This window comes from Oryza brachyantha, chromosome 2, assembly GCF_000231095.2.
Source record: "Oryza brachyantha chromosome 2, ObraRS2, whole genome shotgun sequence".
NCBI classification, from domain to species: domain Eukaryota; kingdom Viridiplantae; phylum Streptophyta; class Magnoliopsida; order Poales; family Poaceae; genus Oryza; species Oryza brachyantha.
Window position 1 is genome coordinate 21,294,579 of NC_023164.2, and position 70,412 is coordinate 21,364,990.

General features: G+C 42.4%; 6 protein-coding genes and 2 long non-coding RNA genes across 9 annotated transcripts; 7 read left to right on the forward strand and 1 right to left on the reverse strand.

The window, feature by feature from the left end:
• Positions 1-3,411: 3,411 nt before the first annotated feature.
• On the forward strand, positions 3,412-6,902 carry LOC107303645. Its single transcript, XR_001549594.2, has 5 exons — positions 3,412-3,545; positions 5,900-5,973; positions 6,093-6,154; positions 6,467-6,556; positions 6,658-6,902. It is a non-coding gene; the product is annotated as an uncharacterized LOC107303645 (long non-coding RNA).
• A 10,236-nt stretch (positions 6,903-17,138) lies between these two features.
• Positions 17,139-21,577, forward strand: LOC102719836 (probable protein phosphatase 2C 26). Its single transcript, XM_015833214.2, has 4 exons — positions 17,139-19,038; positions 19,376-19,489; positions 19,791-20,055; positions 20,912-21,577. The coding sequence occupies exons 1-4, from the start codon at positions 17,749-17,751 to the stop codon at positions 21,034-21,036; spliced, it is 1,794 nt and encodes a 597-aa protein (XP_015688700.2). The 5' UTR covers positions 17,139-17,748; the 3' UTR covers positions 21,037-21,577.
• A 2,527-nt stretch (positions 21,578-24,104) lies between these two features.
• LOC102720116 (E3 ubiquitin-protein ligase PUB23-like) lies at positions 24,105-25,436 on the forward strand. The gene is made up of 2 exons (XM_040520250.1): positions 24,105-24,548; positions 24,729-25,436. Exons 1-2 carry the CDS (start codon positions 24,105-24,107, stop codon positions 25,368-25,370), a joined length of 1,086 nt encoding a protein of 361 aa, XP_040376184.1. The 3' UTR covers positions 25,371-25,436.
• A 2,918-nt stretch (positions 25,437-28,354) lies between these two features.
• LOC102720402 (AP-2 complex subunit mu) lies at positions 28,355-33,183 on the forward strand. The gene is made up of 13 exons (XM_006647648.3): positions 28,355-28,651; positions 29,391-29,568; positions 30,260-30,350; positions 30,444-30,538; positions 30,657-30,746; positions 31,076-31,124; positions 31,218-31,356; positions 31,470-31,586; positions 31,685-31,775; positions 31,883-32,025; positions 32,209-32,323; positions 32,621-32,665; positions 32,752-33,183. Exons 1-13 carry the CDS (start codon positions 28,569-28,571, stop codon positions 32,830-32,832), a joined length of 1,317 nt encoding a protein of 438 aa, XP_006647711.1. The 5' UTR covers positions 28,355-28,568; the 3' UTR covers positions 32,833-33,183.
• A 509-nt stretch (positions 33,184-33,692) lies between these two features.
• LOC102720678 (acetylornithine deacetylase) lies at positions 33,693-38,058 on the forward strand. The gene is made up of 10 exons (XM_006647649.3): positions 33,693-34,176; positions 34,578-34,831; positions 34,937-35,045; positions 36,264-36,402; positions 36,490-36,547; positions 36,922-36,939; positions 37,043-37,168; positions 37,264-37,420; positions 37,502-37,535; positions 37,749-38,058. The coding sequence occupies exons 1-10, from the start codon at positions 33,832-33,834 to the stop codon at positions 37,856-37,858; spliced, it is 1,350 nt and encodes a 449-aa protein (XP_006647712.1). The 5' UTR covers positions 33,693-33,831; the 3' UTR covers positions 37,859-38,058.
• A 14,072-nt stretch (positions 38,059-52,130) lies between these two features.
• Positions 52,131-56,395, forward strand: LOC102720954 (transcription factor bHLH96). Its single transcript, XM_040521023.1, has 3 exons — positions 52,131-52,729; positions 53,154-53,702; positions 55,881-56,395. The coding sequence occupies exons 1-3, from the start codon at positions 52,343-52,345 to the stop codon at positions 56,049-56,051; spliced, it is 1,107 nt and encodes a 368-aa protein (XP_040376957.1). The 5' UTR covers positions 52,131-52,342; the 3' UTR covers positions 56,052-56,395.
• Positions 56,396-60,041: 3,646 nt separating this feature from the next.
• LOC107303702 lies at positions 60,042-68,406 on the forward strand. Of its 2 annotated transcripts, none has more exons than XR_001549700.2 (3): positions 60,042-60,154; positions 60,254-60,360; positions 67,966-68,406. It is a non-coding gene; the product is annotated as an uncharacterized LOC107303702 (long non-coding RNA). The 2 variants fall into 2 exon arrangements; XR_005811115.1 differs by having other exon boundaries at positions 67,978-68,406.
• LOC102721241 (E3 ubiquitin-protein ligase Os04g0590900) lies at positions 61,179-63,392 on the reverse strand. Its single transcript, XM_040520811.1, has 2 exons — positions 62,943-63,392; positions 61,179-62,809 (listed from the first exon to the last, which is right to left on the reverse strand). Exons 1-2 carry the CDS (start codon positions 62,944-62,946, stop codon positions 61,674-61,676), a joined length of 1,140 nt encoding a protein of 379 aa, XP_040376745.1. The 5' UTR covers positions 62,947-63,392; the 3' UTR covers positions 61,179-61,673.
• Positions 68,407-70,412: the final 2,006 nt, after the last annotated feature.

Here is a 70,412-nt window from a genome sequence, read left to right on the forward strand (position 1 = left end):
CAATAACTAATACTCCCTTTGATTTTTTTTGACGCCGTTGATTTTTTATCTATGTTTGACCATTTGTCTTATTAAAAAATATATAATTATTGACTATTTATGATTTGGTTTATTACTAAAGTAACTTTAAGTTTGATTTATAATTTTGTATATTTGGATAAAATTTTTAAATAAAATGAATGATCAAACGTAAATAAAAAAAATCAATGATGTAAAATAAACCAGAGAATACGTAACTAAGCATGCACCTATAATTTATCGCGTTTTATATTAGGGAATTGCTTCGACCATTTTCACATAAAGGAACCGGCGTAGCTGTCATCCGTCGTCTGTCATCCTTCGAGACCACGCCGGCCAAAAACCATTCCAACTCCATGGAAACCTGAACAAGAAACAAACAAACCAAACACAACACCATGTGGACGCGAGAAAATTTGTTTAGAAAGTCGTTCCTACAAGCTACCGTTATCATAATCTTGCCGTCACAATCCAACTAGCCTTCCTCCTCTTCTTCCTCCCGCGGCAGCAGCAAACGATTCACTTCCCCCCATTTCTCCTTACGCTCTCCGCCAAACACGCCTCCTCCCCTCCCAGTCCCACCCAAAATCCGCTGTCACCTCAAGCAAATTCTTGTCCCAAGATCGTCTGCTCCTCCCCCAGTCTACTGGATCGGCGCGACCGGCGATCTGCCCCGAGCCTTGATTGATCCATAGGTGACGAACCCTAACTCGCTTTGAGTTATTTTTTTTCTTAAGCAGTATAATCGATACTCGGTTCCATCTATCTTAGCGCGGATCTTGCTTGCTAGTACTTCGTTTTTTAGTACGAGTAGAAGTATGTTTGTTGGAGTTTTGGGGGGATCAACTGGATCCCCATGCTCTGCGTTAGCTCGGCCTCTGCTTTGGTGAATCATACCTCGATTGTATTAGGATGTGGAACTCTTGTAGTCTTGACTAGTAGCTGTAGAAGACCATGCTTGCCAGTACTTCTGTTTTTGAGTACTGGTAGCAGTTTATTTGTTGGAATTTTTGGGGGATCAACTGGATCCCCATGCTCAGCGTTAGCTCCGCCTCTGCTTTGGTGAATCATACCTCGATTCTATTAGGATGTTTTATTCATGTAGTCTTGACTAGCTGTAGAAGGCCATTCTTAGCTTCACTTTTGGTCCTAAATTGGGTCAACGGGTACTATTATTAGGCTTTACTACCGCTGTCTCTGTGAATGGTTAGCGTTGAAACGTAGGGTTGTACGAACTGTTTTGCAAATATGTTTTAAACGAAGTCTTGATCATTTACTGGCATTTATAAAGCTAAACAGACCTCCATATTACATAATAGGAGGTTGGTGGAAGAACAAACCCCTACCTTCATTAGAGGCCCATCAAAGGAGCTAAATTTAATGAGGGTAGAGGTTGTTTCTTCTAACAAGGTGATCGGTTGGTAGTGAAAGATTTAGGTCTTCTTAGAATCCTTTGTTGTTTCTTGTCCTTCCATCATAGTTTTTTCTACAGTTCGGACCACTTTCCAGGTTAGTTTATTTGATGAACTTCAATAAAGGAACATTTGATTCTGAACTTGTGGATTTGACCAATATTTGCTGAGTAAAACGAATGTCAGTTGTCAAGACATATTTAGATGTTTTCCCCCATATTACATAGGAGATGCCTGTCAGTGATGCCAGGCGAAAGGAAACTTATAGCTTGGACGTTTCATGTGTTCCTTCTGCAACATCAGTTTAAAAAGCTTTATTTCATTGCTTTATCCTTAATGGAGTGCACAAGCAAAGCATTTTATCCTTAGTGCAGTAACGTGCAAAGCTTTGTGTGTCCTAAAAGAATTGCCGCAAGGATAAACCATATCTGACAATACATATACATGACTGCAGTTTAGGCTATTGTAGCAGGCACCATTTGTTTTTCTTTTGTTGTTCTCTGTTAAAGAAAACTCAGCCTTCAAAAGTATTCTTCGTTATTCTCCAAATCTATCTTTATCTCAATTGACCAAAGTGGCAACAAAGGTTGGAGTGACAGAGTCGCATATGTATAAAATTAAACGAGAATGTCAAATTCAAGTTATATGCATCATCTCACTGAACATCTGCCAGCTACCTTTGGGTCTTTGTAATTTTTACATGAACACAATGTATGATGTTTCTAGACTGAGATGCCTATATTGTGATAGTTGGGAAGTGCACATCTAATTTCATGAAAAACCTTACCTGTTTGATAAAGGTTCACTCTGCATCTTCGTTCTTTGATCTAGCAAAGTGGAAATCGACGTGATAGCTTGGCACTGGGATTCTAGGAGAATCATTTGTCAAAATTTGCTCTTGCTTATTGGTTGTATCACTCATTACTATATTCTGTATACACTATCTATTTCCTTGTCATTCATGTTTCAAGTCTTCAGAGCTAGGATGGAACTGATATTCTTCTTTCTGCATATCAAATGTAGCCTTTGATCGATGGCATCGCCTGCAGCACCAGCGGAGTTCACTCAGGAAGCTACTCGTCAGTCTCTCATTGAGATCTCCCAGTCCCTCCCGGAGAAACCTTCACCCCAGAATCTGGAGGTGAAATCACCGAGGTCGCGTGCAGCAAACGAGAATCATGAAGATGGAGCAGATAACTACAGATCAAAGCTAATCTCGATCTCGTACCTGTCTCCTGATGCTCAACCGACACCGTGCCCTCCCAAGAATGTTGTCACTTAATTAATTGTGATGTTCGTACCCCTGCATATGTGGACATAATATCAGTGTTTTACTTCACTCGACCTTTTAGCTGGAAAGATGGAAATGCAATACTTTGGGTGCTTGTGTTTTTCTACCTTGTAGCACGTTTCAACTCGAAAAAGCATTAGGGAAAACAGAAGATAGTTGTACAGATAACTTTTATGACAAGTAACTAATTACCAGAAACAAACTTTGCTTAATCCTCACTTCTTGTTTTTCTGTTGCCGAATCTTAGTTGTTTCTGTTATTTTATTAACGGAAGCGAGCTTTCTTTATGATGTGCTGATGTATGGTCATTTGAAGTGCTCCATTGCCGTCTCTCAGATTGAAAGTAGCAATCTTCTCCGAATGAACTGGTTGATGCCCAAGAGGGCAACGGGCATCCAGCACGCTATTTACATGCTAACCTTGTTGATCTCTTACATGCGCCATTCTTAGTGACGAGAAGAGTATGAAGTGCAGCTGCTAACTCTCTCGGTGTCAGCATTGACGAGCTCCAACCAAACGCTGAGAACCATCTTTTTGTTGAGATTTGCAAGCTTTTCTGAAGAAACCTGAAGCGAAGGGTCGATTAATTCATTAAAAGGCCCAATTTATAAAAAGCCCAATAAGAGCCCATCAGACGGTGGGGAAAGTGCAGTCCAAGCCCATTATCCACTGGCGGACCAGGCCCAACCGATCACGCATTCCGTGCCCAATTTCTGTCCCCGCACGGCGTCGGCCGACCGCCGAGCGTCGGAGGATGGCGGCGGCGGCGGGGGACTCGTCGGAGCCGGACTCCGGAGTCGAAGCATCGGCGCAGGAAGCTCCAGGTAGCCACCACCACCCTCGGTCTTGGAATCGCCGAATCGGTAGCAACTCTCTATGCCTTGATTTCGCGCAATTTTGCATTTGAATTCGGTCCCCTTCGCCATTGTGGGGGCTTCCCGTCGGCGGCGATCGTGCCGAGGGGACTGTGTAGGTGCGATTAGCTCCGGGATTCGAAGTGTTTCTTGAAGGGAGATTGTGTCATGTTTCTTACTCAGAGTAGAAGAGTGTCTCCTTGTACCGAGAGGATTCATAGTCTACAGGGAATTAGGGCGAAGTGGTCGCGTATGGTTGGTTGCTGAGGCAGCGTTAGCGCGTGAGTGCGCAAGTGTGCTGCGGCAACTACCCCAGCTCGCGCAATTGCTCCGAAAAGGAGTGAGTAAGAAATAACGATGTAGCTCTGCGAGTGGCTGTATAGTGCATAGCTAAGTCTAAAGTGCGAAGGGAGGGGGAAAACCCCATGAACAACACACTTTTTAAATCAAATTTCTTATTTAAGATTTCGTTCTTATGCTTTTTTTTTCTATATCCATTCTAGCTTGATTTAGTTTTCTATATCCATTCTAGGTTGATTTAGAACCTCAAGTTTGGACGGTTAATGAAATGATAAGCCGTAGGTTTATTCTAGAGTTTTTCTTCCTTAGTTGGACAGTGAGTCGGATTTTGTTAAGATAGGATTAGATTGGGTAATCCTTCATCTATATAAAGAGGGTCCCTATCCAGGTTAAGGTAGTCATTACAGAATTATATTGAGTTATTTTCTTGTCTCTTTGTCCCTGCCTCGCAGAAGTGGCATCGATCATGACTTGCCACACTGACGAGATCCAGGGCTATTCTCTGTTTCTTCCTACTATCATACTCCTTTTGTTTTTGTTTATTTGTCATTGACATTTTGATCTATACCTAACTATTCGTCTTATTCAAAATTTTTGTGCAAATATACAAAATTATAAATTATGCTTAAAGTATCTTCAGTAACAAAACAAATCATAACAAAATAATTAATAAGTATATAATTTTTTAATAGGATAGATGGTAGAACATAAATTTAAAAGTCAATGGTGTCAAATAGAAAACGGTGGGAGTATCTAATATGTTTTCCTTTGCCCTAAAATATCCTTGCACGTGACAATGCACCTCTAGTAGGTCTTGCTGTTTTCAAATTTGAAATGTAACTTCACTATCTTTGGGAAGTTTGGACATAAATTTCCAAACTCTTTATCCTTTCCCATCCTACTCAGAAGGTTGTTAGATGGTTTCTGGTTAAATGATGAGTCTAAACACTAGACAATCATATGTCCTCTACTGCCAATTTCTGCTAATGCTACGATTAAGTAATCATTAGTATTCCCTTAAGTAATCCATTAGTATTCCTTCTTTATTGCTTCATTGCTTGTCTTCTAATCGATCTCCTGGTTAAATTTTAGTTACTAATCATGAAAAATGCATATATCTTCTGTATTCTTTTCATGCTTTTATTTGCAAAGCTTCATGCCTTAGACATCATAGTAGCAGAGCAAGTTTTCTGATTGGCTTAAATCAATCACGTTGGGCATGGCCAAGGTAGTATTTGCATTTCTTCTTTGTTATGGCTTAACCTACCTCAGGTCTACATTCATCATTATTGTGCACATTTTCAGAGCAATATGTTTTGGCCAGCTGCCTGATTATTGTATGCAAAACACTCTATTGCTTGTTGAAAGATATTTTGCAGTCCTAATTGGCATCGTGGTGCAGCAACATTTGCTAACTCAACTGCTTTATTCTTGAAGTTTTCCAACAGATGGTTTAGTAGGATATAATTGACTTATTACAACATGATATGGAAGAATTTTCCAGGGTAGATACCAATTTACTGAAGTTCTAGACATAGCTACAGAGTCAACCATAGCAATAATCATTACTATCCAGCCATTTCAGCTATTTTGAGTAAACCAAATTGCACAGCACTTGCTGACTGGAATGATTAAAATTACCTGGAGAACTCACTTATTCATCTCATATCTATCTTATGCTATTGTACCATGTTGTTAGGAATGGACCAATAGTTTCTTGTTCTGTGGTATACTATTTTGGTGTTTATAACATGTTTTTATCCAAATCTTTTCTTGGATGTTCCAATGCCAAATTCCAGTTCTTATGGTGCTCTACTTATAGATCTGGGACATGTAGAATACTGATGGCTTGCTGTGCCTGTACGGTTTTATTATGGGTAGATCCCCGCTGTGCTATTTGACAATTAATTTGATGTTTTGGCCTATCACTTCATACTATTGTTCGAGACCAAGGACAATTTGAAAAGAGATAGTAGTTGATGCACTATTGATAAATTAATGCAATTTGTGTTTCCTTCACGTAGGTTGGTTGCATAAGAGCACAGCTCGCTGATAAAAGACCAGTACTGCAAAAGTTGCAAATCAGAGTATTACTGAAGTGAGTTCGACTCCATATGACCTTTTTTGGGTGGGGTTCATCCTTCGAACCCTGCCTTTTGCTACCTCTGGGAACTAAATATTTCCTGCAAATATGGATTTGATTTCTTGGCTCTGCAGCTTTGCTGACCGTACTACAATAGATCTGCTGGCTTTTGCCCCTCAAGAGGACTAGCTTGATGGTACATTTCTTAATCTTTGTTCTGAAGCAATAGGTCAATTGTGAATAGTTTATTTTCTATGCTGCAAAAGGTGTACCATACTCTTCTTTACCTTGTTTAACAATGTTGTAGTTCTCCAAAAGGCCCATATTTCTACACATTTTCAATCTTTTAATCCATCGGTACCCCAGTCCAGCGATAGACCTGGCATAACCTTACCATTATTCTATTTACCTGTGTTGGACTTGAGGAAATATGTTATTGTTGCAGAACTTTTAGCCCTACTCCCATGTTGTTCTATTCTTACTTTAATCCATGGTTATCTTTACACAGGGAGACTAACCAAGTCCAAGATTCCTTTCTCGCGGATGGATGGTCCTAGTTGAGTGGACCTTTTGGTGGGAAGCGGACAAACTAAAGCAGGTTCGCACTTGACAACTTAAGGGTTTGTTTCATTTGTAGGAAAAACATACTAGAAAATAAACAAATGATTGAAACTTTAACGATCTTATAAATTCATATAGGATAACTCAAGACAAGGAGATCTTAGAGGAAAGTTTAACATTAGATCCAACCATCATGGAAACTCTACTTTGAGTCTGTCTATGTCCTCTGCTTACTGCATTTCTCCTGCGGTCTATTCAAATGATTATTCAAATGTTTTTTAATTCTCTGTTTTACACTTGTGCCCTTGTCAAAATACTAAGTAGCAAGTTTGTTCTAATAATGTGTTTGGAAGTGGCCCTAATTTTCTTCGAAAACAACATTCTTCACAATATCTCTTCAATTAAATTGCGACCTAGAGGTAACTTAAATTACCACATATCTTCGTCACTCCAAACAAACAATCACCAACATCAATATGGCTGACATGCTAATTTACAATATTTATATTACTATCTTGCAACCCATCCTTTCAATTTATAACTACATATATTTCTCTTTTTTTGAGGGAATAGTACATGAAAATATTCTTTGTCTTTGAGGTAAAAAAAAGGTAGTACTTTGTAATAGGAACAATCAAGGATGCTTTATATCGCTTGCTTGATGATGGAGCGATGCATTGGACCAATCTATCATTTCTTCATCTTGATTCCAAGTCATTGATCGGTTTAGTTCTAACGATTAATACCACCCCATATGTTCACTTCTGCTTATGCTTAAAAACCAAAATTTAAATCTTCAACCTTAAATTTAGAGTTGATTTTGAGGTTTTTTAACGTAGTTTATTTTCAGCCTTGACATTTAGATCATTAAGAACACATGTATAAATGTTTTATTAACAAATTATTTTTTGTTTGTAAATATGTTATTTGACTCTTTCCCTGAATTGGAAAGTATAGTATCTACCTCACTCTATTAAGGAGTGCAAGTCATATACTTCAAGTACTAATCAGATTTTAAATCCTAACAAGTATTGATGAACCACTCAAATTACACCGAAGCAATATGGGTTTTTACCAACATATAGCAAATGCCATGGTGAGGTTTGCTTGAAAGCCGTTTTTACACCGTGCCTTATAAGCCGAAGACGTGATTGAAGAAAGAAAGAAGAGTTACTACCGTCTCGCACGGGACAACAAAAGGGTCCCGGTCGCTCGAACCCTAGGGCGACCGGGACGGCAACAAGTCCCGTCCGCCGCCACCCTCCCAACCCCTCCCCCATCCTCGCCACCGCCCGAGTGGCCACCGGCAAAGCCGGTCGGCTACAATGACGGTGGCAGTAGGGCTTCATTTTCTTCCACATGCGCTGGGAGGGGGAAACAGGGCCGTGCGGCGGAGGGAGACGCCGGTGTTCACGGCAGAGGGGGCTGGCGGCGCGCGTGGCAGAGGGAGACGGCAGCGTTCGCGGCGGAGGAGGCTGGCGGCGCGTGCGGCAGCAGTGCAGAGGCGGTGCCGGCTGGAGGAGGCCGAGGTCGGCCACGGCGGCGGAGGGCGCGACATTCACGCCCAAGAGGAGGCCGACGAAGGGAGGCGTGGGGAGGCGGCGGATCCGGCGTCCCCAAGACCGGATCCGACCACCCCTCGCCAGGAGCCGGCGTGGCGGCGCCTGGGCGACGTGCAGCCATGGTGGCGGCGCGGCGGCGATGTGTCCTTGACACGGAGTGGAGAGCGGCGCTCGCGGCGGAGGAGGCCGGCGCGCGCGCGGCAGCAGAGGGCCGATGGCGCACACGGTGGTAGCATAAAGCCTGTGCTGGCTGGAGGAGGCGTGGGGAGGCAGCAGGTCTGGCCATCCCCAGCCTGGCGCCGCGACAGTGTGTTCCGGTGCGGGCAAGAGCGACCATGCCTCGACGGCTGGGCAACCGGGTTGCCGACGTGGTGGCCACGTGGGGAGCGGCGGCCGGGCAACGAAAGCGCCGACGGGTGGCGCCGGAGCCAGAGCGACAACGTGTCTGGCGTTGGCGCAGGCCCAGATAGTTGTGCTAACGGAGTTGGCGGCGGTGGGTCGTCTTTCTCGTTGCTGGCCAGCACCCTCACCCTTCCTGGGGCTCCTCCCCTTCTCTGTGGGGAGTTTCTAGGGGGATTGAGGCGGCGGTTTGTCAACGGGGGAAGCTCAGGCTGCTGAAGCAAAGCCATCCAATCCCGGGTTCTCATTCAACTAGATCTGGCGAGGAGGCCGACGGGTGGTGGAACGGAGAGGTCTTGGGCCAGCTCTCAGGGACGGTGGTTCGATGAAGTCGACCGACGGAGGGGCATCGGTCGAGTGTGGTGGAAGCCATGTGCCGCCGATGTTTAGATGGTGGTTTCAAATTGGGTGACGTACCACCGTGGTAGGGGGTTCCAAGCGAAAGCTTAGCCCAATTGTTTGGGCCAACATTGGCTTCCCCTTCGGGCGTAGTAACCCTCCTGAGGGCACTGTTGAGGTATCCCTCCTCCTTTTCAAGGAGCTCTAGGTGAAAACCTTATCCAGCCTTTGGATGGATGACGGCGACGTCTTTTGGCGTCGCGACCCTCGTGAGGGCGTCGTTTTAGAGTCTTCGTGTCATAGTGGTGTCGTTAGCTCGGTGGCGATCGGTCTCGCATAGCGATGGCCAGTTCGGTGCTTAGCTTTCCTTTCTGTAGTGTGTGTTTGGACGGTTGGCACTTGTAGGGGTGGACAGAAAGCTCGTGGCTCGTTAGCTCGCTCGACTCATGACAAACTCGGCTTGGCTCGACTCGACTCGTTTTATTTTTCTAACGAGCCGAGCTAGTATTTTAGCTCGTTAGAGATAACGAGCCAACAAGCCAGCTCGAGCTGGCTCGTGAGCTGCTCGCGAGCCTAACGAGCTAGACCAAAGACACAAGATTCATCGGCGTTCATTGATTTCACTCTAGAATGCATGTGTTCACGTTCACCATGTGATTTGTTGGTTCAAATTTTAATATTTAAATACAATTTCATATGATTTGCATGTTTGAAATGAAAATTTGCTTGTATAACCTATTGAAAAATTGTTTAGGTTAGCTTTTTATGCATGGCTCACGAGCCTAACGAGTCATCTCGAGCTTTATAACGAGCCGAGCCGAGCTGTGTTTTTAGCTCATTACGATAACGAGCCGAGCCGAGCCAGCTCGTTATCTTAACGAGCTGGACCGAGCCGAGCCGAGCTGGCTCGTTATCCAGCCCTAGGCACTTGGTTTGGGGTGTGTGCTTTGGTACACATCCTTACTCGACAGCCAGCCGTCGATGTAAAACTTTTCTTGTAACTTTTCTTTATATCTTAATTACATTGAATGACCTCCTTCGGTCATTCCAACAAATTGAAGAAAGAAAAATAAATTTTAGGGCAAAACCTTTATGCTTATATTCTTGTTGGCCTAAACGCCCAAACTGAAAAGGACTAGAAACAATGAAAAATCCCGCTAAATTGATTCAATTTAAGTTTTAAAAATCAAAATTGGCTAATCCTTAAAGGCTGCAGCTCAAATTAAGTTTTAGTGCTTGCTCAATTTGGAGAATTTTTCACCCATAAAAAATAAGAAAGCGGAGGAATAAGAACACATGTAGATACTAATCCATAGAAATTTTTACGAGGTCAGAGTTGATGTAAAATTTCATTTGTCTCCACTCTGCGATCGTAGAATAGGAAAGTTTCCTTTGATTTTTATATACTTCATTCCTATGATTGAATGACACTTATAGAAAATATTCTTCATGAATCCAAATATTTTGTTTCTCTCTTAAACGAATGAGCCTATGTTTACTTGAGATGGTTGAACAGTCGGTTTTCAAGGACATTAACTTGAAAGTGAAATAATTGAAAATGTCGAGTAGACCTTATGAATTAGAAATAGTTGCTGTCTTAAATTTTCTATGCACATGTTTTCTTGTGGTGTAAAAGCACTCAACCATCATTCAACCCTATTGACCCAATGCTGTCACGTGGGTCCCAATACCAGTTTAAGTTAAACATACTAGCCTTCCACTTATGCCTTGTTTAGTTCTTAAATTTTTTTTCTAAAAACATCACATCGAATTTTTGAACATCTAAATGAAGCATTAAATATACATGAACATTAAAACTAGTTAAAACTAATTACATAGTTGAGGGAAAATCGAGAGAGACGAATCTTTTGAGCCTAATTAGGACATGATTAGTTATAAGTGCTACAGTAACCAACATATGTTAATGATAGATTAATTAGACTCAAAACATTCGTCTCGCAGTTTCTCGGCGGAATCTGAAATTTGTTTTTCTATTCGTGTTCGGAAACCCCTTCCGATATCTGATCAAACATTCGATGTGACCGCTTTAGCAAAAATTTTTGCCAACTAAGCAACCCCTTACCTATGCCAAATGTTGAAAAAAATTTAGTTGTACCCCAGTTCAGATAAGTGTATTAAACTCGGATAGATTCAATAGATTAGGCTTGCCTCAAAGACAAACGACTGACTGACTCCCAAGTTGCAAACAGTTTGTTTCCCATAGTTTGGTTGGTTTGAGCAGTGTTGTACTCATCAAAATTTTCTTGCATGTGAGGCGAGAGAGCGGGTGGGAAGGTGGAAACGCAGGAGCTCCTAGACCCCTGCCTGGCCGCCCCTATGCTTATTGGATCCTTTGCGTTCTCTCGAACCGTATAGCTCCATGCTGTCTGTGCAGCATACACGCGTTGCACGAGAACAACGTGCCATGAATCATTGAAACTGTGCCATGTGGGCTTAACTGCGTTCTTCTCTGCTTTCAAAAAAAAAAACGTTCTTCTCCGTAATTACTCTTAGATTTTTTTTATTTTTTGCACGCGCACTTCCTGAGTGGTTAATCAATATATTTTTTATAAAGTTTTATATATAAGTTCACCATCTCACTCTTAGAAAGTAGATTTTTAACTTTGTAGTGGTTAATTCTATCATTTACACCATTAAATAATTATCACAAAAATCATGTAGTTTTTCATCTTCCATGTTCGACCGGAAAAGAACACGGTATTAGTGCTTAGCTCATCTGTTTTGACTTTCAAATCTTATTTTAATCCTGACATTACCGTGTTGTGGTATTATAACCTCACATTTAATTAACTAATCTCGCGGCAGTTTGGTTACCGCCATTTTTAAGTTATTATTTGATTGTAGCTATGGCATTGGCCAAACTCTGCACCGTGAGTGTTGGAACTTGGAACCTTAGTAAACGTCGAATAGTGATGCAAGAGTTGATGGTACACCTTGGCCTCTTTGGTACTCTGGCCATAGGCTAGGCTCCATGTAATTTAGTTTCAGTTTTAGTTTAAATAAATATTTTTTATTTTATAGTGTAAATTAATTTATTTAGTTAAACGAGAGCAGCCCCTAATTTACCCGTGAGCTAGCCAGCGTCCATCCCTACATGGGAGTAATAGCTAGGCACAAGTAAGCTTGGAAAAAAAACAAAGGGAGTTAGTGTAGGATTAGAACCACTAGTCGCTAACACATACTTTATGTGAGTTATTAGTACTATTATTATAAAAGAACCGCTATACCAAGATATTCCGTTTATACTTTTGACAGTCACCAAATCTAGTATTAATTGGATAGTTTGTTGGTACCGTATGATACCTATCGGGTACCATGCTAAAGCTACCAAGTATAGGTGCATCAATCTATCTATTTACAGCCCTCCCGATCCTCTTCGTCGTTGCCTGTTTTCTATTCCAATCATCCCCATCCATCTCCTCTTCCCATACTTCACAAACACAGGTTCAAATACACAAATTCCACTACTCGATTTGATTCAATTATGGTAGCTGGTGTCCCTGCATCCATCGCTCATTGCTGTGTTGTTAGTCATCTTCGGTGGAAAGGTCACCGTGCAACACTTCCTCGGCGTCCATGGCATGTAGGCCAGCCATCGTCACTGATCCGATCGAGTGGGGTAGTGTCGCAACAAATCCTTGCTACACATGCGTGCCCTCGGCAGGAGTTGTGTGCCCCCTGAGTCGGTGACCGACCTCGCCGTCGTCGTCATGCGCGAGGGCTCCAGCTACCACCGTGGTGGACACTTGCGCCACGACAAGAAGGCGGTTGTTGTTGGCTTGCTACATCTGTGACCGCGATAAGATTTACGTAGAGACGGTGATTAGCTCAAGTTTTTTTTATATAAAATTTATGGAATATAGTTTAAAAGGGGTGGCTGAAATTTTATAGGTTTTTAAGCTAAATATTTAAGGTAGGGTTGTGAAAAAACCTAAGAGCTTTGTCCATTATTACCGTTAGATCCACGCCGATGCAAGAGAGAACCATCGTGAATCGTATGTGTCTTCCACCAATGCTGATTCGTGCCGATGTTGAGGAACGATACCCCATAACCTACCATTTCCGTATTATAATTATTAAATATTAATTATATGATAAATTTGTTGTTTTTAATTATAATTGCTTGGGTTGAAATACTTAGCATCAATTACACCATGCTAATTATTAATTTCGAATTATGAATAATAATAATATATAAAATCAGTGCATGGTAATTACAACTACATATGTATAAATGTGAAATTTAAGAATTATTAATTGTTAGTAAACTGAAGCGGTGATTGTTTGATCTTTTTACGAGAAAAAAGTCAAATGATATATTTGTAATTAAAAAATAATTCGTGAATAAAAATTTTATATATGTATTCTTATCGATTTAAAAGTTAAGGTTGGAAAATAAATTACGATAAAAAACTTCAAAATCTATTTCAAATTTAAGTTTGAAATTTAAATTGTGTCTTATAAGTGAAAAGATGGGGTGTGAAAACTAAAGGGTCTGATATTTTTAGTTTCATGTTTTATTTTGCACGAATTCTTAATTCATCTAATTGATGATCAGATTTTTCTAGTTATCATAAGCGCTCTCTCAAACGTCCAATTTGCGGCTGTTGTAGATACTTATTATGTTACCTTTTGTTTTGTTAATTAAATAAAAATTAAAAAATTGTACTACCTCCATCCCATAATAACGTTATTTTTTGATTTTTGTGTCCAATGCTTTGGTCATTCGTCTTATTTAAAAAAATTGTAAAAAACTTCAAAAAATTAGTCACGCATAAAGTACTATTTATATTTTATCATCTAGTAACAATAAAAATATTAATGGTAAAAAAATTTAAATAAGACGAAGAGTCAAAACATTGTATCTAAAAATTGATTTTTTTTTCACTTTTTACCTATAATGTTCGACTCTTCGTCTTATTCAAAATTGTTTTACTATTAACATTTTTGTTTTTATTAGATGATAAATCATGAATAGTACTTAACATGTGACTAATTTTTTTTAATTTCTTAAAAAAATATCAAATAAGACGGATGGTCAAATGCTGAACATGGGAACCGAAGAATTGGTTTATTGTGGGACGGAGGAGTAGTTTCGTGTAAACTGTAGGCTGTACCAAAAACATATATCCGTTGAAGGCATTGACAATACATGACGCATCATACTCTTATGTTAAAGTTAGCCGTCCTTTGTTGGTCTGTTCAGATGCTAACAAGCTGTTTCGTCAAGGATTGGTTCGTCACCTGTCTTCCCCGCAGGTGAAGTCGCTGTTTTTTCTCCAAGCAACTTTGCAATCATGCTTTTGTCTTTTGCCTGTTGAGATTTTCAGGAGGGGGGACTTTGGGGTAAGTAGCAGGCTAGCAGCAGAAAACAACGGGGCCGCAGTTCGGCACACTGCCGCCATCACGGTACTGTTGGGTTTGACTTGCCAGGTATCGCTGCTTCTTCCAGAATCCAATGCTCCTTGCGCTTGAGCACTGAGAATAGAGACGTGCTTTCATTCCCCGTCTTCTCTCATGCGAAACACCCAGAGTATCATGTCATCAGGAGCACATAATTGTTGATTTATCAAGAAAGCTAATTGCGTAGATATAACCAGCAGTGGCGCGTGTGGACTGTGCGATTAGCATCATATACAAGATTTTCTCACACAACAACATATATTTTCATATTTTAATAAAAAATATTGACAGTATAGTTTTAAACTCTGACCTAACTTGACCAAACTTATATGTCTCGTATTCTGATTAATTTCGTAATTCATATGTCTATAAAGCAAACATGATGAATCCTTTACTATTCTTTTATTTATCAACAAATTAATGACATCTAACTTCAATGGTATATTTGTTTATCTTATTTCCTCTATTTTTATCTTTAGACTATTAGTGATGTCTTCTTGGCATCTCTAATGACATCCTTTCACCTACTAAAGCCATATTATATCATATATTCATAAATTTACAATTTGTTCCAAGTAAGAAAATGCACATAGTTATCAACAACTATTTGTTACTGGCTTTCTTATATTCTATTTCGTTGTTGTCACTCATGGTTTGGACCTTAGAAACTCCGGTATTATGTTGGTATAGGTTTGACCGTTTGAGGACTAAATCTTATTTGTTAGTTGTATTTTTATATAGATTAGATGATCAAGCCATATTCTTTTTCTTGATTAACATGTGAAATACTTTTCAATTAATATGGTAATTTCTAATTATTTTTATGTATTAGGAATAATAAGCTCCTGGAAGGTCCTCTAATTATTAAGATAAGTAATGCTATGAACTATTATTATCGTAATATTATTTATTTTTTATGAAGACCATAATACCACATAACTCTTTTCTCAATAGTTTTTTTAAAAACAAAATTAACATGTTTCTAAATTGTATGTTTACATGGGCTTTTTCTCTTGATATTACTTTTTAATCTAAATTTAAAATATTATAGTCTCCATAATATTTGTCCTTTTAATTCAATTTTTTATGCTCTTAACATTATTTAACTTTAATAAAAAATTTTATCCCTATATAATTGTATTTCCACATTCTATTATCTTACTATTTATTTTTTAAATCCTAATTTTAGATTTTTAATAAGTTTTATTTGTACATGGAATCTTATTTTAATATCAATTATTTACTTTTGGACGAAATTTCACATTTGTGTGTATTTCATTGACTTAATTATTTAAATTCTCACTTCTCTTTGTTCTAATTTTCATATATTTTAAATTGTAATTCTAGTTGGATTATATTATATATTTTTTAGAAAATCTACTCCATGATACCGAGTTTGTAATGTTTCAATGACTGGTTATTGATATTGCCACTTTCTATCAATGCATCGTTTTGTTTCTGCTTATGTTTATAAGCTAAAAATTAAATTTTGAACATTTAGAGTAAATTTGGAGATTTTTTCACCATACTTTATTTTTAAGCCTTGCTTTTAAATCACTAAGAACACATATATAAAAGTTTTATTTGTAAATTATTTTTTTATTTATAAATATGATGTTTAACTTTTCCTAAACAAGCCAAACAGTTATTCCCTATAAAAACTATTAAGATACTATTGTTTGGTACTTTTTTCAATATACTACTGGGTTGGTACCTTTTTCAAAAACACCTTATATACATGTAAGTAGGCTAAAGTCTAGACAATTGCATTCGAATGTTAGTGAAGTGCATTTTTATCCTTTTGGTCTATATTGGTATATGTTAAATAAGATAAAAATAAAGTCCTTTTAGGACAGGTAACGAGCATAGATTTATTTCATAATTAGGCTTGGCAAATTTCCCATTGGGGACTGATACCATTGAGGCTGGGGGTCATTTTGGCTCCGCGGGGGTTGGGGCCTGGGCCTCGTTTTGTTCGGGGATGGGGTGGGCGACAAAAAATCCCTGTAGGGATCCCACGGGACCCCATTTTTTTTTTAGAAAAATGGAAATAGTTGGGCCAATAAGTAACAGCCTAATAGGACTTAATGATGTGCTTGAACTTTATTGTGACTATTGTGTGAGCTCACTGTCTCACCGTATTGTGATTTTGTGTATCACTGTGAGACTAACTATTGCGACTATTGTGTGAGCTTGAACTTTATTAGCCTATTGCTGTTGTAGTCATTTTTATTCATAATTTCAGAATTATGGTTATAATTTTTTTGTGTGTTATTTTGCTTGATGTCGTGCTAATTGCATAGAGTATTCACTTCATTCAGAAAATTTGAGGCCTTGAGGCCTCGTTGAAGAAGATTATCATGTGGTATCGTTTTTCTCGTGTTAGGGTGTGTTTTTTTTGCTACAAAGGAAGAAAAATTATCTGATATTTTATAGCTATTAAATGATATAAACAATACGATTCACTACTATTATATTAAAATTTTATTTTATAAAGATGAAATAATAAAATATATTATTTAACGGTTTAAAAATTATAACCGACGAAAAATTGAGAAAAATTGATATTATCGGACGAAAGATACACAGATAGGCGGTGCTAGTTGACCCGTGTCCAGTGGTACGCTGAAGTAATGTAGTTCGAGTTCCCTATGCTTCAGTAGTTCAGTTGGCCCGCCAAAGCCATCCAATTTGCGCCAAAGCAAATCCAATTTGCGAGACGGGCGCCCGCGCAACTCCACGCCACCCCGCGCGAATTTACGCGGCTAACCCTCACGGACTCCTCTTTCCCTCTAGAACTCCACGTCAACGCGACCCTGCCACGTCACTGGCTAAACTCCACCCGTTCCCCCCTCCCCTCCCCGTCCCCGTCCCCGGCACTTCCCTGCTCCGCGGCGTGAGAGGAGCAGGTGCGGACAAAACGCCCACTCCACCATACCAGCACCACCTGACAATTCGCAGCATAACCCATATCAAAATCTCCTAATTACGTGTAGCCCCTCCTGCTCTTACCACTATAGAGTGTGAGACGTTTTTCGTTCCAGTCCTTGAGGAAGGTTGGAATTAGGAATTGGGGTTCCCCTTCGCGTGCGAGGCTTGGCAATGGCTAAAATAATCCCCGGCCTAGCGCCCCCGTCCCGGCGCACAGGCAAAGCCCTCGCCTCGGCCACTGCGGGGGCGTACTGGTAAGAAAAGCCGTGGGGGCGCGTACTGGTGAGAAAAGCCCACTCTCCTCGTAGGGAGGGAGTAGTGCTGCTTCCGCATCCGTCTTCTTGCTGCGCTTTCCCCTGCGGTGCGCGAGCCGATCTGGAGTGGTGGGAGGGGGAGGCCGAGAGGGGGTCGGGGTGGGAGTGCTCCCGCATCGTCTGCTTGGTACGGTTTCCGGGAGGGGGTGGGGTGATTCCGCATCGTCTGGTCGCTACCCTTTTCTCTGCGGCGCGCGAGCCGATCTGGAGGAAGGGGAAGGGGGAGTAGGGGGAGGGGAGGGGTGGGAGCGGCGGATGCCATGGGCAGCGGCGCGTCACGGCTGCTGACCGCGTGCACGTGCTCGCGGCCGCCTCCTGCGTCCGTAGACGCGGATCCGTGCCTGGACGACGCGCTCGGCCACTCCTTCTGCTACGCCGGCGCCGCCACCGCCGCCGCGCACTCCTCGTCGTTCCGGCATGGAATCTCCGGCGCCGCGCTCTCCGCCAACTCCTCGGTGCCCGTCCCGCTCTACAACGCCTCCGCCGGCGGCGTGCCGCCGGGATACTCCTCGGCCTTCCACACCTCGTCGTCCTTCTCATCCGCGCCGTTGCAGCTGTCCAACCTCTCCTCGGGGCCCCTATTCCTATCTGGGCCCATCGACCGCGCCGGCCAGCTCTCCGGCCCGCTCGACCCCGCCGTGCCCTTCTCCGGCCCGCTCCCCGCGAAGCCTGCCAAGCCCGCGTCCTCGACGTCGAGAAGGCTCTCGAGGAGGTTCCGGAAGCCGTCCTTCGGCAGCCTGCGGCGGAGCGTGTCGGAGAAGAACCTCCCATGTGTCGTACCGCTCCGCCGCGATGACGGCGTGCAGTGGGCGCACGGCCGCGCGGGGGAGGACCGCGTCCACGTGGTGGTCTCCGAGGATCAACGGTGGCTCTTCGTCGGCATCTACGACGGCTTCAACGGCCCCGAGGCCCCCGACTTCCTCGTCGCCAACCTCTACCGCTTCCTCCTCCGCGAGCTCCGTGGGATATTCTATAAAGAGGCCGACGCGGACACCAGGCGGCGGCTGTGGCAGTTCCTCGTGGACGGCGACGACGACGACAGCGAGCTCGACTTCTCGGGCTCCGGTCGGTTCGCGCTGTCGCTCGACAGGCTCAAGGAGCGGCGGTTTCACATGTGGGCGCACGCGGCGGCCGTGGGAGACGATGAGAGCGGCAGGGAATGGGGTTCAAGGAGGTTGGCTCCGGCCCCGGTGGTGAGGGACCACACAGCCGTGCTGGGCGCGCTCACCCGGGCCCTGGCCGCCACAGAGGCGGCGTACCTGGACATGACCGACCAGTCGATGGAAACCCATCCCGAGCTGGCGGTGACCGGGGCGTGCTTGCTTGTGGCGCTCGTGAGGGACGACAACGTGTACGTGATGAACCTTGGGGACAGCCGTGCCATTGTGGCGCAGCGACCGGACGATGGCGATGATGGCTGTACGCTTGGAACCATGCGGATGGAGGACATCGGGGTGGGCTTGGAGATCGAGACAAGACCCACCGGGTGCTCCATTTTTGGGCTTAAGCCACTGCAGCTGTCGACTGATCACAGCACCAGCATCGAAGAGGTACATTCTCGTTGTCATATGAGAACTGTTGCTTAGACGTGTTTACATGCGATTGCTTTTCTTGTATACGTTGATCATGTGTTCTGCCTGGCATGGGCTTACGGGGATGCTTATGTTGTTGTTTGTGAACAACGTGCTGATTTATCTGAATGCATCTGCAATATAACTATCCTCTTGCACTTTAAAAGCCAGACCATTGCTGTTTTCGCTTTTGCCTTTTATATTTCTTACTTCACATAACTAGTTATGCTAAGCACCCCCCCCCCCCCCCCCGGGCCCCTTTGCCATCATTGTTTTGTCCTTGTATTGATGTGCTTTCTGTTGGGTTGGTCTGCAGGAAGTGCACAGGATCAAACGTGAACATCCCGATGATGATCAGTGTATTGTAAATGATAGAGTGAAGGGTCGTCTAAAGGTTACCCGGGCATTTGGTGCAGGGTATCTCAAACAGGTAATTGGGCTTCTGTTTGAGTGGTTCACCCATTCTTTTAACCTGATTACCATGCTTATTTGATGTTTGTTTTTTCTGATCTACCTATCTGTCTTCAGATGATTATCACTTATTCGTTGTTTGATTTTGTGATCTACCTATCTGTCTTCAGAGAAAATGCATTTATTGTCAGTACTTAGTACTTCAACTTAGTTATAGTAGAAACTACACTGGTCATGTGTTTTCATTAGTTCAATGCACCGGCTAAATTATAGTAGAGACTAGATAATTCTTGATTATAGAACTGTGTGTATCTGTGCAGGCAAAGTTGAATGATGGGTTGCTAGAGATGTTCCGCAATGATTACATTGGCGATACACCGTATATATCATGCACACCCTCACTTTGTCATCACAAGCTCACAGCAAGGGATCAGTTTTTGGTTCTTTCTTCTGATGGCTTATATCAGTACCTGAGCAACGAGGAGGTTATTTTGCATGTTGAGAATTTCATGGAGAGGTTTCCAGAAGGTGATCCTGCACAGAGTTTAATTGAGGAGCTTCTCTCTCGTGCAGCGAAGAAAGCTGGTATGATCTCTCTTCTGTTCTGTGCCTCTTCTTTATTTCAGTTCTTGATTGATTCTCAGGTGTTTATTTTGTCTTTATATATGACATTATGCATGTATAGAGTTGGCATGACTGTGTGCAAACATTGATGTGCCTGCACTTGTTTCTGAATCAGTCCATGTCATGCAAGAAACTTCTTTGTACTTTTACCTATCGTACTTGATTGTTTCAGATACATAAAGTTCAGTTTGATAAAATATCAGATCTCATATAGCTCCCGTAAGCTTGTGGTTTGATAAAATTGTACCATTGTATTATTCTTCACACGGCATTGTTGCCACCTGTAGATCAGACCAAGACAGTGATGACTACATTTTTACTGCACCACAAGGTCCACAGTGGCTTGGAGTGTTAGAGCTAATTGATATCGTCCTAGCTTCTACATAGGGTTAAACAATTATGGTTTCTCAAAACTGTCTGAGACAGTGAGCTAATTGATTTGCATACTTGCAACCACTTGGAGCATGTGTCCCTCTTGCTGAGAAATGAACTACAGCTGGGTGTTGTGAATTGGGTATACTGTTTTTCAGCACCTGTCCTAAGGTGCAAGCTTATTAAGAAAAATAAACTTTGCATTGTTAGTATAAAGACCACCACGGTTCAGTTAGCCATTTTCACTACCGTAGGATATTTGCATTTTATTATGAATACTTGGAGTCATTGTCATTTGTAATATTTGGGTTGAATTTCAATAGATGAATGTCTTGTCATTGTCAGAGCTGTTTGCAGTTGTCTTTAATGTCAAACTCATGATTGTGATTTTTGTCTTTCTCCCCTTCAGAAATACCATGATTTAAACTTCACTTTTGTTTCCTAGGTATGGACTTTTATGAGTTATTAGATATACCTCAAGGGGACCGAAGAAAATACCATGATGATGTCACTGTCATGGTTATTTCTCTAGAAGGGAGAATCTGGAAATCCTCTGGAACATATGTGTGATGATCAGCTGAAACAATGTCGATGTCAATATTTATGGTGATGCATCAAGTAACCTCAACTGATCAGAGCCTCCGAGCAATTGCATTTATGCTCATCAGGGGAGAAACACCCACAGATGTCCGACATATGATGCACGCCATGCATTTGTCAAGCAATCGGAGACCAGAGTTGGTCTAGATCTTAGCTTCAGCACAAAACAGTCCATAAATGTGCTAGAGAGCTAATTCTGGGACGGACCAAGACTGCAGAGAGATGGATACGAGGAATCCAGTGGCAAAACAGGGTTATAAACCGCTTTCTTTTGCCACCCGCTTAGTTGATTGGTTAAATTTACATACTCACCTGTGACAACACCCCCCCCTCCCCTCCCCTCCCCCTAGCTGGGTAGCTATGCTGCATAGAGATTGGCACTTCTTTCATTTTTGGAGAAAGAACGTCTTTGGAGCGTGCCGTTTTTGCGTTCATGTCAGGAATGGGAAGGAATGTAATATGGATATTCATGGCAAAGAAAATGAAAATGCCCCCCCTCACTGGTGCCCAATATCGTTTTAGTTGACTCATGAACTTTGATATTTCGTACAGTACGCGCTAACACATGATCTTGACTGCTTACGTCTGGCGAGTCTGATAGCAGTTGTTCGGCCTCGGTTGGTGTAGCTCGGAGCTGCCTGAAATGGGTTGTGTTTAGAGCAAGTTTAATAGTATAGTTAACTTATGGCTTTAAATCGTCTATAATTAACTTAATAGTTTATTCATATAATAGTTACTTATAAATATATACTACATAATCAATATCTGGTCCCATCGATTATACACATATGTATCTTAGAGTTTATGTTGCAGCTGACTATAAATATGTGACACGCTATCCTCCCTTTTTATTTATTTTCTTGAAATATGTTTATAGCGAGTTTATAGGATGTTATTGTACCTCTCTTATTTGCAAGTTGGGTAGATTTGTCTTTTCGAATCGATGGACACCAGCTTGTTTTCAAATAAACTACAAATGCTACCTATGTGTTATACTTATAAGCTAAAATTTAAATTTTCAACCCTAAATTTAGAGTTGATTTTAGAGTTTTTACTTTATTTTCTAGCTTTGGTTTTTAAATCGCTAAAAACACATATATAAAATCATGTCATAAATTATTTTCTATTTATAAATATATTGTTTAGCCAAATGACCACTCCCTCGCTGATTTGGTCAACGATTAAGCCCCGTCGATCAGAAGATTACTTTCATTTGATTCTGATTTTGCCATCCACAAAGCAAAAGGTGAAGGGCAAACTTATACGAATCCACATGAATTCCTTCGCTACTAAAAATAATGGATTCTTCCGTTTCCTTCCCTACCTCAAGTCACTTGAAAACCACCCCTTTAGAAAAAAAATAAATATAAAAAATAAGTGGTTTCTTTTAAAAAAATCATTTCTTTTCATTATAGATTTGTGCACTGCAGAATTTATTATTATTAATTATATAGATATGTTGTACTGCACGGATATGTTACTTGCACGGGTATATTACTTCGTCATACGAAATAGTTCACTCCCTGCAAGAATCGGGAGTTCCATGTGTTTTGCGTAGACTCAGAATTCTGAAACTGCGTTCTTGCTGCAACCGGATTTCCCAGCTGCATTCAACCTTCAACCGTTTTGATTTGAAATGGATAATTGCAATAGAACGCCATATGATTGACCCGCAGTCATCTATGGATGTATTCCATTCATTCGCATTTGAAAATCGTTGCAAAGATCAGGTAAGCCTTGTAACGGAGGGATCCCAAGATGACAAGATATCAAATCCCTGAGATTCTCGGGCGGTCCAGCCTATGGTTCGATCTTTAGGTAACAAGAAATTGACAGAAGAAATCACTTGTACGACTAGCACGATCTCATGGCAGATTGGTCCGAAGCATCTGATGATATATTATAATTGGCTTGCGATCGGTGATAATTCTTACGATGCATTTTATATGATTTATATGAGTACAAGTCAACGGTTTGGAATGATTCTTGGTAGAGATCATGAGCTGCATTGATTTTTTAAGAATTTTTTAGAACATATTTTTTTTGGAAGGATTTGAAAACCACCTACTGACTACTGAGATACGAATCGCATTACAGGGTCAATGCGACACATGAATCTGATCTGAGAGGTGTAACGCGTTCCATCTATGCATCGCCAGATAAGAGAGTTTTCCTCTCGGTGTGCTGCACGTTAGTTCAGCGTTTAATTTATCATACACAAATTTGCAAAGAAAACAAATGCATCTTTCCGATTTTTTTTTTGTATCACTGTAAAGACCACTCTTACTTGAGACTTCGAGTACAGAAAATTCTCACTCGGAAAGGAAATGGTATCTTGTTATTAACTTTTGAGTGTTAGAACTTTCGGCATTTGACTTGGAACAAGTGGGTGCTATCTTGTTTCCTCTTATGAGCCTCTCACATTTAGGACAGGAAACAGGGCAGGAAACATCATCGTGCTAATCACTCGATCGCCTGCAACTAAAATCAGTATGAAGTGGAAACAGAAGATTTCAACAAAATACAACCTTGCAAGAAAACAACACAAAAATCAGAATCAATAACTGAAGATATCCACCGTCCACACCCAAAGTTTCTGCCGTCCCCATTTAACAAACAATTCATAAGATGCATTTCACATTCCGGAAATTTTCGTTTTCATAGTTTATAGCCTGTGACAAATCAATAACATTCATAATCTCTAGTAACATTAAATATGTGGAGATATTGGGTTGCACTTAGTCATGCTTTTTTTCTCGATTTTGTCCATAAATATTTCCATAAGATTTGCATTTATACGTTGAAATGTGCTACAATAATAAATTAGATATTTAGAAGATAGATATGTTTTGCACGTCATTTGGAAATTCCAATTTACAGGTCACACACATTAAGCCCCATGACCTTCTCACCACTAATTGCAAGCATCTCTTACCTTTGACTATTGACTTGCACACTTGCCAGCCCATGCCCATGTATGTATATCTGATGAACCCATCGCGTCATGCTTGCTCAGCTCTCCGCGGCGACCCATGGCCATGGACGACCCTCCTCACCTGTTCCTCTGCCCCATCTCCATGGAGCTCATGGCCGATCCGGTGACGGTGTCCACCGGCGTGACGTACGACCGCCGCAGCATTGAGGAGTGGCTCTTCGTCTACGGCCGGACGACCTGCCCGGCCACCATGCAGCCTCTCTCCAACTTCGACCTCACGCCCAACCACACCCTCAAGCGCGTCATCTCGTCGTGGCTCGACCGCGGCTCCCCCTCGTCGTCGTCGCCGTCAACGTCGACGCTGTGTAGCCCGATCCATGAGCTTGCGGCGCCGCTGTCGCAGGCGCTGGAGCAGGAGCGGTTGCTGGCGGCTCTGGCTGAGCTTGAGGAGACGCCGTTCAAGGTGACCAAGCTCAAGTACATGAGGGCCTGCATGGCCGGCGACGTGGCAATGCAGAGTGCGTTCGTCGCGTCGGGCGGCGTCAGGGTGTTGGGACGCGTGATGGCGCAGGCGCTGGCGGAGAGCAGCGCCGGCGGCGACTTCTCCTCGTTCACCGCGTGCGAGGAGGCCGCCGCGGTGCTCGCCGTGCTCCCGCTCTCGGACGAGGCGTCGGTGAGGATCGTGCTTGCCCCGGAGTGCATCAGGCCGGTCATGGCGTTGCTCCAGCGCGGCAGCGCCGAGGCGAGGCTACACGCCATGGACATCCTCACCAAGATCTCCAATTCCGGAGGCGGCGAGTGGACCGCCGGCGGCGACATTGACGACGTGATCAAGTCACTCCTCGAGCTCCTCTCCGACGAGGCCTCGACGAGGCTCAGCTCGCGCGCGCTCGACGTGCTCCTCGACGTCGTGGAGCGGGCGCGGGGCGCCCGCGCCAAGGCCGTGGAGGTCGGCGCCGTGCACGTCCTCGTCGAGCTCCTCGCCGATGCCGACGACCGCCACGTCACCGAGCGGATACTCCTTCTGCTGAAGCGCCTGTGCAAGTGCCCCGAGGGGCGCCTCGCCTTCGCGGAGCACGACCTGTCGGTGGCGGCCGTGGCGAGGACAATGCTGCGCGTGTCGGAGCTGTCCACGCAGCTCGCCGTCAAGGTGCTGTGGCTCGTGTCCGTGGTGGCGTCGTCGGAGAAGGTCCTCGAGGACATGATGCTGACCGGCGCCGTGGCGAAGCTGCTGGGGCTTCTGCACGTCGAGAGCGCGCCGTCGACGAAGCAGAAGACGGTGCGGATGGTGAGGATCCACGGGGTGATCTGGAGGCAGTACCCGTGCTTCCCTACCGACTTCAGGGATTACTTGAGATTGCTCGACTGATTCCCCCCACCTGTTTCTGCTTGCCTTGGCCACACTGTAAGAACAAAGTGAATGGAAATTGTGTATTTTTTTAACAGATAAAAATTTTGGAAATGTGTCTTCAATATCTCAAATGTGTCATGCATAGGATTTCAAGCGACATTTCACTGCTTTTGTCAAACAATCAAATCAAATTTCTGATCTTCTCCTCCCTGAATCTGATACAAATTCTAGCTGTCGGCACCACCTATGACGCATAAGCACAGGTGAATGGAGCTTTTCTACAGATCAAGATCCAATGAGTTAAAGCAGTAACGTTCATTCATCATCATTGGATCAAACCAATAAACGGCAAAGATCTGTGGTTCTGTGCCACATCACAATCAGGCAGCCAGTGCTACGGTACACTACATGAATCTCTATGCACGCTACAGTATCCTTACCAAATCTGAGCCACTCTTTTTCGATTCGATGGTCATGCAATGTTTGTTAAGTTGTCGATGCAGTTGCAATTACCATTGCAGGTGATCTCAGCTGTTTTTCTACTGGCCTTCATGTGGCACTGCCTTTTTTTTTCTTAAAAAAAATAATTTCTGGCACTTCTTGATACTTACTACTTCGTATAGTATCTGAAAATGCTCGTACATGTGAGCATGTGTTGTGTCCACCTCCGCACAAACTTAGATAGTCCCAATGCCACCTTGTCTCATAAAAAGATTGTGTATCTTTGTATTAAGATTATAAGGTCTCGAACTAAGGTCATGTTTAGTTCCCAAAATTTTTTTCTAAAAACATCACATCGAATTTTTGGATATCTAAATAAAACATTAAATATACATGAACATTAAAACTAATTACACAGTTATGGAAGAAATCGTGAGACGAATCTTTTGAGCCTAATTAGAACGTGATTAGCCATAAGTGCTACAATAATCAACATGAGCTAATGACGGATTAATTAGGCTCAAAAGATTCGTCTCGCGGTTTTCAGGCGAAATTTGAAATTTGTTTTGTAATTAGACTACATTTAATACTTTAAATATGTGTCTAAAGATTTGATGTGATGTTTTTGCAATTTTTTTTGCAAACTAAGAGCATCCCTAACCGCTCATCTAAATTTGATCATCCATATCTTTATTTGGATGATCATCTAAACTAGTTTCATCCTTCATATCTTTTTGTACTTCACTAAATCATCTATATATGACATTCTCTATATCTGTTTGGAGGATGGAGAGAGATCATCCAAATATGAAGGTTCTCTCACCTAATATGAATAACATCTAAAAATAGATGATAGGATAATCGTTCTATTGGAGCTTAATTTGTAGTATTCATTCTCTATTTCTAAGATGGAGGATGGGATAGATGAGCTGTTGGGGATGCTCTAAACAAGCATAATAATAATAATACATCAAGTAACATGTGAAACGGGGAGGAAAGAGATAAAGGGCAAACATGCTAATAAGCAACCTTCTCTGTTGCTGCTACATCCCTTCAACATAGGTTCTTTCGATAGAAAATTCATTTGGTCCGTTTCTTCCAGATGGACCATACTACCAAGATGACGATGGTGCTCAAAGGTTAAATGTCCTTCTTATCATGTACTTCAAGAAAATAATGATTTGCTCTACAACCACTATACTAATGGGGCTTTTTTATCATTCTTAAAAATTAACTCAAGTTACCTAGTATAAATTTTTGGTATCTCACTTTAAGGTACTACACTTTTTATACTAAAATGAGTGGTACCTTGAGATACTTTTTTTCAAGAATGGTAAAAAAACATACTAATGATGGATCATGTTCCTTTTTAAGTATATAACACTACAAATTATAAACTTAGGTCAAATTGACATTCTGGGGATTTCATTTCCATCTCTAAAAATAACAGGTAAGTATGAAAATAGACATGAGAAAACATAGAAGGATACATTATTAGTTAGCTTCCCAGTAAAAATCCTATTGAAAACACCTTCAAACTACTCGGATTTAAAGACGTTCAAGGTAGGAGGCATGCAGCAAGAACTTTATTATCATATTCTAGCATAGGAGAAATAACTGGGGGGAGAAAAAAAAGAGGGGCAGAGAGTCGTTGCTCATTACAGAAACGTCTAGCCTAGCCTAAGTGCCAACCACTCTAACGATAGAACTGACACGTCAACGCTTGCCCCTATTTGGTCTATCCGTTAAATAAGTTTTTAAAATAGTCATAATGTAAAAAGTTTAGGTCTATCCGTAAAATAAGTTTTTAAAATAATCATAATATAAAAAAGTTTGGCATGACTAAATCCCTATTTGAGAGAGCTTCCAACAATTGAGCTTCTTATAAAATTTTGAACTTTATCCTAATTAGTTTAGACTCTCACCCAAATTATGACTATCTATAATTGTGAATAAAAAATAAACTAATAAAATACAAGTTCCATATGATCGACGGGTGTTTCATAGAAATGTCGAGCTCCACCAAACCGAGACTAAATGCAGTATCTTCTTGTCTATTAACCATTTCTATGATACCACGCTGGTTTTCTGTAGATAATTATTGGTGCTTATAAAAAGATAATTATTTTCAGACCTACAGTTCTACCATTTGCTACTACCTCCGTTTTATAATATAAGATGTCTGATTTTTATAGTTGCAACGTTTGACCATTCATCTTATTTAAAAATTTAATATAAATATAAAAAATGACAAGTCATACTTAAAGTTCTTTCGATAATATTAATAATAAAGTAAGTCACAAGCAAAATAAATAATATTTTTATAACTTTTAAATAAGACAAATAATTAAATATTATAAAAAAAGTCAAACAACTATATTATCTACGTTATGAAATGGAGGGAGTACTGTATACAGGCGCGTCCATCAATCGGTCGTTGATAAGCAGATGCAACGCAATGAAATTTGAAACTTCTCGTGGGGCCATCAGTCACCAACACCAACCGAGCTTACCTAGATAGGCGACCACGGAAATATGCTCTCTAGCGAGGTCCATCTCGAAAAAGCTCCCGGACGGGAAGACGACCTGGCTGCCCCGAGATCTAACCAAAGCCCGCGTCCCATCTCGCCGTCCTCACCTCACCCTCCGGCGAGCCCCGGATCACCGGCTCCGACCTGTCGCCGGTGACGCGCCCCGCGGGACCAGGCGTGTGTTTGGGGGAGGTGGGTGGTGCCAGACGCTCGGCCGGCGAGCGGGGACCACGAGGCGGCGACGATGCCGGTGGCGGCGTCGGCCATCTACTTCCTCAACCTCCGAGGGGACGTCCTCATCAACCGCCTCTACCGCGACGATGTCGGGTGCGTAGCACCGTCCACAGCCCTCCCTCGCCTCGCCCCGTGCGCGCCCTGTGGTTTGGAGCGGTAGATCTGAGAGGCCGTGGGATCGATTAGCTGCTTTTCTAGCTCGTCGTTGCCCAGATCGCGCGAGGTTTTAGTTGATAGCTCGTGAAATTCCGTTCGGAAGGTTTCGATTAGCTAATAGGCTGCGGGGATTGACTCGTTGTGTGCTGAAATTTGGCCTTACCTTGGTTGTTGCAAACTCGCAATACCAAGTGATTGAATTTTGGAATGGTATTTTGTTCGCCTGCGATTGTGGAAGCTACATGTTTAGCAGCATGAGGAAGATGCCATTGACTAATTAATAGTATAATTAGTTCGATTTCACCTTGGATGGTTCAACCGGAGCTGTGTTGTGGTTGTCGATCATCTGAAAACAATTGACTTTATACTATTTTCACCACATTCTAAATTCGATATTTTGTTGCCTGAAGATTTTATATAAGCGGACTGACTAGATCATCTGATCTTTTTTTTCCTAGTGGTTTACTATTGTGAAAGTCTACTGTCATTATTTTTTAAGGGCACTAAAAATGTGACTAACCTTAAGCATCCTTTATCAGCCAAATGCAAGCAATATCCTACGAGATGAAACTTTCACTTGCTTGTCATACTTGAAACCTGTGTTTTTTTCCTTATTTGGTCACACTTGCATCCACTGACTAGTGACTACCTATTTTGCTCATACACAACTATGCAGGGGAAATATGGTTGATGCATTCAGGATGCACATTATGCAAACAAAGGAACTGGGTACATGTCCTGTTCGGCAAATAGGAGGCTGTTCGTTCCTTTACATGAGGATTAGTAATGTCTATATTGTGATCGTGGTTAGCAGCAATGCTAATGTTGCTTGTGCTTTCAAATTTGTCGTGGAGGTATGCAATTTATATTGTGTTTAAATACTTTTGAAATAAAATAAATATATCATGCATACACACATTGCATCTTTATGATCTACTAGATGAATATGAAGCTCAAGAAGTCAATTGTCTTTTTCCACTAGAAATGGTATGCTTATGTCAGTATGTTGTATCGGAGATGGTTTAGCTAATTTATTAATAAGTCCAGATCAGAGCAAAATAATTTATTTGTTAATTATTAACGAGGCAGATAATTTTCCTGAAAGTTACCTGTTTAATTACTCTTATGTGAAATTGCAATATACAGTCGAAAAGTTTAGACAGCTCTACCATCTAATGGTGGTATATTTGGGGTGGCAACTAGAATTTTCTATTGCTTAACCATAACTGCGTAAGTGATGATGATTTGTTAATGAACCGAATATATATATTTTTCCTTGAATGGCTACATGGTTGATGTTTTCATCACTGCTGGAAATCAGTCTAAAAGGACCATTGAAAGTATAAGGTGCTTTCTAGTTTCTATAATTTCCTAAAGCCTGTTTGGATGAGGCTGACTGGGAGCAGAACTAGTTCAGGTTTATATGATTCAGTAATGAAGCTCCAGTTATGAATCAGTACATACTATATCCTACTGAGACCTGCACATCATCCTCTAGTATTTTGAACAATTTTCTATATATGAAAGTTTTTTGTAAATTACCAGGCGGTGGCTCTTTTCAAGTCCTACTTTGGTGGTGCCTTTGATGAAGATGCTATTAGGAATAACTTTGTTTTAATCTATGAACTTCTTGATGGTAAGGCTCATCTTATTTTTGGACTTTGCTTCATCAAATTGCACTGTGGATGCTTCTGTTAACCTGTACAACTTGTCTGTGATAATTGTGCAGAGATTATGGACTTCGGTTATCCTCAGAACCTCTCACCTGAGATCTTGAAGTTGTATATAACTCAAGAAGGAATTCGGTCACCATTTTCCTCCAAGGTGAGAAAATGTGACTTTGAAATAAGATGACCAGATAAATATTTATATCAGATAGTTTGTTGCTGGTTTATTTTTGTGTGAAAGCATCTGAATCCTACTTTGTTCTCTGCATTGACAGCCTTCGGATAAGCCTGTTCCGAATGCCACTCTGCAAGTTACCGGTGCTGTTGGTTGGAGAAGAGAGGGTCTTGTGTACAAGAAGAATGAGGTGCCTGTTCCAAATGCCACCTGCAAGTTTCATCTGTATTTGGAAATAATATATTGCTAGCTAGCATTTGTAACAGTACCATCTCAGCATTAGATGCTAGAAATGCCAGCATGCTGCATGTACTTCAGCACACAGAAGCACACCTCTCATACTTATTGTTCATGTGCACTAGATTGTCTGTTAAAATTAAAGTTCATACTTCAGTATGATGTAGCAGTGCTTTCTTTGTTCCATTGCTGTTCACCATGCTTTATTTCTTTTTAGCATTTTGCATGACTCATTTTAGCACTTTGAGTTACACTAATGTAGTATTCCTTTTCTCTTGAAAGGTTTTCTTGGACATTGTTGAGAGTGTAAATCTTCTTATGTCTTCTAAAGGTATTTCATGGGTTGCTCTGATTTTTGTACTGCTCTGGGATTTTTGGTATCCTGGCTGGTGCTTAATATGGAAATTGTCTTGCATCTCTTCAGGGAGTGTTCTACGATGTGATGTGACTGGGAAGATTCTTATGAAGTGCTTCCTTTCCGGAATGCCTGATTTGAAATTGGGGTTAAATGACAAGATAGGGCTTGAAAAAGAAGCTCAACTCAAGTCCAGGCCTACAAAGAGGTATCACTTTATTAAATATTAGTACCTGAAGAAAAGAATCTGCACATCTTATTTTTCTGGTTACTATAGTTAGCTGAATTTTCTACCGGTTGGTTGTCCCGTTTCCTCTACAGTGGAAAGACCATAGAGCTTGATGATGTCACGTTCCACCAGTGTGTCAACTTGACAAGATTTAACTCGGAAAAGACGGTCAGTTTTGTGCCACCAGATGGTGAATTTGAATTGATGAAGTAATATTTTGATCCCTTTGTATGATTGTCATTAGTTTTTCCCTGTAGTGACATTTTTTTATTCATTACTGGGTTTGACTCACAAAATTTTGTTTTAGATATCGAATTACTGAGGGTGTAAATCTCCCATTCCGGGTTCTACCAACAATTAAGGAATTGGGCAGAACACGCATGGAGATAAATGTTAAAGTAAGTCTTCATATCTGAAATTCTGAACATGTAAAGTCTGCGTATCTGAAATTGTGAACACGTGAGATGATTATCATGTTTTCTGACGCAATGAACATTTTACACAGGTTAAGAGTGTTTTTGGTGCCAAGATGTTTGCGCTTGGTGTTGTCGTCAAAGTTCCAGTTCCAAAGCAAACAGCAAAGACTAGTTTCCAAACCACATCTGGGAAAGCCAAATATAATGCTTCAATTGATTCCCTAGTGTGGAAGTAAGTGCCATATCTTTTCTATGTAACAATTTCTCTATGAAAGACAATGTTTGGCTTCTCTTTTTATGGTTAGGCCTTGTTTAGGCAAAGGATTACAAGTTGGTCGTGACATTACAAGTTGTATGCAAATTTGTTAACGTGCCTTCTGCACTCATAAGTCTTAACACACTTCTGCGATTATAGGATCAGGAAGTTCCCTGGACAAACTGAGGCAACCATGAGTGCAGAGGTTGAACTGATTTCTACAATGGGGGAAAAGAAATCATGGAACAGGCCGCCGATTCAGATGGAATTTCAGGTTTGTTTCCTATCACGGTCTGCCAGCTTCCCCCTAACCTAGTTCATTATATTTGTCAGCCCACAGAGATGCAATGTTAAACGTTAAATATCATATTAGTTATGAATTGAACTTGAGATTGCACAAGATAGATTGATACGTCCATCATTTGTTGGCCTTTGAGTATGTTTATTTGAGGTATTATCTTAAAGTGTTTATATGAAAAGAATTTCTGCTTCACCGTCATGCTGATATATTATGCACACTAGTTACAACATGGTTTTGCTGACCGTGCTATTTGATACGTTCTTTTTGTAGGTTCCGATGTTTACGGCTTCTGGGTTACGTGTGCGATTCCTTAAGGTATGTGTAGCAAATATACTTAATATAAAGCCTCTTAATAACACATATCAGACTGTTCAGATCTCATGGTAAGATACATTTTCCAGGTGTGGGAGAAGAGTGGTTATAACACCGTTGAGTGGGTTCGCTACATCACAAGGGCTGGATCATACGAGATAAGGTGTTAGTGACGAACAGAAAAATCCTAGGTATTTGGCACGGTTATTTCAAGGATTCGCGGAGCTTTCTTTGTACGGCGTCATGAATGATCATAAAGCATGTATATTACATATGACACCACTTTCTCTCAAAGCTATTACTTTGGCAAAGGGCAGCGAACAGCAGACAAATTTTCCTGGGTTCTTGTAATCGTTTTGACACGGGATATCTAGTATCCCCTCAAGAGTCCCGTTTGTGTGGTATGGTAGGGCATATTTTCATTTGTATACGAGATGACAGTAGCTCGTTCTTGTTGATCAATATACTCATTGGCAGTTTGTATTGCTTACTTATTAAATTTATGGGTGAATTCACTGGCACAACCAATGTGTATATAAAACTATCCCACAGTTCTTTGCTCCTGCAATGTTCAGTAAACAGCATCTAACTGTACCCTCGTTTAACATATTTCGAGGGGTCTTTGCTACTATGCGAACGACGATTTGTGATTGCCTAGGGAGTCCGTGGGGGTGATAGTTCGTCTTTTTTAAGAAAAAAAATCAAAGTGGGGGTGATCGTTCGTCTTTTTTAAGAAAAAAATCAAATAATATATTTATAAATAAAAAATAATTTATGAATAAAACTTTTATATACGTGTTTCTTAGCAGCACAAAAAATATCGAAAAATAAACTATAAAATAACTCTATAATCAACTTTATAAACTTTTAAGATTAAAATTTTAAATTTTAGATTATAAAATAAGCATAAGAATTTTTTTAGGATTTGTATTAAAATCAAATCAACTTTCGTAGTAATCTGAATCTTTTCCCCCGCAATTGATAGTGGTAGCAACTGAAAGCGCATCAGATTCCAATATGGCACGCTTCTCCGTGGCGTCGTTGATTCGTGCGGGACAGCCTCTATCTCGATCTCCCATTCTCCCAACGCAACTCCGTAGCTCAGTACTGCTCGACTAGATTCCCATCGCAACTCGCCGCCCCCGCCGCCGCTCAAGGACGCGCATCAGATGGCGTCGCCGGTGCCGCCGCCGCAGCAGCTGAGGGACGCCGTGGGCGGCCTCGACCGGGACCCCTTCGTCGCCCTCCTCGGGAAGCTCATCGGCGAGACCCGCCGCCTGCAGAACGACCCGCCGGCCCACGTCCCCCAGGAGGACCTCGTCGCGCAGCACGTGGTCGACGCGTTCCTCCCGGTGTCCACGGAAACCGGGGGCGGCCCGCTGGTCGTGCGGAAGGTGAGCTACGCCGAAGGCCGGAGCAACGTCATCGTCGAGTACCCCGGCACCGTCCCCGACCGCGTCGTCTCCTTCGTCGGCATGCACATGGACGTCGTCCCGGCCAACCCCGACGAGTGGGTAGGTTGCTGGGAGATTGTTCTCTTGATGTTGTCAAAATTGCTTTATCAAATTTATGGTTCTTCTGAACGATTTGAGTTGCTTGATGGTGTGTTTCTGCCGGAAATTTTGATTTTGTGATCTTAACTTAACTGGTTGCCTAAATTACATTATTCTTTGTGACCTTGTTTATATGATCTGGTGATCTCTCCGTAGTAATGACCGATTATTTGTATCTTAATAGTAAGAAAATAATCAGTGGCATGTTTGTATTACATGACCGACTTATTGTTTACTTCCACTGCGTTGTATCTACTGCAAATATATATACTTGCTCAAGTTGTTTGCTGTTTATTTTTAATTACCTCAAATAAATTTCTCCATGGTTCTAATTGGTGGACCAAACGCCTCTACTACTGCAGGATTTCGATCCCTTCTCACTAACCTTCGACAGCGAAGACAAGGACAAGCTTCGGGGCCGTGGGACGACCGACTGCCTTGGCCATGTGGCGCTGGTTGCTCAGCTCATGCGGCGACTTGGTGAGGTCAAGCCGGTGCTGAAGCATTCAGTCATAGCGGTGTTCATTGCCAACGAGGAAAACTCACTGATCACTGGCATTGGTGTTGATGGCCTTGTGAAGGATGGGTTGCTGGATAAGCTCAAGAATGGACCCTTGTGAGTATTGTGCTCTTTGATGCGTTGAGGGAATGGCCAATTAAACTAATTTGTTGTTCATAAGGAATTTGTGCCAATTTGGTTTTCTTATGTGGCATTGTGAAGGTTTTGGATAGATACAGCCGATAAGCAGCCTTGCATTGGCACAGGTGGAGCGATCACATGGCATCTGAAGGCAATTGGGAAGCTATTCCACAGTGGCCTCGCACATAAGGTACCTGATTTGAACTTTTCAGAACTCAGAATAATGTGGTTTGGTTGATTGTTCAATAGCCTCCAGCAATATGACTTGCTTTGTGAAAAAACCATCAAGCATATTGTTGTGACCTTAGGTCATGAACACAAAAGGGAATAGGTGGCAGAAAGGAGATTTCCCCAACCTATCCTTATAGGGTGTGAATTCAAATATATTGTACTCAAGAACCACTCTAATATTTCTTGTAATGCAATCTGAATGGTACAGTGGGCTAAGCTGGCTTTTATAGCCTTACGAATACACGTGGAAGTTACAGGGATACCCCTCAAAGGATTAGGGGACCACTCAGGGAAAATGGTAGTTTGGCTAGCCTCTGAGACCGCTATCCTGAGATGGCACTCACACTTTATTGCTGGTCCTCAGGCATCTTGATATCATATTCCCTCAAGTTGGTGTAATGGGCAAGATTCTTCCTCGGTCGTAAATCAAATACTCTTCCTATCTGATTAGCCAAACCTCACAGCCAAATCTTACATGCATTCCAGAAGATGGTTATGGATACCTAAGTACCTAACGTTATAATGTAGCGCGCAAACTACATTCTTCTTGGATGCGTAATGTCCTACATTTCACCTTGCCTAGGCCGAATAGGGGGTAAGGTGGACTATATTATTGGTGTTGTTTTCAAGTTTAAAGCTGCAAAGATAATCGGCATCCTTGTAGATATTTAAAAAGAAATAATTTGTATTGAGCAATGTTAATAAAGTTCAAGGGACGCAAAAAGGGAATAAGAAGAAGTGACCACTCTGCTTTTGCAAGGGTAATTTTTGCAACATCTCCCATTGGATTGGATGTTATGGAAATACAGAGTGTATATTCATCATGTTAAGGAGAGATTATATTCAGTTATATCTTAAAGGAAAAAACAATTTCAAGCATACTCATTGTAGTTAGTGAAAAGGCAATAATTTTTATTGAACAATGTCAACGAAAGTTCTAAGTGATGCAAAAAGGGGATAAGAAGAAGTGACCACTCTGCTTTTGCATGGTCAATTTTTGCAACATCTCCCATTGGATTGGATGTTATTGAAATGCAGTGTATCTTCATTATGGTAAGGAAAGATTATATTCAGTTATATCTTAGAGGACAAAACAATTTCAAGCATACTAGACTACTAGTTGGGAGACAACAATTACTATATTTTGTATGAATAAGTTTTTTTTTTTTGGTCTCAGGCAATAAATTCCATGGAGTTAAATATGGAAGCACTTAAAGAAATACAGACCATGTTCTACAATGATTTCCCTGCACACGAGAAAGAGAAGGTCTATAAGTTTGCTACCCCATCTACGATCAAACCGACAAAATGGAGTTGTACGTCAACTTGTACCTGTATTTCTTAATGTAAAAGAAAACCATTATGCACAATCATTTATTCTATTAACAAATGGTGATTTGCAGATCCTGGTGGGGGTCTGAATCAAATTCCTGGAGAATGTACAATTTCAGGGGATATAAGGTTCAATTCTTATTATATGATTCTTGAATGCATATTAATTATACTAGAAAGCAAAATGGTCGAATGAATCTTTTGGTTTATCACGTTTTTACATTGTCAGAGGCATGAGGACATCTGGTCGTTGGGGCTTAGTTCCTCCTTAGGGACTACCATGAATTTACATAGTTCAAAATATTTAGATTACTACGAGGCAACTGAATAGTTCTGCAGAAATATCTATATATTTGCATGACTCCTGTAGAAACAAAATAATGGTATCGCCAGTGTTTCACAAGTCAGAAATTCTATAAAAGAATGGTACTTCCGTTGTTTCTTTCATATTATTGAAAAATATCTTTTAAAATAGTACTGACCATGTTCCATATACATTACAGGTTGACTCCTTTCTATAGGTAAGCCCATTTCTCATGCATACAATTCTGTCCTGTCCTGATTTTTCATCCACTGTTGGTGCATATGATTTTCAATTGACCGCTGCAATTGCCGTTTATATAGCACAAAATCTGTGATGAAGAAATTGCGAGAGTACGTAGATGATATAAATGAGAATCTTGAAACAAAGCTTCAACCTCGTGGTCCAGTGTCTAAATATGTTCTTCCTGATGAAAACCTGCGAGGAAGGTGAAGCATATTTGACTTAATACTCTTGTAACAGTAACCATTATAATGGGGAGTATTATTGTCAATTTGACGTTACTTACTATTGACTCTGCTAGGCTTGAAATCACTATTGATGAAGATGTGATGAACGGGGTGGCTTGTAATCTTGAGTCCCGGGGCTTTCACGCATTATGCAAAGCAACTGAGGAAGTCGTAGGTCATGTGGAACCATATTCCATTACCGGGAGTTTGCCCCTGATTAGGGAATTACAGGTCTGAGAGGGAACTGGCACAAACTATTTTTCTGGAGCAAATCACCAATTAACTTAACCAAATTCTCTTGAAACTATGCAGGATGAAGGATTTGATGTTCAGACAGCAGGATATGGTAAGTGCTTTACCAGAAAAAAAAAAAAGGTTCCTGACTTCTTTAGGTCATGTTATCAATGAACTATTGGACACCAGTCAGCAGTATTCACGTGCTTGAAAGTACTGCAGCTAACGACTTAGTACTGATATACTCTACTATTTTGGTATACCAGTTGGGAGGTATACAATGCACACTATAAATGCTTATCTGATTATACTGCTGTTCCTGTAGGTTTACTCAAGACATACCATGCAAAAAACGAGTACTGTCTATTTTCAGATATGGCCCAAGGCTTTCAAGTGTTTCTAAGCATCATTTCACAGTTGGAGGTAGAGGTTTGAGTTTTCCTTTAGAGAGGAAGTATGACTTTTACTGGCACTTGTTCTATTACTTGTTCTGTTACTTTGCTCTAATAATGGTCCTCTGCTCCTGGGCTCCTGTTTCTTGTTTGACCTCATGTTATATGGCGCGTACAAACTCTAGTCGAAATAGAACAATTCCGTTGTGTGACAATCAAATGGGTGCTTTTTTGCCTGTCCAATCTCGTGGGTAATTCTGCCGACCCAAGGCTTGACCGAAGCAACTTAAAAGAATGAATTGAACTTTTCTATGTTTTATTAATGGTTCAAAAGTCATTGTGAATATGATTAGAAAACTCTAAATTCAACTTAAAATTAAGTTTCAAAATTCGAATTTTGGATGCGGATGATACGCTAGGAAACGAAAGTCTGATAGGTTATGTTTGTACGGTTTCTCGTGCCACGAGCCAAGTAGCTTCATGATCTCAGGCATTGCGATCGTCATCGATCAGCCAGCTTCTAGTGGAAATCACGAGATGGTATGCTCGTCCTTGATTAGCAACTTCTAATGGAAATCCTTCTGGCGTTTCGGGTGGTTCATTAGTCAAATTTCTAATGGAGATCCATCTCACGACAAATTCGGATTAGGCGATTAACCAATTTATAGTGGAAATCCTTCTAACGACAACTTCCGATGGTGCAAATTACTACTTCCTCCATCCTAGTAGAAAACTTGACGTATCTATAAATGACAAGTTACCCTCATTTATTACTCTAGATGTCATTTTAGTAAAAGTGCAAGCATTGAGGGGCTGTTTAGTTCCCAAAAATTTTCACCCAAAAACATCGCATCAAATCTTTGGACATCTAAATAGAGTGCTAAACATAGACAAAATGAAAAACTAATTGCACGGTTATGTGAGAAATCGTGAGACGAATCTTTTGAGCCTAGTTAGTACGTGATTAGCCATAAGTGCTACAGTAACCCATATGCGCTAATGACGGATTAATTAGGCTCAAAAGATTCATCTCGCGGTTTACAGCCAGCCGTGAAATTTGTTTTTTCATTTATATCCGAAAACTCCTTTCGACATCCGATCAAACGTCTGATGTGACATGCAAAAAAATTTTCATTTCACTAACTAAACACCCCCTGAATATGTAACTGCGGTGTGAAATAAGTGAATGTGAGAGGAAATCAAGTGGTTGAACATGAAACCGCGATGTGAAATCAAGTGGTTTAGAATGAGCCAACAGATTAGACTAGATGGCCTCACCTTTCTAATCAAAAAAGCTAAAACGACTTATACGACTTATTTTAAAAGGGTAGAATGACCAGATCTCTGCAACCGAAAGAGTTTTCGTTCTAAAATATAAATATTTCTAACTTATTTAGCAGAGATAAAGGTATAATTAAAAGACTATCATGCCCTTTAATAAATGAGAGATGATAGCTAGGTTGGCAGAGCAAGCGAGGATAAAATAGAAAAAATAAATGAGAAACATTCAATCCTAAAAATATTTATATTTTAAAAATAGATAAAGTAAAAAAAGATATGCATTAATTGTGATGCGATATGGTTCTCCTCTCAAATTTTAGTGGAAATCCTTACTGACAAATTATTGGAATTTATTTGGATGCTGCAAACAACACCAAACAACAAGAAACCTGGCCACCGCTCCACACATTCACAACAACAACAACAACAAAAGAACCCCTAGCATGTCATCTTTTCGTTCAGCAAGCATATCAAAACAAACAAACCATTTGCGCGGAGGTGCAGCAGCAGCAGTGCTACCTCTCATCTATATCTGCTAAGAAACCACCTATATGGCTATATACCTAACACTAACATGTGTTGATGAATGATGATATGCGTGGTGCATGCGCTATGAACAGCCGCATGTGGCGAACCGCGATAGGACATGACATTTCGCTTCACGTACGCACCCGTACGTGTACGTGTAACGGCTACCACGAAAACAAACACCCGGTCGTGGCCGTGCACCGGCCCCGATCGATCGATCGATCGACTCGAGCACACCAGATTCTCTTTCCGATCGATCGAGATCGATTGGCACTACGTGCTGCTGTTACATGTTAGCCTAGCCTAGCTAGCCACTCCAGCTGCAGGGGCAGCGTCACACTATCATGCACGAGAAACTAGCGTACACGCACGTACTCGTGCACTGCCGGTTTCCTTCTTTTGATGCACCAGGGCCGGATCGATCGGGCTGCACATGCACCACAGTTAACACGTACAGGACGCCACAGCTTTTCTAGTACCAAATTATGGTGTACTCATGAGTACTACTACTACACCACAGAGTGTGTGAGAGAGAAGAGGCTTAGCTCTGGGGGCGGTGCATGCGGTCCCCGACCTTGGCGCGTCGTCGGCGAGAGTAGCGCTGGTACGCGATTGCATGGGAGTACTCAACTGGTCGGGTAATTGGGGCAGGCATGGATGCATGAGCTGGTTCGGATGGTTCTGCGGTTGGCTGTGACCTGTCACGTTTTGTTGCTTTGCTTGGACACATGCGTCCATGCACAGCCCCCTGCCACGACTTGCCCCCACGTCTATGCGACTGATAGACCACTAGTGTTTTTAGAGCATCTCCCACGAAGGGCTTAAAATTAAGTCCTAAAAATTTTGTATTGGAGACCTTCTAAAAAAATAATGGGTTTAAAAATTCCCACTACTTCAATAGAAGCCCAAAAATAAAGTCCTAAAAATAGTTAGTTGATCAAATCAACCAATTAGTTGAGATAGGATCGTTCTCTTCTTTTTTTTTAAGTCGCCGCCCGCCCACGTACGACGTCGCCGGCGCTGCGTACGACGTCGCCGCTTGCTGTATACGTGCCGTCGATTGCCCGTGGACGGTATTTTTTTTCTTTTTCTCCGTGCCACATTGCTCTCTTCTTTATCCTCCCCTTCTATAATTAATGGTCCGATGATTTTTTGTGTGTAGAAACACGGTTGGGATTGATCTGAATTTTTTTTCAATTCCAACATTCCACGAAACAATCCCAAATCAAAACATTTAAAAAGCACTGCTTCAGCAGGAACAATTCCTTTTTATTTTACCGGTATCGGGATACCAGGAACAATTTAACCCAAACCAAAACTGCGTGAGGAGGATCATACTATCTAGGACATATTAGGCACTAGCAGATTGGCCTCGTAAGCCTGTAACTACGGCAGATTAGGCACAAACCAAACCCAAACCAAAGCATATAACTACGGCAGGTTTGGCACAAATATATCTGGCGGACTTGGGAGCTCTAGCAGCAATCTGGGGCGGAGGAGTAAATCCCGGCAACCCGGAGACAAACTCTGTCAGAGGATGGCCTGGCGATGACCTGGGGCGGAGGGGATGCGCCAGCGGGACCTCAATCGGAGGGGCTAGGGCGGATGGGCGGGGCCGACGGCGAGCTGGGGCGGAGAAGATGCGCCGCGGCGCCGGTGGAGGAGATGCGTCGTGCAGAGAATGGCGCGGCTTCAGTGTGTGCGCAGAAAAAAAAAAACGCGGGACGGACTCTTCCGGAGAGAAAAAATTCGCGCGACGTATAGATTGGGAACGCCGATTGCGTCCCAGATTTGAGCCACTTTTGGGTTGGGATTGGGACTACAATTATTTTAGGAACGACATTGGGCTTCTATTGGATGTCTGTTTTTTACATAGATCCAAAAAAATCGTTTTGGGAACCAGATTGTACGTTGTTGGAGATGCGTGCAGACCTCGTACGTACATCTCTTCCGGAATACTTCCGGAATACTTTACGGTTCCTTGCATACTTCCGGAATACTTTCTTTTCAAAAATTGAGAATGAATCCATCTCGATTTTTTTAAAAAAAAATGAGAATGCATCTCTACAACAGAAAAACAATGCGAGGCTTACTATAAATTGTTGCACTCACAACAAATTTAGTACTACAAAAAAAATTCTGTTGGCGCATGGCTTGTACCATAGACATATTGTAAAGAATCTAAACGACAGATTACCTTGCTTAAAGAATCCATATAAGCTAGTATAAATGCATATAATATAATACAAGTAAAGAGATCTACGTACATACATCCATTTTTAAGAACGGATTGTAGTTAGGGCACTTTTAATTTTTCTGTAAAACTTTTTAACACTCCCAAACTAATCTTTTTAAAAAAAAACTTTGGATTGGGTATTTTTAATATTTTATAGTTTGGACTATTTTATCTAGCCATGCCAAAACTCCACTCTAGCAAAGATATGACCCGCACATAAACATGGGAATTCGTTGGTTTAGCAAAGATGATATGCTTAAGGCTATTAATGTATATTGAAAAATTGTTTGGGTGACCTAAATTATAACAATGGCATGCCCAAATGCCCAATGTGAAAAATATTAGTTTATAGATGGTCCATAGTGTAATTTACTAATTGTCATCGATCAGAGATAAGTGTAATTTACTAATTGTCATCGATCAGAGATACCAAACTACGACATTTGGAGGTACATGGTTCTGTTGGTGTCAAGGTAGACATGGGAGTATATCCACGAGAAAGGAGAAACAAATTTTTATACTGGTTTAGCCCCTTTGATTATGAGTATTAGCCCTAATCCTGTCTACCAAAACATGTTTTACTATTTATATGATCCCATAAGATTTACACATATACCAGATTGTGACTCTACTTTGCTAGACTACCCTTGAATTAGATGCTAACAAAGTCAAATGCCATATGGGTTTGATCTTGATGAAGGCGCTCCCATATCTTGATGTGATGTGGCTTGTATATCTCGTCACTTGTCTCTTTCCCTCATAAAAGGTTCTTGTATTTATACATCAGAATCACCTTCCTTCTCTAGGTCGGCTCAGGTATTAACTTGCCAAATATGATTTTGGAAGTTTACTGAACTGAGATCGGATTGGACATTATCCTATACGAGTATAACTCCATCTCCTTAGCCATGACCTCTTTGGAATGTGCTGCTACCCGTTTATACCCAATTGGATATGTGGTAATCCGGCATCTATATTGACAAGGTATCGTATAGTATGTCATACATATAACACTAACACTAATATTTTTTATTATGTTTAGAACATTAAACTAGCCTGCAAATGGATATGTATGGTCATATTTTTCTAATAATTTTGTGTAAAATTAATAAAAAAATTCAATTGTTGCTAAAAAAATCACAACAAATTTGTTGTGTCGTTTAACATATGAACTCTTAATATTTCTAAACGTATTAGTGAGTTCTCAAATTACATTGTAGTTTGTACGCATCCTAAAAATGAAGTCTTAGCTTGTACAAAAACAGAGGTATGGGGCGCCTCACTAATTGATATCATGCGTGCGCTAATGCCCTAAAATGTCATATTGGATTCTTGGGCACTCCTGCAACGCTACACATAATGTTAATCGATCAGTGCATGAATATATGGACCCAATGTGTCCTAAATATTCTTGATAAAATATATGAGAGTTGAGAATGACGTGGAGCATTGTAGTCCCTAACATGCCCTAAATAGTACTGTGACTATGTAATGCAGCTAATGTACTCAGAGACACATTACAGTCTGATACTCTTACACTAATTTGTCGCAAGTACTGAAACCCAACAGTGCTAAGCCTCTAGCCCCATGCTTGGCGACTGGCAGAGCGTTGCCGCTGAGGCGTGACTACACCAGCTTTTGCTGACCATCCAGAGCTAGCCATGACGATCACGAATTCGCTGATCGATCGATCGATCTGCCAGTGTGGATCTGCATATATACTAGTCACGCATGCAAGCAGCAGGCATGCTCCTCCTTGCATGCCACCAAGCGTAGGGCAGTGTACAGTGGCTAGCTTCTGCCTGCGTACGGCTGCTCCGTGCAATCGAGCAATGCATCATTGCCTCTGCACGATGCATGTCTCAGCTTGTGCCAGCCAGCGAATGTAATGGGCGCACACAATTGATCGATCTCGAGCGCGTAGTACGCGAGGACGACGTTGCGATCCGGTCGATCGAAGCCCGTCCTTCCAATCGAACCTGCAAATCGCATATTCGCATGCGTGCATGATGGCCAAAATGGCATCGATCGTATGCATGCATGTATCCATCCGCGTGGTTGTCCCGTCTAATGACCCGGCCAATTGGTTAACCTTCTCTCGTTCTTCTGTTCCTACAGATTATACGTACAGATGCCACCAATCAACGCATTTCACTGTCCGGTCTGTCCCAGAATAGCGGTTACATGTAGTACTGTTAGCGTGTTAGGCCCTAGCGCGGTGCATACATGATTAATGAAGACCATCTGACAATGAAGGTACTCACGCTATTAGATCTAGACCTACCATCTGCTCGGTCACACTGACTTGTACTGAGCTCTCCATGCCTCAAACAGTTCAATGCTTATGGTAGTAGTACAAGGCATGTGTAAGACCTGCCTAAGGGGTTACAGAAAGTTGAAACCCATACTCGTATGCGTGCTCTAATCCAACGCGACGCTGCCGCTATCGCAAGTAGGATCAGAGCCATGGACCACCACGTGACCGGAACCCTCTGTTTCGGAGCATGGACACGAGCGACTGTACGTCTGTACCGAGATGTGTGGCGTACGTACGTTCGCTCCTATCAACATCACCGAAACGGAGACGACCAAAAAGAAAAAAGAAAAAAAAAACAGAAGACGCGCGCGAGGATGGTGGATGGGTCGTCGCATGCGTACCGCGAACGTACGTACGTAGGTCTCCGTTATCGAGTCGAGCCAGCAACCGCAACGACGGCGCGGTTGGTCTAGGGAGGATGCAGACGTACCTGCAGTGCACCAGACCACTCGCCACGCATGCAACTCAGCTCATCTGCCTCGCCCTCGAAACCGGCCGGCGCGGAGCCGGTAGCCTCTGCTGCGCCCGCCCGCGCGCACATGCGGCCGTTCGCGTGGCACCAAAGCGCATTGATTCCGCGCCTTGTCTCGGCACAGGCCGGAGCCGGAGGGGGAGGGGAGGGGGGGGGGGGGGCATGCCATGCCCTCCCGGAGTCCCCATGCATGCCTGCGCTGCGCGCGTCAGCCTCCCCGGCGGCCGCTGCGGCGTCCCTCCAAAAAAACGGCCGGCCGGCAGGCACGGCACACGCACATGCCCACACCACGCGCTGCGGCCTGCGCGCGCATGCCGGCGGCGCGTGGCATGCAGCGAGCCCGCGCGGCCTGCCCGCCCGTCCCGTGCCCGCCCCGCGCGACCGCACACTGAGGCAGGGTAAAAACAGAGCCCTTTGCCGCGCTCCGCTCTCGTGGCGTCGCGTGCGTGCTTTGCCTGCCGCTGGGAACGAGAGGCCCGTGAACGACCGACCGAGGCCGCGCTCTGCTGCGCGCGCACAGTGGACGCGCCCCGGCCGTGCCGGGAGGATCTGTCGTCGAGCTGCCCGGCCCGCGCGTTTCGGACGCTTGTGCTTGTCGACACGTACGTCGCTCGCGAAAAAAAAACGCACCGGTGCCGACCACAAGGTTGATGTTATTTTACAAGGGCCAGTACACATTAGAAGTAGACCGGTTCTGGATACATGTAGCCGTGGGCCGGTCGTGACATGCATGGCATGGCCTCGTTTGCAGTTTGCTTGGTCGTCAGAGTGCATAGCTTTATTACTGTAATCGTATACATCGATCCAAGGAGTAGGTAGCAGAGGAACTATACAGAGAACTGACTGATGAGGAGTATCTCTCTCTTCTCTTAGGCCCTATTTAGTAGTTCGTGGAAGAAAATTTTTTGGGTTATTATCGGACGTTGGAATACGTTTTTAATATAAATAAAAAATAAATTGCACATCTCATATGAAAACCGCAAGGCAAATCTTTTGAGCCTAGTTAATCCATTACAGGCCGGAACCAGGACGCCGCGAGAGCAAGGCTAATAATATAGCTAACAAGCTAGCTATAAGATTCTTTTTAATCTTCTCTTAGCATATTCATATAGTAGTTCGCTTTCCATCGTTAATACAGAAATCATATGCCTCTCTTACAGAGTATCTTGGTTTTTATGCTCAAGCTGGCTATAAGCTTAGGCCAATCTTAATGGGAGTTTCATGGATAATAAATATGGTGTTATGTAGATATTTTTGATGATGTGGCAAAGTAATAATGAAGAGAGATAAAATGAGTTTCATTGAGATGAAACCTTGCACTGTTACCTAAACAGTTTGTGTCTTGCATGGGACGTAGGAAACAATAGATGAAACTACACTGAAAGAGGGGTGTTTTATCTTAGTTTCACTTTTTAGATAACATGTCACTCTACATAATCGTGTACGTAAAACTTATAGCTCGTTTTTTTTTCTCTTCTCTACGCTATTATACTCGGTCTTCGTACCGCTACTACACGTAGGAGTCTAGTATTATGCTTCTACTGTACTACTACTGTGTTAAGATTGGACCATGTGGTCCAAATTGTCAGGGGAATCCATGTGACGAGCAACGATCTCCTCGAAAACCGCGTCACAGAGCAGTGATGCGGTAGGAGTACAAATCTCGGGCAGCACAGACACGAACAAACAAACTTGCAAGTGTAGGTGTGCCATGCACTCATGCAGAGAGCAGTAACCTTTTTGGGACAGGTCAGTCTCACCAAACTTGCTGCTTGCATTGCTGAAGAATCGGGATTTTGTCTACGAAATGAATCGATTTCTATGAAATTTCTGTGTTTAAAAGCAATCGCTTATAAGGCCCATCTACGATGATATTTATAAACTATATATACTATATAATTTTTTAATAGAAGAGAGATAAAAGTTATCTCTTAATCAAGAGAAAGTCGCTTGCACATATTTTAATGTCCAGTGAGAATAAATTATATGGTCATTTGTATTATGAGTTATTTGCTAAAAGTTAGACTATTAAAAAAGTTATCTTTTAGAATAATTAGGGATAATATGTTATCTTTATTATTGCAGGTGACCTAACCCCATCGAATGCAGTAATTTTATATATTTTTTACACAAAACGATTCAGTCCCTCTAAACCTAAAGGATCTTAAGACTTCTTTGAACATAAAAAAAATATTATATCGGTTCTAAAATATAATCATGAATAGAGTTGAATTTTGTCACAGTGAGTATTTTAAGTACCATGGATAGTCCTACTTATCACATCACTCACATTTGATTTGATTTTTTTTCATATTTTATATAATTATATTAACCCTCTCAAGCCTATTCATTTATTATCTATTAAAGGATGCTGTGATTTTTCTTGTCCACCTCAATTTATTTTAAAGAATATAGAAATGCTTATATATTTTTTCAACGGAGGGAGTAGTGAATTTGGATTTTTAAAAATTAATTCATATGAGTATCATTTGGTTTGTTTGAATGAAGCGTAGGAAAATTAAAATAAAATTTTCTTCCATACAAGCTATAGAGATAAAACATAGAACATTTTACATCCACTTAAACATAACGAAAAAAATCACATATAGTAATGTATTCATGCATTTCTATTCCTTGAAAAAAAAATCTATTTATGTGAGTTACAGTTCCTCAAAACTTTATTTTTCCTTCTAATTTTTATGAGAAATGAAGTCCGTGTTCAGCTGGAGGGGAGGGGTGGGTTAGTTATCCGGCGCAGAAAACGTAGTAATAGATTAGTACATGATTAATTAATTAATTATTAATTATTAAAAATATAAAATAGATTAATATTTTTTAAGAAAACAATTTTTTTATGAAAAATTTTCACAAAAAATATACACCATTTAGCAGTTCGGAAAACGTACGCGTGAAAAACGAGGGGTTAAGATAACTTACTGGCTCTCCCGAACGCGGCCAAAATCATTGTATTTATGTTAGTTCTCGGGTAAATGGATAATATGATACTCGTCAAACTTAAAAGAATTGTTCGGTTCCAACGGAGATTGTAAAGAGAACGTGTTCCAAATAGGTTGATTTATTCTTTGCAATCTCTAAAATCGAAAGAAATGGTAAATAGCTCATGCTATTCTTAAACTTTTGCTCTGCCTCACCCAAAAGCAAAATAAATAAATAAAACCCAAGGAATCTGAAACATGTATCCTTATAATATACACGTACTTCGATGCTGGACTGGAACCAGCAGGTTGGAGTTACAAATGCAGAACCACAAGGTATGGGTAATGGGTTAAGCTGGCTTTGGAACAACTGCTTCCTGCATGCAATATATATGGTGTAGTATTCAGTATTAATAAAATACGGTCGAAACTAACTCTCCAGTTCTCAAAAAGGAAAAACAACTCTCCGGTTCTCCTGCCGTTCTGCATTCAAAAACAAAAACTGATAAGTGGGCAGATTCTTGCAGAGGATTATATAGCACTCGTATGATCTTGTCCCTTGGAGGTTAGAGCTCAGTTTTCCGCCCGACGTGTCCTCTTGTGGTTACATGTTCTACCATTTTCACGTGCATACTTCCACACGTATCTACGAGTAGAGTTTTACTCTTGTCCTTTCTTTTCTTTTGTATCTCGAGATATCAAATCGTTTATCACCATTGAATCTAGCTAAGTAGAATGTGCACTGTTGAATCTAACGATCAGAAACGATTTGGTACCGCGAGGTACCGGTACCTCGAGGTACAAAAGGAAGGATGGGAGTAAAACTCCTACGAGTATCATGCTTTGTGACGGTGTGAGCAGTAAACAGAATACTTGTGACCCGTTTGGAAGCTAAATTTAAAGTTAAAAAAATAAAATTTGGCTTATAGGCATAAACAAGCGAAAAGACGACGGTAAAAGTTAGTTTTGGAGGATTACCACTCGGATTGTTTAGTTGATTAACATGAAAAAAAAAGTATCTTTAAAAATCTGCTGCATGTGTTACTTGCAAAATATATATATTTTTTTAGTTTACATTAAGCTATAGAGGTACTCCATCTTATAAAATTTAGAACGATTATACTTGACAAATAATATTAAACAAATGGTCTAAATATGTAGCAGCTAAAAGTTTTTTGAGAAATCATATTTATAGAAACGTGAAACAAATAGTCCATTTCAAGATCTGAAAAACAACTTGAAAAGAGCAGGGCATGCAGGCCCAAAAAGTAATATGACAATTTGCCAACACATGGTAAAAGCAAAACTAGCTAATCAGGCATGTATAAATTGGAACTGGTTTGAGCTGTAAAACTTACACCAGCACAGACCGATTTGCAATAACTACGTATAGTACACATTTGAAATGAATATGCCTCAATTATTTGTCTATGTCTGGTTCCTGCAACCCAACGCTCATTGTGTCTCCGTAGCTTGGACAAGGACAACGATCGGTACTGTGGCAAAAGTAGCATGAGGTTATAGGCCAAAAAGAAAAAAAAAACCCACATGAGTTAAATTAAACCCTGAATTTTGGGCGATGCTTAATTGATTGCTCTAGGGCTCATGGTCATTGCTCGCATCACTGAAGTACTGCTTCATGTTAATCATGTGGCCTTCTTGTCTCCTTGTCATTCCATCCACTGTTAATCCATGTGACCTTCGTCTATGTCTGGTGCTCTTACCCTGATTCTCCTTTTTCATCTGGTCGGGAAGTGTTATATAATAATATCAAACCGCAAACTGCATTGTTAACTTTCAGAGACAGTCTACTAGCTGGGCCAGTTCCTCTAATAATTCATATGGAGTACATTTCATACTTTGATAAAATCAACTCAGAACTACATATTTAAGCTATAGTAATCACATTAATACAGATTCGATAATGAATTCATCATGAAACTGCATATAAAGGCATTTTATACAAAACCTACAAATTAAGTGTCAGCTTTTAAACAAAACTACAGATAGAACATCGATTTTATCACAAATCTACGTATTTTAGAAGTTTACTATGGTAATAGATGTAGCGATAGCCCATCTAGCCAACTATATATTTTTGTGAAAAAGACAAAACTAAATGTGTAGTTTTGGTATACAATGAATTGAATACATAGTTTTGTCATTAATTTATTTATATATTTTTGTGATATTGTATCTTAAATCAGTGAGTTTGTGATAATTTTGGCATATTACACATAGTTTTGATTTTTCTCTTTTCTATAATCCAGTAGATAAAAAATTCGGGTTGCTAGCATTTGTGAAATCATTTTTTCAAGATGAACATTTCGGGTCTTGGAACCCATTTAGAATTTGGGCATAGATTTTTGTAAGAACTATACGAAAGCAATTCCTTTGGTTCATTCTTCACATTGAAACGTCTTTTAGCCCCCATTTATTTTGCTTTTGTTTATGTTGATTTGCCAAATATTGAATATTTAACACTAAATTTATAGTAGATTTTAGGCTTTTTATCATAGTTTATTTTTCGAGCTTAGCTTTTAGATCGAGAAGAACACACATATAAAAGTTGTATTCATATTTCTTTTTCAAATATATCGTTTCACTTTTTCCCTAAGAACCCAAAAAATCACCTTTTTGCTCATGGTTCGCTAGCAAGGATGCCGTTATACGATAATCCATCTATTTCATACTATAAGTCGTTTGATAAAGTTTATAGAAAAATATATTAGTATTTTTAATCCAAAAAAAACATGTGGAATAACTGTACTAGGGTATCCGTAGACTACATGTATACATACAGTCGTAGGGGTACCAAATAGGAAGGAGATTATATCTGTATGGTATCAACCAGAGTTTGGTTACGATTGGATTGCATGTCGTCTACACCAGATCTGAGTTATAACCGAATTATGATAGATCTTAGTCTCATTAGATTAGGACTCTATCTGTAAACCCTATCCCCCACTATATAAGGGGGACAGGGGCACCCCTCATGGGGAGGGCCAGAAAGACAGCATATTCAGATCGGTTATCATCTAGTTGATCTGTCCACAATACAATACAATCGTCAAGCAGAAGTAGGGTATTACCTCGCTAGTCGAGAGCCTGAACCTGGGTAACCCTGTGTCTTCATCCTAACCATCGATCTTTACGCCTCACTAGCCACCCCATATATATTGCCGACATCCAAATCGTCGACAAAACATATTATAAAAATATATTTAATGAAGCTAATTTATATTTTAAATGTTGCTAAAATTTTCTAAGAAATTGGTCAAACTTATATTATGAAATAGATGGAGTATTAAACTTCTGCAAATGTCAAATCTGAGTCATTACATCGATATTTCATTTTCAACTTATACAACTCCTTCCTTGGTGGAAAGCTTCTTCAGCGGCGTTGTGAATTGGTGTCAAAATATACACCTTCTAACATTCAAACTTATGCCTGTTTTTATCAACTTCTAAGCATACTTTCTATTTCAATTAATCATAACCATCATTCATTTATTCTATTGTCTACTTTATTGTCTTAATTGCAATGAAATAACTATACACGCATACACGGCAGCAAAGCATCATATACCAAATATAAGAAACGAGTCTCTGGTTATAAAAGGAAGATATATTTCTATGCAGAAATATGGACTATTCATATTCCTACTCAAACTTTTCTATCTAGGTTTATTTGGACAAAAAGATAAATACGTGGCCTTTCAGAAGGAAAAGTAAGGATGACACATGGATAAATTTTGAACACCCTCAACAACCAAGGCAAGACTCCTAAACATAGAGAAGTGGAGCCACTGACTATGGCATGGTTTTTTGTAAGATCCCAAGTTCAAGAGTTCAATAATCTATAATTTTCTCTCGGTATCTCTTGTGTGCTGTTCTCTGCCAGCATAAAGTATATTATGGTTATTATCCATCTTTAGTGCTTGAATCAGTATACGGGTACACCAATATGGTGGTCGTGCATCACCCAACGGAATCAATCATCCACAAACGATCCTCATTTAAATTTATTTTATTCTTAATCATCATAAAAATTTCATAAACACCTATAGTATTTATGACGGAGGGCCTACCATAATTATGTTCTTTCGTTCATGTCTTCCGTATACTATGTGCATAGTCTTATAGTACTAGTTTACTGTGTTGTTAGGACATCCTTAACAATTGAGTGGGTATGCTCATTTTTCTTGTTGCCATTACACCTCTGCACTTAGAGACATCTATAGAGAGCTTTGGAGACAGGCTTCTGTGGGTTTGCTCTAATGAAACAGCAAAGCCTACAATTAGGCGAATTGGGATCGTTCCGACCTTTCAGCCCTTCCTCCTTTCTGACCGCTCTACTATTACGCAATGCAGAAGAGCCCACTCAGCTTTTTGATCATTTCTTTTTTGCCTCTTCGACTCTCGCTCCCTCCCTCACACTGTTGCTACGCGCGCGATGGCATGCGCGCCTAAAACCTTATCCTTTCCCCATATAAACCAGCCCACGCCACCGGAGAGAAAGAAACATACGCATCCCACCAACGCGAGGAGCTCCCTCAGCTCAGAATCTCAGAAGTCAGCAGCAGCAGCAGCAAAGAGGCGATAAGTAGTAGCCGTGCCGGTACGCGCGTCTCCCGCTCCTCTCCCTTGCCAAAACCACCCAAAAGCATAGCGACACCCCAGAAGCCGCCAGCCACGTACGCACCGCCGAGAGCGAGCAGGTCGTAGCTGAGCCAGCCATCCGCCCGCCCGCGACCATGAGCACACTAGTAGACGCGCTGTGCGCCCCCAGCGACACCGCGCTCATCTACGACACCTTCAACGCCTCCGCCACTGCGAGCTTCCTCTTCGACAATGCCGCCGCTGCATTCTGCGACGCTGGCATTATCGGCGGCGGCGCGGCGCCGGTTCTGCCGGCCGACGACGCGGCTGGGCTGGGCGCGCGAACAGGGGCGAAGGAGGCGACGTCGTCGGCCGCCCAGCCGAGGAGGAAGCGGCGGCGCCGCGCCAAGAGCTGCAAGTCGAGGGAGGAGACGGAGACCCAGCGGATGACGCACATCGCCGTGGAGCGCAACCGCCGGCGCCAGATGAACGAGTACCTCGCCATCCTCCGGTCGCTCATGCCGGAGCCATACGTCCAGAGGGTACGTCTTACTACGCGCGCCAGCGCACGTCCCTCTCATCCTCTTTTGTTTTTAGGAAACCGACATTGCTTCGAGTCAAGTGTGTTTCCACCCTCTTTTGTTGCGTACCTGTGTGCTCTCATTTGTCAAAGAACACGAAAGAGATGCCGGAGCAACCGGGGAGGAGCACGGTGATGAGAGAATGTTTGGTCGAAAGAGACCCGCCATGGCGCCATTTTCTATCACCCCAGAGGACGCTCAAGACGCATCTTCTCTTTACTGCTCAATCTCTTTTCTCGAACAGAAGCATCCATTCCTTGCAGACATCATCTCTCCATTAATGTGTCTCCCCTATCATTAATTTCAAGCATAGCTGAAGAGAGAGCTGCCTGGACCTGTCCTGTCAAATTTAATGCGTTCTTGATCATCTTTAAATGTTGTGCAGGGCGACCAAGCGTCGATCGTTGGGGGGGCAATAGAGTTCGTCAAGGAGCTCGAGCAGCAGCTGCAGTCGCTGGAGGCGCAGAAGCGAACGCTGCTCCCTCACCACAAGTCGAAATGCGACGACGCGATGCCGACGCATAACGGCGGCGGCAGCAACGCCGGCGGCGGCTGCATGGAGTCCACGACTACGAGCAACTGCAGCAGCAGCGTCACCGAGGACGCGCAGCACGTCGACGCGCCCCCGTTCGCGCAGTTCTTCGCGTACCCGCAGTACGTGTGGTGCCACTCGCCGCGCGACTCCGCCGGCGCCACCGCGGCGTCGTCCTCGTCTTCATCGCCGACCGCGGGGCTCCAGGCCGAGCACCGCTCCGGGCTGGCCGACATCGAGGTGAGCCTGGTCGAGACGCACGCCAGCATCCGTGTCATGTCGCCGCGGCGGCCGGGGCAGCTGCTCAAGATGATCGCCGGCCTGCAGGCGCTCCGGCTCACCGTGCTGCACCTCAACGTCACCACGCTGGGCTCCCTGGTGCTCTACTCCCTCAGCGTCAAGGTACGCCTACGTCCCAGCCGTGCACTGATTTCAGTTCTTTTTTTAACACCAAAAGCGCCTCAATTTTCGGCCACTGTATTTTGACACACACACGCGCGCACCGATACAGTAGCCTTCGCACACGTTAGGCTCGCAGACCGAGCGAGACCAGCACAAACGTTTGCGTCTGTCTTCATGCATGATCTGGGAATCATGAGGTCCCTTCAACCGAGTTAATTTAATCGGAGTAATCTGGGCCGATTATTAGGGACGTTGTTTGATTGGTCTAAGTATAGCATCTGAAAAGAAAACGTGTCAGATATTCCTCTGCCTGCACTGGACTGCACAGCACAGTACAGTACAGGCATAGGTCATCACATCAAGGACGCCCCAAACAGGGATGCAGAGATGAAAACCGAGAGATGGAGATCGCTTCCCATCGGCTTTTGGATCAAGCGCATCATTGTTCTAGGTGAATCACAATTTTCAGAATTTTGGTCGAATCCGATGGACTTGACTAGGAGCCCGAGTGCCTGACCACCTGGTTCCCCTCTCGCTTCCGGTGTTCGCTTTTGACGGAAGATTTTACGTCCTGTATCTGTTCCTATGAGTTAGAATTTTTTCATTACCATTCGGGAATGTATTGTAACGGGTAAAAAATTTCCTCCGTACCCATCCTCTCATTTCCTCCGTACCCATCCTCTCATTTCCTCCGTACCCATCCTCTCACGGGGAATTAATCCCCGTGGGTTCCCCATCCCTCTTTAAGCAATATTGTATATATCTCAAATTATATATATAATCCATATTTTATATTAATATACATAAACATATATTCACTAATCCATATTATAAAAATATAAAAATATTATTTATTGAATATAACAATGAATTAATATAATCCCATGGTATGAAAAAATAATCAACTAGAGAAAATCTAAAATATGTCATTGACACACGTTTAAGTCTAAGAAATACCATAGATGAATACAAGTTCTAAAAAATACCATCTTACAAACAAATTTTCTGAGAAATACCATCGGCGTTAGGGTTCCGTCTGTTTCTACCATTAAATACATTGTTCATGTTGTAGCACTTAACGGAAAATTTGGACGGAACCCTAACGACGATGATGTTTCTCAGAAAAATTCGTTTGTAGATAGCATTTCTTAGAACTTGTATTCGTCGATGGCATTTCTTAGAATTAAGTGTTTATCAATAGCATTTGTTAGATTTTCTCTTCTAGTAATCGGATCTCTACGAGGAACGGGGACGGGGAACTAAATAATACCCGTCTTGTGAGACCTGACAAGGATATGTTTTTCTCTATTAATTCCCCGTGGGGATCAATTAGAATTATCCATCTCCGTAATAGGAGAATTTCTCGCGAGAAAACAGGTAATAGGCCCATTGACATCTCTACCTAGGGGCCCTGCAGCCAAGGACTTGTCAATGTTGTCAAGTCCAAATGGTGAGTGCACAGTACTACTCCTACTAGTGGTCTGTTGGACATCACATCGAATTTTTAAACATCTAAATAAATTATTAAATATAAATGAAATAAAAATTAATTGCACAGTTATGAAAGAAATCTTGAGACGAATCTTTTGAGCCTAATTAGCCCATGATTAGCCATAAGTGCTACAGTAACCACCATATGCTAATGACGGATTAATTAGGCTTAAAAGATTCGTCTCGCGGTTTATAAGCTAGTCGTGAAATTCGTTTTTTCATTCGTGTTTAAAAACCCCTTTCGACGTCCGGTCAAACATTTAACGTGACACTTCTCCCAAAAATTTACTTAATGTAAACACCACCTATAAGCACTGTCCTAAGCCGTGTCGTAGTGTGACGCTTCAAGAAAACGCTGCCATGGAGGAGAATCCTTTCTGCTGAACTGAGCCGTGCTATAGATTTCGACTAGCATCGAGAAATGAGCAGAAAAGGCTACTCGCAAGATAAACTACAGTAGGCACAAGTATAGTATTCCATGTCAGTGCCGCTGTTCTGCCATGGCAGCGTGTGACAGTTCCCCGATGGAATCTGAGTGCGAGTAGTGTAATCTACGGCATTGTTTACGACTAGTGGCAGATTAGTTCACTCGATCGCTAGCCGGCCATTGCACATGCAAGAGTAGGAGTACTTTCATTATAGGTTTTTGCCTAATCTTTGCTTTTTGCGGTGGCCTTTGTGCTGCAGGTGGAGGAAGGGTGCAATCTGACAACGGTAGACGACATCGCTGCGGCGGTGCACCACGTGCTCTGCATCGTCGACGCGGAGGTCGCCTCGGAGCAGCTCCTCGCGGCGGGGCAACTGGCCGCGACGGCGACGGCGACGGCGAAGAGAGAACAGGCGGCGTACATGTACTGAGCTGCTCCAGGGTGCTACGGCGCTGCTTGTGTGGTCGCGCGTGTGCCGCGCTCCCGTGTTCTATTTTAGGCTCGTGACGTTTTTGCTGTGTACTGGGGTGCTAGTGGCCCGTCAGATTAGATGTAGATGCAAATGCTATGTGTGCAGTAATTTCGAGCGTTTCTCCCTGTTTCTCTTTATGAAAACAGAATGTTGCATTGCTGTACAGTTTCGTGCCTCGCCTTTCTGTAATAACAGCGACTAGTGATCCATCATCTCGAGCTTAGAACTGTCCTGACATCGGACGGAACAGCTTGAGATTCGTATGATCCAAAATGGGCCTAATGAGGTTTCCGATCTTTATACTGGGCCATGAGAACTATCTCAAATTCTCAATGGGCTGAAATTATAGTCCGTTTGCCAAGCTCGGGCTTGAACTTTAGTCGAAGTCTATCGACCTGTATGATTTTCTCGAGTCTGCTCTACCGATGGGCCGTGCTAAGTCCGAAGGCCAGCCTGCCAAAGCTCCAACTAGCCGTCGATCACCATTGGAAGGTGGTTCGTGACATATCACACATGAAGACAACAGACAACCAGACATGCAGTGATGTGTGGAGAGCATCTGTAGTAGAGTGCAATTTACTCCAACAAGAATCTTTGGAGTTTGTTAAGAAAAATAACTACTCATGGATAACGATGCAAATTCATCCAACGAACGTTGCACTTTGGGCTCAATATTATGCTTCAATCCCGACGGGGAAGGTGGCATCTGCAACCAACGTTGCACTTTTAGATCTAGTGCTAAAACATGGCTAATGTATTCACTGTCTCTTCCAGTCTTCCCTCGGATGATGTCATTAAGCCTGTCGTTGGACTGTAAACCAATCCAAATCCGCTTCGATCCATTTCTTTACTAATTAGTCTACCAAACTAACCCGCACCAATTATTCTTCATTGGGATCCAATTCAAACCAATCCAACTTTAATTTTAGCCCAACCCGCACCAGCCCATTTGGTTAAAATAGATTCAACCCACCCTTGCAAAATGGATGCACCATTTGATATGTATAAACTCGAACCTAAAATTTTAAAACTCGCGTTCACACTTTAAAAGTTTATCAAATTTGACTGAAATTTAGTGAGATGATCTGTTATGTATAAAAGCAATTTTGTGCAAATTTTGGTCCATTTCTACATATGGGCCCCACATATATCTATTATCTTATCCATTAGCTATCCAATTAAAGGATTCATTTACCCTCCACGGGTTAAATCCATTTAGAACCTAAAATAACCTAACCAAATCCAGTCCATACCAATCCATTTGTCTCTATAACCCAATCCAATCCAGACCATTTGAAGTTACAATCCATTTACATCCAACCAAATATAATCCAAATTAAAACCAACCTATTTAACCTATTTTCATTCAACCCATTAGTAGGCCTAATGTCATTGGGAGCTCTTACCTTGCGACAACTACACCCTCGCACAGTCAAGCGACGGCCCAGATTGGGCTTTTACTGGGCCAAGATATAGTGAACAAAGGCTGCGCTTTCTTGGGGCAACAAGTGGTACCGCCGAGTCTTCCGTGGACTCTGTCGTCCTAGGCTCCACACATGTTCCGTCGCCGGCGAGGCCACCATGGCCGCCGCTGCATAACAATGTGCACATCCACCTGCAGTTCAAATCGACGTCTTCCTTGTGTCCATTTGCACCAGCCACCGGGGTCAGAGACATCGAATCCCACTCCATTAATTTCTTTTCCTCGACATTCAGTTTGCTTAACCATCTCGCCATGTCCGCTGTGATCCAGGACCCCGCCACCGGAGAACTCCTGACCGTGACCCGAGCGAGCTCCTCTTTTATCTGTGGGCGCCTGTCCAGTGTCCCCACTCTTCTAGCTCTGGCAAACAAGGCGCCAACCAGTCAAACACCATTCAACTTTGTGCTATGGTTGAAGGTTCGTGATGGATGCATGCAGTGATCTGGATTTTGCGCAGAGCGTATGGACAAGGTTAAGAACGTGCTACTACTCCTACTTCACAAAGAATTCCTGCCTGCCAAGGATTTTTTTTAATAAAAAAAAGGAGACCAGCAGTCTGTCGATGATATACTGCAGTATATACTGGATTGGTTGGTTTTTATATTTTTCAATCCCGAGGGGGAAGATGACATCTCTGATCAGATCTAGCCCAAAAACATTGCTTGGTCTCTTACTTGCAAGTGACTCAACGAATGCATCGTGCAATGCATTTTTTGTCCCCGGTTTCCGAACTTACTATAATGTAGTACTAATATTATGGAAGCTAAGGTTGCAGATATGAGTTTATGATTCGGTAAAGAAATCTGCACGCGCTACGGCACCAGCGTTTGCGTCCACACTCCACACCCGACCACTAGCTGGACTCAACAATTTTAGGCTCCTTTCAAATATAGAATTCTCAAAACATTTGAATCAGAAAAATATAGGGTTAGAGTGCGCCATTAACCCAAATTCTATGCATCATAGAAACATTGGAAAACTACATGAATAATCATTTAAATCGAGCATAGAAAAAACACATATATTAGAAAAGAGAGATATATACAAAACAATTTTTCCAAGAGGTTGAACCCCATGTGGAAAATCCTTAAGCAATCAGATATATAGCCACAAGCATGAACAAAACAAGGTCGTTGACTCGTTGTACATGGAAGGGAGCGGCAGGCAACGGCGAGGCTCGCACCGTCGCACGACGGCATGTGTGGGTTCTATTCTAGCCGTTACCGGCACTGGGACGATGGTAACTTGAGACAGCAGGCAACTAGGGTCAAATTTAAAATGTGATATTCTCGCAATACAAAGTGGCTTATAGGGTGATTATTTTTTTTATTCAATTCCTAACGTTTTCTTTTTTTAGTTCTCGTGTTTTTTAATTTGTGTGTAATTCCAAAATTTTACATTAAACACCGTATAACCTAGAAATATTCTCTTCTCCACCGTCTGATCCCCTACCCCATCACCTCTTCCCTCACCTTGGAGACTCCATTGCCACAGTCCTCTCCTCCTAGCTGGCACCACTGCTCTTCTTCGGCGGTTGTGGTGGCTCTCTTCTTGGGCCAGTGAGCCTCTCCATTGTCATTAGGTCACTCTCTCGATCAGTGGTAGTTGGTGGTCTAGTGCATCTTTCTTCTTTCCCCTTCTTCAGGCACCATTATGTCTCTCCCCTTTGGGCTGGTGAGCCACTACAGTCTCCAATCTTCGATTGGCATCGCACCGTCTTCCCTCTTACAACACCTTCCATGAAAAGGTGGAAGGAGCTTGGAGAAAAGCTTGGACGGGTGTAGAAATTCATCATTAAGAAGAGTCGAGGAGGGAGAGGGTACAACATAGAGGAAGAAGAATAAGTGGTCGATGCTAACGGACGCCCCGTCGCTAGATCTAACAATGGCAACAACCATATATGTGAACGGGGGATGTTATCATCTTCATGTTCGTCATTGCAATAGATTTGGTTATATCCCTATGGATTTTGGCTATTGCTCCTTTTTAGTCATTATTGTCACGGTAAGATGCATGAGGATTGGAGGTGAAGAGGACTGCATGAGTTGTGGTAGAAAGACACATTTATCTGACCAAGGGTCTAAGTCATGCTTTTGCTTTGAGATTTCGAGGACATTGTTCCTTGCATAAGGCATGATAATCCCCTCAAGCCACTCACTTCCACACCTCTTTTCTCCATGGTGACAAAGCCAACTCCCATGTAGGAGCTTTGTTCATAGTCTTAGATAATCACTTTGCAAAACAGAAAGGTGGATCACTTTGTAAAACATTCTGCTGCAAAAGAGGTCTTTATGCAAAAATAATGGAACCTGTAGTACCGATCCTAGACCGGGTCTTTATGCAAAAAAAATTTGGAGTCGTAACTAGGTATCTTTCTGCAAAAATTTCATTATATGGGCTGTGTAGAACTGAGAAACACTGGGCTTCAATTGGGCTTAATGAGCTGCATATACTTCCACAGAGAGTCTGACTCTACTCCCTCTTCGGATCTCCTTCCTCACCGGCGACCATGGCTGCCCTGCTGCCGCAGACCCACCGCGATCGAGCTCTCGTCTTCGTTCAATGCGTTTGCGCCAAGGTCAGCAGAATCCCCTTCCATTCCCTTGAACCCTTGTCTTTTCCTTAACCTTCAAGTTGCGCAACGCCGTAACACCCCTCCAACTTTGCTCCAATCCAGGCCGCCGCCGCCGCCGCCGGAGACCTCTCCATCGTGAGCCACCTGAGATCCTATCTCTCATCGTCTTCCCAACTCACCTCTCTCCGCCACTGCGTTCAAGTATTGAGGTACGAGCTCCAGTCCTCGAACTCGCCAACAAACTGAATCTGTAGTGGTTTGTTTTCACATTACGATTTCGAGAGCGAACAAGTTAGGCCATATCTTCTGCCTGTGCATTCTAGGTTGGATGCATCATTTTATATGGTTACAAACTTGCTAGAAGCAGGTAGATCAATCGCATGATGGAAGCAAAAAGTGTCAGAGAGCAGCTTATGATTAGCTCTAGAAACTTGCACGCACCAACCACCCTTCAATAGGAGAATTTACCATCTTTCTAGAAAAGTGGACGACATTGCGTAAATTCCACATCAGTACACTATAAACAAAGAGGCTTGTTGTCCAGATGTATGGATAAGTAAGCGCCAGCTCTAACCCCAAATATGTACACATTTCTAAGCATCAATACACTAAACAAATGGCTTTGATGTCAACTTTGAATGAGCCAGAGATGCCAAAATAGAAGTAGCATCCTGCCAATACAGCAGCATGTGGAGGTCATTTGGAACTTAGTACTGTAGAAAAACTTCAGAAGTCTGTGAGCCTGTGACTAATGAGCTTACTGGGTTGAGTATACGTTTCATGTATAAACAATTGCTCATATAACTAGTACTGCATCAGCCTAACACAACTGCAGTCTAAAGTGTCTAACATATGAAAAACACATGTTATTTGAAGATCAAGATGGCCATTCAAATTGTTGTACGTAATAGAAACCTGTATGATTGGGATGTGTTGCCAATGTCAATACAGCTGGCATTATGAGCAGGATGTCACTGCTCACCTAAACTATGCAAACATCTGAAGAACCTCAGATGAGATCTGAGCATGACTCATGCTGAATTGGCCATGGTTCTCATTTAATCCCCAAATTGTGCCACATTGACACCTAGGAAGATAAAGTGATAAACTCAAAAGCACACAAAAAATGGTGGAAAAAGAACAGAAAGTGTCACACTTCTCACTTGGAGAGTCTTTGATCTAATGCCTAACTCACTAATCCAGAGAGGCTGCTCTGGAGCAGATCCCAGTTGTATAGAGATGGGTAACAATATGGAAGAAAGAAAGAAAAAGGAAAACTTTTCAAGCCCTATACAGTTATCTAGTAGAAACATGCAGGAGATCTCACCACTCACCAGGCATTGCAGGAGGATTCTTCAGAATGTGGCATCACAGGAAGTGATCAAAACAGGATGAAATGTCCATATCCATATGCACAGATGCAGCTGGCACATTGATCATTTGATCTCCACCGGAAGAACACACAAAAGTATCGTCCTGCCATGCATTATGCATCCCAGTTAAAAGAACCACCATGGTTGCCTCACATTGGAAGAACAGAGTCCTTTCCTCTGCCACTCCTGCTGCTGAAGCATGATCTCCCAGCTGGTGCCAATCTCTTCATGTTTGCACCGTCCGGCAATGCTCGGCCGCTGCGGCCGCCGCCGTCCTTGCTGTGCTCCCCGTGACACCGTCTCGAGGATCCCGAGGAGCCTGCCAGGAGTCCGCTCTCCCTGGCCACCATCAGTTCGTCTTCCAGGCTAGCCTGCAGGACGTCGGCGATGGACATGCGGCCTTCACGGTGCGTGTCTGACAACGACGACGGCGCCCTCGTGAGCGGCATCAAGGCGCCATCTTCTCTGATCTCGGGTATGCCATGCGCGTCCTCCGGCCTCCCCGGGCCATCCTTCGCCTCCTGGTTGCCGCCGCTGTTGCCGGTCACCATGTGCTGTGGCTCTTCGTGCACATGGTCCGGGTCGTCAATTGTCAGGACCAGCTCGTGGTGGTTCTCTCTCCTGTCCTCTCGTGGAGCGCGAGCCGCCTCCGGCTCCGGCGAGACCATCCCCACCGTGACGAACGCGATGTTGCAGCGGCAGAGCGGGCAGTTGGAGTGCGACTTGAGCCAGGTGTCGATGCACGGGACGTGGAAGGCGTGGCTGCACTTGGGCAGCAGCCGGAGGCTCTCGCCGTCGCGGAACTCGCCGAGGCAGACGGAGCAGTCCGTGCTGTCCACGAAGCCGTCGCCGCGCTTGTACTTGCACACCATGATCTTGTTGATCAGGGTCTCGTCCATCCCGTCTGACAGCGAGACGTTCCACGGCTCCTGGCTCCTTGAATTGTCTCCGCCGTCGGCGCCACCGCCGCCGCCGCCGCCGCGGCGGTGAGAGGAGCCCAGAATCCTGTTCCGGAGGGAGCTGAAGGTGCCGCAGTACTTGGATATGATGGTGTAGTAGCTGACGAGGAGGAAGGCGCTCGCCAGCACCCCGATGATGGCGATGACGAGGGGCGAGAAGGTCGGGCCGGATGAGTCGTCGGAGTTGGAGCCGTCGAGGTCGAAGGCCGGCGGCGGGGGCGGGAAGATGAAGTAGCACCACTGCGGGCAGTACATGCTGCACAGGCCCTGGGAGCAGTCCCTGGTTGGCTCATAGGGCACCCATGTAGGCTGCGACCCACGAGTTGCTGGGGGAGAAGAGGCCATTGCCGCCATGAGCACAGCAGCAGCAGCAACACTAGATATCTAAAGGATGAAGATGACAAAGAACAAAATCCCAATAAACAAAGATGAACAAAACTTCTCCTACTCAGGCCATACCCATACTGCGAGGTTCTAGCACCGGCAGAGGATCTTCATGAATTTCTTGGTCCAATAATTGTGGCAAGAGATGAGAGAAGCAAGAGAGGTAGGTGGTTCTTCTTGGAGTTCAGCACTCCAGCTCCTTCCTGGCTCTGGAAAATGTGAGATGAGAGGGGAAGAGACCAGCAGCAGTGAAGAATGAGAGATCATCAGATGCTGCCACACCAGCTAGCTGCTGCTACTGGGAACTGCTGCTACTGACAGAAACGAGAGCCAATCGCCAAGGGATCGGAGAGGAGTGTGCTTGCTTGGAAAGCAAAGCATTTTGGGATAGGAGAGCTGAATGCCTGATGAGAAGGAGAGGGAGGTGGTGGTGGTGGTTGGGAATTGGGGCCTTGGGTGCCTTCTTTTCCTTTGGTGCCATTGCCACCGATGCTGCTCCCTCGTCCACTACCCTTTTCTTTTCTTTCATTTCCCTCTGCCGGCGCTGTTATTTCTTTTCCTTTGCCCCGTTTGTCTCCTTTGGAATACTTACAAGATAATAAAGGGGATGTTTGGATCATAAGGTGATATAGGTGGAGTGAATGGGATAAGTATAATTGGGAAGCGATGCTGGTACAAAAATGCAGTGTGGCTGAACTCCAAAATCCTAATACTGAAACAGTGTAAGGGAATAAACCACTGTAGAATTTGCTTCGATCGAGAGGGATGAAAGAAGCAAATCAGCAACCAAAAGAGTATTTCATGGTGAAGTGACGATTTCGTTCAAGTTGGTTGACCTCTATTCAAAATGAACTGACTAGATTGGTGACCGAAGACTACAGATATATTTTAGATATGCCTCTTTATGGCATGTAGTAAATTATTCTACACCTTTTTTTTGGTTCTGAATACCCAATGTAGTAAATATTGAGAGTGCAGTCAAAACAACATTTTGTAAGTTAGGTGTTTTACAATGCTTTCTTCTACTAGTAGTAGATCCAAATTATCTAATCTAGACCATTTATTTTTCTAATTCAATAAGTCGGATCAATTTTTATCATCACATCAGTTACTGCTTATAAATATTTTTCTACTAGTAAAATTCTAATCTAATGGTCGAGATTTTCTACTGATGACAATACTGGCATTAGAATACTGCCGGTAGGTGGTAGAGAGCACTGTAGCCAAGCCCTTTAAATTTATTGTTTCAATGAGGTAAAGTACACGTGAGTTTCTAGTATAATTTGAGTGTTTAGAATGATCCATTATACACCTGGAAGTAAAATTGTGCCGCCTACATTTAGATCATACATATGTTACCCGCAAGAAAATCATATATCTTGCAAATTTATTACACAGGGTTGTTTGGTTGTTACTTAAGGTAGCTTGACACTTTTGTCTGTCAGTATCCCTAAGAAAACATTAAATTTAGCTTACACGCATGATTCACAAGAACTGAATAATTACTAGTGGTCACAGCCTCGATCCTAAGAGTGATTTTCCTGAGACAGGTCTGAAAGACCTCAAGTATGTTCAGTCCTCCTCTCGACGACTATATATGCATACGCTGGCATTCCATCTGAGAATCTTGAGTCACTCTCATATCATTCAACTAAATTGTCTTTCTTCAAGTAACTTAGACAACAGCGGCCGGTCTACCAAATCGATCGCCAGCTTTCTTTCTTTACATTTACTTCTTCTTTAGACACTTAATCCATCCTTCTGTCAACTCAAGTCATTAATATCTTTGCATTGGTACAACTACACAATAGCCTGGCCACCTAATCATACTTCTCGAGTACCATATGCGACCATGTGAACCTTGCTCGATTCAGAAGCTCTGGACTATGGAGTTTATTCGGAGTGCGGGTATATATAAGAGAAGCAGAAAAATAAAAACCTTTGAGATTTTATACAGGAAGGCAGGACAAAGATTCATGACCATATCAAGTTGGCTTGCGACAAAAAATAATTTGATCTGATGATGGACCAGATAGTGAAGGCCGATCTGTTCTAATAGGTGTGATTCTTTTTAGTCTTGGGGGCATAAATACATCGTTGTCGTACAGTGGGGTCGGCAATCGGCCATGTGTGACAGCAACAAGGCGTACAGTTGACGATGGGCGAAAAAAAGGTGGGGAACATGCGGTCCAAGGGAGCTCTGCAGTTCCATTCATTTGAAAGATGAAGACCACCTAATTGATGTCCTCCTTGTTGGTTAAAAAAGCAGAGGATTACCAAATGGTGGCCAGTGTTATTACGTGCTCAATAGCATCTTCAGCTGCAAACCATACGAGTGTTACTGCATAACAAGTGATCTGACGAAGAAAACAGACATGCATCTGCATTGAAGAAATCTAAAGTAAAACGCAGAAAAAAAACATAACTGGCGGGCTTAGCCTGTCTGTAACCCAATATTATTAAGAGCAATTTTACTGTTTTAAGAAGTATCAGGAGGTATCATTTTTTGTATGTAAATTTTGATACCTCCTGGTACCTTAGGTATGTATTAGAAGACATCAGATTTCACGCTAAAATTTTGGTATCTTCGTACCTACTTAAGGACCGTAAAATTGCTCCGTTTAAAAGTTAATATGTTATCTGCTCCTCGATTCCCTCCATACCCTTTTCTTCTGTGATACACACTTTCTCCGGAAATCGAATTTAGTTTGAAGTTGTCTTGCACCCATCTCTTTCACTTATCTTATACTTATATAAGACAAAATTTAAATTTAAAACTTAAACTTGTATTTAATTTAGAGGATTTCACCATAGTTTTCTTTTCAACATTTTCTTTTAGATAGGTAAGAACACACCTATATAAATTTTTTAACTATAAATTATTTTTTAATTACTAATAAGCCGTTTTGACTATGCTTATTTTAAGTGAAAAGATGATGCAATTTGTACAAAGATGACACCATGTTCCATTGCAAGTGTGAAACATTACGAGACAAAATAACAGAATAGGCCAACTTTAACTGAATTGGGGCTCCGACAGAACGAAAGTAGTAGTATCCAAGATAGATGTGTGCTATTTTCTTTTATTTTCTTAGAAGCGAGTTGCGCCAGTAGAATCACATCGCAACTTTCCTATCCCCTTTTTTCTATTTCTCCAATTATTTTCATCTGGATACGTGTAACAAAGCAAGTTAATGGAAGATTTGTTGGAGAAGAAAGATGTCGACAGAATTGTTGACCACAAGAACATGAGGCATGGGCTCATTCTGTTTCCTTTTTCTAAAAAAGCATCGGTACTGTATTGGTAATTTGGTATTGCATTGCTAATTGCATATAACAAGAAAGTAAAATACACCTGCTGACAAGTGGATTTACTGAAGGAAAACGGCAACAGAGTATATTAACCTCGTCTTGGTAGCAAAGATTTTCTGCTTTGAATCAGTTCTGGTCCACTCTAGCTCACTATAATTGAGGGAGCGGCCGCTTTACGTTTTGTACCATTGAACAGAACAGTGTTACAGATCGAGGTTGTTCGCCTGCTCATCCGCCTTAAGGCCTGCACCACAGAAGAGCGTTAATGGTTGCAGTGAATACACGCATGCAACAAATGTATCTATATATGTCATACGGACACTATTCAGATAGTGCATTTTTCTTCCCTAGATATCTCCGAACAGTTATCAACTATGCTGTACTAGGACTACTACCTATGGGCTGTGGACTGTGTGGGTGAGGAATACTTCTCTGATCAATCCTTTTTTGGGGTCCAATGTGTCAAACCAGTGCTTCAGTTCTAGTGTTGCTGTCCGTAATTCATACCCTGTCCTGATTATTAAGCACTCTCATTGGCACAAGCCTAAATCAAGAATGTATTCATGCAATGATGCAACAGATGATTTCGCTCTTCAATAGCATTTCAAAGTTGTTGGGAACGAATTTATGGCTTCTAAAGAAAGAACAAAAACACAGTCTATGGTACATCCAATCTTGTCTATGCTCCAGATGAAATTAATACAACTGAACCTTGAGTTGTAGACTGTTTTCTTTCAGAAAACGATGATTTGGACCAATCTCAATGGTTTACTACAACTTTACATAGGATATTTCAATACCATCATGGTACCGTAAGGATGAAAATAGGGTCAGATCTGTGACATGTGGTATAGTTATATCAAAGCATTGCTGGAAAAGCATGGACAAGGGCAACTAAAATTCAGACTTTCCTGTGCTTTGATGAGCTGTAAAAGGATGGATCCACTTGCTGGACCTCACTTTACATGATAAAATAAAGCTGAGCACTATGTAAAGAGAAATGTGGAGCTACATGGCACATACTATGCCAAATTACCAATGCAGCTATTGTTGGCCTCTTCTAAACTATACACTGTTGAAAGCGAAATGAGATCATTCAAATGATGCACCATGTAGCAGAAGACTGCTGGAGAGTGTCGACTAGGAACTGCAGATGGTTTGTCAGACCAAAGACAATAGTAGTAGAACCAAAGATGGCAGTATGCTTGAAGCAAAGGTCCAATAATTACAGTGAATTGGTTGTAACTAGCGCAAAATAGACACTGGACTGGACTCTATGCAAAGGTAAAGCTGAAAAAAGGAACACACACACACATGAGTTGGGCTATCCTTTCTTGGGCTTATCGGTGAAGAAACTGATCTCTGAATATCAGGTTGGCAGCATCATTGGAATTCTGCAAGCACAGCAATGTTCCTAGCGCAAATTATGTGTTAACAACTAAACAGTACTCCTTCCGTTTTATATTATGTTTTGATCCTAACTAGTTTTATCTATAGATTAAGAGATTTGTTTTGGTCCAATAAAATGTAACAAAATGTATCTCACGATACCAAATCGTTTCTGATCGTTGGATTTAACAGTGCACATCCTACTCAGCTAAATTCATGGTGAAAAACGATTTGGTATCTCACGATATTTTTTGTTGGACCGAAGCAAATCTCATAGATTAATAAATATGTTTCATGTATATGAGATTTATTATTATTCATATGAATCATTGAATCTAGATATAACTATGTAATCTAATATTATGAAACAGAGATAATATTGTTTACTTAATCGCAGCGTGGTTCACAGGCACTAACTAGGAGAAAGTTGTTATGCTGGCAAACGGAAGCATAAATTTGTTGATAAGTTGATAACAAAGGAACCTATCCTTCAGCTATCTAAAAACATTATCAGGACACGTCAACAATACGCTTGTAGCAAAGGTGAGCAAGTTGTCAGCCCGGCTGCCAGAGGCTCAAAATCGTTGGGAACAAAAGCTAAAAAAAGTCATTTTAACTACAGAGCATAATCAAGCCACGTGGAAGTCGTGCTTCTGGTAAAGCATATTCTGCTACAAGCGACAGTGCGAAAGGATACTTCTTTTTTGGATTAAAAAATGTCAAAAGTTGTTCTTTGTAGGACCTTGTGCTTATGTGTATACTCCAAACATGCTTGCACCGCATTGTTTGGCAGGCAAGTGCAGTAAACTGTCGAGTTCTGAAACAATCAGGGTAGCTGCCCGACGGCATCCATGATCGATGCATCCATCTGAACTACTAATAAATCAGGCACCAGACAAGGGATGCCGGCGTCGGGAAGGCACGAGAAGGGGTCATCGGCGCGCATCCGCCGACGCCGCCGCTCGATGCATCCAGCCGCAGGACGGGCATGCGAAGGCGATCGTTCGCGGCGCACGCGCAGGTCTGCCTCTCGCCGCGGCCTCGCCTGCGTCTGGTCCGTCCCGCGCCCGGCCGTACTGGGCCGCGAGTCCACACCCGAGACTTGTGCCGGCAAATGGCCCACGGTTCACTCGGGCGGCACCAGCCGATCAATCCCATCCCCGTGGTGTTCTTCTTGCCGAGACTCCTCGATTTGGGCAGGAAGGCGTGGCCCAGTGAAACCGCAAAACCCGTTGCCTGAATCGAGTGACGGGCTTCTAGGCCCAGCGATCTGGGCTTGCTCCACCCGTCTATTCAGTATTCTATTCAGTCTGTCTGCAAGAGATCATATGAGAAGTTCTGGTAACGTTACATCAAAAAGGCTAATCTGTTTACGCGACATACGCGAGACATTAGTGCATGGCTAATTGGCCGGCATGCGGCATCAGTTCGAACTTTCGAGGAGACGCTTTACGATTTCAATGGTGAGCGAGCAGGCATGGCAGCCATGCAACAGTTGGGAAGTGGAAGCTCAGGAGGATATGAAGTCCTCATCAAGACTTGGAACAGAGTATGGTATTCATGCATGATTTCTAAGGTCAGCGTGCCTGCGTGCGCTTTTAGGTACTCGCGAAATTGTGCTGGTTCGAGCATCTCTTGGCACAAACCCGTGATGGTGGTTGAATGATTTCGTGCCTAATTCTGTCATTCTGTGGGGACCTGACTGGCGTGTTTGTCTTTGCCGATATTTGTTGAAGGGAACTTTCTGCAACTTGCACTTTGCAATCCCCGGGCCTTGTTTGGCTTAATCCCCTGTATAGTTGTCTTTTGCCAAATCAATAATCGAAAGAATCAGAGATACAAAAGAAAAATCTAAGTTGGACTTGCCGGGTAAAGTCTTTCACAGATTTCTCCATCTGATGACAAAATAGTGTGTGCATTCCTCCCCGAATGCCCCCAAACTGAGCTTGATTCGTTCCCAAAAGAAGGCCCCTTAGATAGTACATTCCTTCAAAAGCAATTTTACCGTCCTTAAGTAGGTACCAAGAGGTGTCACTGTTTTTTATGTAAAATTGATATCTTTTGGTACTTTAGATATTACAAGGTACCAAATTTTACATAGAAAAGAGTAGTACCTCATGGTACCTCCTCAAGGATGAGAAAAAAGCTCTTCCTTCAAACTCACCATCATATAGGTTGCACATAGGGGCGAATGCCAACCTAGCTCGGCTCGGCTCAGTCCATTTGTTAGATCGAGCTATCTTGTTAAGCTCTTGAGCCATGGTGGCACAGTGACCAATTGTGCGATGGAGGAGAAGATGAGCTTGGGTTCGTCTGCAGCTTGGGGCACGATACAAGAGGCTTGCATTGCCGGAGCCGCACACAGAAAACAAAGCTCAATCTCACTGATAGCCGAGCAAGAGTGGGAAATCTCAGACAAATCCCTTCACAAAAGGGGTGCTCACTAGCTTCAGTCAGTGGACCAGACCACTGAACAAGCTTGAGTTTGACGTCAACCACACAAAGGAGGAGCTTGACCTCAACAACATTGTGCCACATTTAGGAGACTTGCTAGCTTTAGCGTGCAAGAGACAAGCACGACTTCATCACTAATTGTGCAAGAGAATCTTGATCTCTGTAACAGCCATGCCACCGGGGAGAAGCTTGTTCTTTTTTTTTTTTTGAAACGCCCAACCAGCTGGTTGGTGATATATTAAGAAGAAGGAGCAGTAATTACATGGGTTGAAAAAACCCGAGAGAGAGAAACGGGGGAGAAGCTCGTTCTTGTTGCCATCGATGTAGAAGTTGACGAGCTCTCCATCGACCATGCATAATGAGGGGTTGGCTATAGGCAGCATAGGTAGG

Excerpts from the sequence above, each read along its gene's own strand:
- LOC102719836 (XM_015833214.2), top strand. The coding sequence starts at position 17,749 with ATGGGCAGCGGCGCGTCACGGCTGCTGACCGCGTGCACGTGCTCGCGG. Across the intron at positions 19,490-19,790 it reads GTGCAGGGTATCTCAAACAG|GCAAAGTTGAATGATGGGTT; the intron begins GTAATTGGGCTT and ends GTATCTGTGCAG. Across the intron at positions 20,056-20,911 it reads TCGTGCAGCGAAGAAAGCTG|GTATGGACTTTTATGAGTTA; the intron begins GTATGATCTCTC and ends TTTGTTTCCTAG.
- LOC102720116 (XM_040520250.1), top strand. The coding sequence starts at position 24,105 with ATGGACGACCCTCCTCACCTGTTCCTCTGCCCCATCTCCATGGAGCTC. Across the intron at positions 24,549-24,728 it reads TCGCGTCGGGCGGCGTCAGG|CGCGGCAGCGCCGAGGCGAG; the intron begins GTGTTGGGACGC and ends GCGTTGCTCCAG.
- LOC102720402 (XM_006647648.3), top strand. The coding sequence starts at position 28,569 with ATGCCGGTGGCGGCGTCGGCCATCTACTTCCTCAACCTCCGAGGGGAC. Across the intron at positions 31,125-31,217 it reads TCTTCTTATGTCTTCTAAAG|GGAGTGTTCTACGATGTGAT; the intron begins GTATTTCATGGG and ends GCATCTCTTCAG. Across the intron at positions 31,357-31,469 it reads AAGTCCAGGCCTACAAAGAG|TGGAAAGACCATAGAGCTTG; the intron begins GTATCACTTTAT and ends TTTCCTCTACAG.
- LOC102720678 (XM_006647649.3), top strand. The coding sequence starts at position 33,832 with ATGGCGTCGCCGGTGCCGCCGCCGCAGCAGCTGAGGGACGCCGTGGGC. Across the intron at positions 34,832-34,936 it reads AAGCTCAAGAATGGACCCTT|GTTTTGGATAGATACAGCCG; the intron begins GTGAGTATTGTG and ends GGCATTGTGAAG. Across the intron at positions 36,403-36,489 it reads CAAACCGACAAAATGGAGTT|ATCCTGGTGGGGGTCTGAAT; the intron begins GTACGTCAACTT and ends GGTGATTTGCAG.
- LOC102720954 (XM_040521023.1), top strand. The coding sequence starts at position 52,343 with ATGAGCACACTAGTAGACGCGCTGTGCGCCCCCAGCGACACCGCGCTC. Across the intron at positions 52,730-53,153 it reads CGGAGCCATACGTCCAGAGG|GGCGACCAAGCGTCGATCGT; the intron begins GTACGTCTTACT and ends AATGTTGTGCAG. Across the intron at positions 53,703-55,880 it reads TCTACTCCCTCAGCGTCAAG|GTGGAGGAAGGGTGCAATCT; the intron begins GTACGCCTACGT and ends TTTGTGCTGCAG.